Raw genomic sequence first — 72,089 nt, forward strand, 5'->3', positions numbered from 1 at the left:
TAGTGTACTAACAGCTTAGTGAATATGTTTAAATCTGTTCTATTCTTAGCTCTACTATAGCTTAATTCTACTTCTCCTGGTGCTTGTAAGTCTACTCTGTCTTGTTTACAACTATCTAAGTTTCCATGTGTATATAGTTTCACATGTGTATCTACCTTTTCATGTATACTAATGTTATTCTGCATGCTTTTACTCATTAAATAGGGTATAGTCAGTCCTAACCATGCGATGAGTACTATTATTATACTACATGTGCATATTCTACAGCTTGTTTTAATACAATTTCTTTTCAGTCTTCCGTTAACATTATAATCAGTCATTTTGACTAAGGAGACTTAACCCCACTTTGTATTTTTTTTTACACAGACTTTTAACCTGTGAAACATTTTCTTTCAGGTTGGTCTCCCTTCTTCGTCAATCTGATCAACAAATAATTTGTCATCACTTTCATCACTTATTTCTACGTTTTCGAAATCTTCAAGGACGACGTATGTCCATTCAAGGCCTTTGAATTTATTATTCAGTTTTTTCAATCGTGGACTCCTCCTTCTTGGGTTTTCAATGGATGGTCCAGCGTGACTTGATATTTCATTTACTTGTTCTGGTTCTTAATTTATTGTTTTAAGGCAAAATTTCAGTCTTTTGATAAACCCAGACCACTTATCTCCCTTTCTGAGTCTTTTGGCTGGCACTGTGATTTGATTTTCTTCAGATGCTCTTTTATTTTCATTCATTTATGGCACAATTTGTTCATTGTTGTCTTCTGAATTCCTCTCTATCTGACCTTGTCCAGGGCTTATTTTTGTCAATTCTGCCTGGATGCGTTCTTCAAGACTAATCTGGCCTTGTTCAGGAGTTTGCTGATTTTGAATTTGACTTTTGTTTTGTTCGCCTTCTTCTTCCTGAACACTTTTTTTTACATCTATCTGGTCCTGCTCAGGTCTTTTGATCTCTTGATTGTCTTCTGCCTGAGCTTTCGCCCTAATATCTATCTGTCCCTCCTCAGACTCAGGAGTTCTTGTTGGTGTTTCAGATGACTGAGTACATTGATCTTTCCTTATCTGATCCTCCTCAGAATTACTATTGGCTTTGATTTCTGTAATCTGAGTGCGTTCTTCTATTCCTGACTCATCCTCACTATCACTCTGTCTATCTAGATAGGTTTCACTTCTGGTTCTTATGATCTCTTCAGGTATGTCAACTACTGGAATCCATTCATCCTGACTGGTGCTCGGTTGTTCCTCATCAGCTACTTCAGGATCGATTTCTTGAGACCCTTCAGCTGCTATCTCATCAGGTTCTGTCACCCTTTTAGTGTGACTCGCATGGATCCAGTTCAGAATTCCTTTGCACTTCACAGCTGTGGAGGTAACCAATATTACTTGATGTGGCTCTCCCCGCAGTGGTGCTAGGCAAGATTCTCGAGTATGTTCTTTTATCACTACCCAGTCACCTGGATTCAGGTCATGTCTTGGAGTTGATTGTCTGGCGACAGCGTCTTCTCGAACCTAGTGAGAGATAGAACGCACTTAGTCAGCCAGTTCTTTGCAGTACTCTAGTACTAACTCATCAGTTATATTTATCAGCTTGTGTCCTGGTACCCATGCTTGCCTCATTGCTCTTCCCATGAGTATCTCATGGGGACTCAAGCCTGTGTTTTTGTCTGGAATGCTTCTGAGTCCCATCAGAACAAGAGGTAAAGCATCAGGCTACTCCAATCGGGTAGATTAGTACATCTTTCCCAATCTCGACTTGATGGTGCCATTCAGTTGTTCTACCACTCCAGAAACCTCTGGGCGGTACGCACAGTGCAGCTTTTGCTCAATTTGGAATGCTTCAAAGATTAGGCAAATTATTTCATTATTAAAGTGAGACCCTCTGTCTGCATCAATCGTTACTGGAAAACCGAAACGAGGAGTAAGCTCTCTCAGTAAGAGTTTTGTTACAGTTAAGCTATCATTTCTGCAGGAGGGTAGGCTTCCACCCATTTTGAAAACAGGCAGACAATGACAAGGACATACTCGACAAGGGGGTAATTAGATGAAATTAATTTGTAGTCTTGTAAATGGGCCTTCTGCTTTTCCAATTTTCCCTGAGCAAACTACAGTTTTCCTACCAGAACTCAATCGTTGACAAATTAAGCACCTCTGGCAAAGACTCTATGCTACATTTCTGAACCTCGCATTGAACCAAGTTTGCCTGAACAGCCTTATCATTGCATCTCTACCTATGTGAGAGTCTCTGTGGTACATTCTAGCCATAGGAGCAAGCATACAGTCTGGTAACACAGGTCTGCCATCCAAGTAAACAATAACACTTTTTCCAACCCTCCTTTGACAGCCTATTTTCTCCCACTCTTCCTTTTCATTTTGCTCTGCTTCATTTTGCAAGTATCTCGCTTCCTCCCACGTTCGCACACCTTCAAGCAACATAAGTTGGCAGCTGTTTCCACATGCATCTATTTTCTTGTTTATAGCCATTTTGTGTTTGGCACAATGTTGGGCTACCTGGTCAGCATAACGATTACTTGCTGTCACTCTGTCGTTTCCAGATTGGTGAGCAGCACACTTGACCACAGCCACTGATTTTGGCAATTAAATCGCTTCAAGTAATTCTTTCACATAATGTCCATTTTTAATAGGAGTACCTGAAGAAGTCAAAAACTCCCTTTGTATCCAGAGTTGGCCAAAGTCATACACAACCCTGTAACCATACTGGCTATCAGTGTATATGGTTACTTTCCAGTTCTTCCCAATTTTGCAAGCTTTTATTAAGGCAATCAATTCGGCTACTTGTGCAGACTTGACTCCAGGTAAATAAGATGCTTCGACTGGACCCCCCACAGTGCACAGCATAAGCAGCACTTAATCCTCCTTCCTCATGTCGCTTGCACGAGCCATCTACAAATAGCTCATACTCTGAATCTTTTAATGGTTCTTCCTGTATGTCGGGCGTGGCTTAGTACAGTATTCTGTAAGGTCAACACAATCATGTTCGACTTCTTCCTTTACCTCTTCAAAATGTGAATTAGGTAATAATGTTGCTGGGTTCAGTACAGTACATCTGGCAATTGTCACATTTTCTGCACCTAGAATTATTCGTTCATACTAGCAGACTAGGAGTCGGGTATTGAGTGCGTGTTCTCGTCAATAAAATAACAACTGCATGTGGAACATACACAGTTACAGGATGTCCCATAATGGTGGACTCACTTTGTTCAAGACTCATGCAAGTTGCAGCTACCGCTTTCAGACATCCTGGCAATGCAGATGCCACTGGATCCAGAGTTACAGAAAAATATGCCACAGGACTTCTCATCAGATCATGGGTTTGGGTCAGAACTGAAAGTGCACAATTGTCTTGTGGATCACAGAACAGTGCAAATTCTTTCGAATAATCAGGCATCCCTAGTGCTGGAGCTGAACACAGACATTCTCGTAACTTTTAGAAAGCAGACATGCTCTCTTCATCCCATTCCACTGGGTCTCTCGGTCTTTCTTTTGTCATCTGTATCAAAGGTTTGGCTAGGACTGCAAATCCCACTATCCACTGTCTGCAGTAACCTACAACCCCTAGAAAAATCCTAATTTCTTTCTGTGCTTAAGGTAGATTCATGTTTCTGATTATTTTGATCCTTTCTGAAGTAACCCTTCTGACACCTCTCTCTATCTGGTGCCCCAGATATTTCACCGAAGTGGTGCAAAATTGTAACTTCTCAGGTGACACTTTGTGTCCACCTTCAGCCAAATGATTCAGTAATGCAATTGTATCAACAACGCAGTCATTTTGAGTCTTAGACGCCACCAACAGGACGTCTATATACTGTACCAGGACAGACTGCCCAGACAGTACCAGAGATTCAAGAAATTTTTTCAGAATCTGATTAAAAATCGATGGACTTTCAGTGTACCCTTGAGGAACACGATTCCAAACATAAACATGCTCATCAAACTTGAATGAGAATATAATTTTGCTATCTGGATACAATGGAATGGAGAAAAAGGCATGGCATAAATCAATTACAGTGAACCATCCGGCTCCCCATGGTATCTGATATAGAATCACTGAGGGATTTGGCACAACTGGACAACATGGGACGACAATTTTATTAATTGTACGAAGGTCTTGCACAACCCTGTATTTTCCGCTCGGTTTCTTTATGCCAATTATAGGTGAATTACATGGACTGCTCATTATTTCTTTTAGAATACCTTGCTCAACCAAGCGCTCTATTTCTGCTGCAAATCCTGCTTTTATTTCTGGGCTCATTTTGTACTGTCGTGTATTTTTGTAAACTGCACCTTCTTTCACTGTTTATGTTATCGGGTCGCCATTCGCCATTAATCCTACTTCTTTTCCAGTAAAATGCCATACATCAGGATTTACAGTATGCTGCAGTTCTTTAGGCAAATCTTCTAGGGTCATCTTTTTGATTTCAGCTTCTTGTTTGGCTAACATTAGTTTATAGATTCCGTCTTCATCTGGGGTCTGAATTTCAACACCACTTGGGGTTCAAAAGATTGTGAAATTCATTTTGCACAGTGACTACCTACCTAATAGGTTCACTGGACTGGAATCACACACAACAAATGTGTGCATTTCTTTAAAGTTGCCTATACTTACCTCCTTGGGTTCTGTAATAGGGGTCTAATTTGTTTATTAGAAACGCCCACTACTTGGATCGCTTCTCCCGAGAGAGGTAGGTTTGGAACGTCTGCTGTCCTCACCGTAGAACGAGTAGCACCAGTGTCCAACAAAAAGGTAACATCATTTCCCTCAACTTTTCCCTCAATGTATGGACCTGTCTGTTCTACCGGCAAGGATGCGCCAAGTACGCATTCCTCTTCCTCCCCTCTCAGGCACAGTCAGAAACTATCTTCTTTGAAAAATGTGTCATGCAAAAGAAATTAGGGTGTCACTGAATCTCTCCTGTTACTTCCCTCCCAATTTGTGGTATCCACACTGTATTTAGCTTGACTCTCAGAATCTGGCATAGGTGCAATTGGTAACTGGTTTTGTATTACCTGTTGTTGTTGCTTCCTTGACATCCCATTCTGCGTCTGTGGATTCAAATTGTCATTTTGGACATTATCACAGCCTTACACTCGTTCTTCCAATGCCCCAATTTTCCGCATTCGTGACATGGAAACTTTTTCTTTGCTTCCTCTCTGTTTATTCTTCCCCTTGGTTTACCCCCCTTTCCATCCCCTTGACCTTGATTATTTTTCATTTGGCTTAATTGAAGTTCCTGTTGCTCTGATAATTTTACTTGTGCCCACATTAGCATTTCTTCTAAATTCTTTCGCCTAGTGTCAATTTCATCTCCACAATATTTTGTATATTTGAGAATTTCATCAACATGCTTTGCCTGCCAGCAAATGTTATGATCTTTAATCATTTGTGAAATTTCTGGCCTTAACCCTGACACAAAACGATAAATAAAATGAGTCATATCCTTCGTATCAATGTTTTCCAACCCACTGTACTGCTTGAATACCTGTAAACGTTGTTCATAATATGCATGCACTGATTCATCTTTGTCCTGAGTAGTTCTGTCTATTCTTGTCCAATCTGTCTCTTTTGGGGGTACCTTTCCTTTCAAGTAAGTTATTACTTAGTGGTACTTTTTTATAACATCATCTGACGGAGCTCCTGTCTTTGGGTCTCTGGGGTACTCATCATTGGGTACGTATCATCAATTGGTGGAGGGAGAGAGAGTAGAGATCCTTTCAATCTCCTTTCAATAATTATAGATCAATGTGGAAAGGATCACTGGTCCTGCATAACCAAGGTCTGCAGGTGGATCGGTAGGTGTCTCCCAAATAAAAGACCCTCATACACGTGTTTTTTCAGAGTCGTGTAGCGGTATATGATGTGTCCCCGCTTCTTGTAACACGTGTCCGTGCGTAATCCTTGGGTCAGTTTTTGTTTGCACCCTCCGCCAGGAGGTTGTACCATTGGTTAAAACAGTAGTGATGGTGAATAAGTGAAATAGTGCTATAAAGGTGTTCTAAAATACCCGGACAGCCAGAGGTTCAACTTTAATATTTCTGGATTCGGGTAGAAGGTTAAGGCGTGTCGCTATGGAATTATTTAGGAATTCTAGCGCACTAATCTTGTGAGGTTAAAAGTGGTCGACATGTTTCAGCCTTATCTGCCTGTTGGTCAGTCGGCTTTCCTCAGGACCATAAAGTGATTAAGTGAAAGAAAGGAAAAGGTACATTTGTAACCTGATTCGTTTTGTGGTAGTAGGTCACATTGTACCTGTAGTAAGAGAAAAGGGAGATAGTGCAACCACATTTGTAGCGAATAAGTGGGAAAAGACACTTCAGCAATGTACAATGACATAGAGACACAGTTGAGAATTATGAAGCATATTATTGAAAAAACATATAATTAAAAACGAGTTGTGCAATACTAGACTCAGAGTCACATTCATATTAAGCGTCAACTTACTCATTCTCAAAATTCTATGCGGAATATTGTAATGTATAAGTCCCAAAGTCGTATTTAGGCGTCATGAGATCATTTCTTTACAGTGCCCTGATATTAAAAGCGCTATTTACTTTCAGGCGCAATTTCATTGTTACATTACCATGACGTCACAGGCGCTTATCAATTTTACTGTGTCATCACGATTATCTTAGGCATTGGTATAACGATGTAATACCTGTTCGAGTATAGACTCTTGCTATTATTTCAAAGTACATGCATTCGTTATTAGACGGTACCAAGCACTCGTTTTACATGTATTCTGAAAATCGAACATGTGCATACTGCCGCTATAGTATCTTTAAATGCGCACTCTGGAAAGCCTATTCAGAAAGAGATTCTATTCGAAAAGTAGGCACTACTAACAGAAGTTTAGAACTAAGCAAAACTCAGTACAGAGCAGGGTCTTCACATGCGCTTATGCGTAACTGGACCTTATGGAATGTACCTCTACATTATGTAAGACTTATCTCCTCGGGAACCACGGCAGTTAGGGGGAGGCTTCACTGTTTTGGAGTGAGGAAAAAAGAGTTTAGTAAAGGGGTTTTAATACTTGCGGTTTACTCCATAACGAAAAGGACAATGCTCCTCGATACCTCTAGCCTTCAAACACCCGTCTAGCAGCTTGTGCTGTCTCTGCCCTTGGTGACCCGGAATCAATCGCCAGTGTGTAACCTGTCTTCTTTTATTGCATAGTGATGGAAACTGAAGAGTTACTCGAGTGTTTGTACTTATTAGTTGTACTAAATTGTTATACCTAATTTTCAGATGAGAATTGTAATCATTTCTAGCTTGGAATTTATGAGAATGTACTCTTTAGGCGCTCATTCTGAATTTTCTCATAGTTAAAAAACGTTAGAGAATTCGTAATTCAGGCAAAATATCAATTATTTGTTAAGACATAACCACGGAACGGCATCATTCAGGCCCTCACTGTCTGTCTTAAGTCTGTGCACCCAACGTTGCTCTTTTTCAAATAAAATTTTAGCTGCATTCCTGTCCACAGTTTCCAGGGTTTCCAGGATGACCCACTGTAGGTCATTCACAGAGTGCCCAGATTCTTTGTAGTGAGTTGACATTTTTGTGGTTGTTTTTTTACAGTTCACATTGCTGCGGTGTTCGCAAAGTCTTTGTTTTGCTTTACGACAGGTCATGCCAATATATCTCATTTGACACGGGCAAGTTATCATGTAAATGACATGGCTTGTGTTGCAGTTCGTATGTCTTTTTAATTTCCAATTGAAGTTGGGAAGCAGCTGTGATTCCTTTGTGGGTTTTGTAGTGTCACAAACTGTGCAGTTTCCACATGGGTAATTGCATGTTACTGGGCTGTTATTCCACAGTCCAGGTGTGTCTTTCTTTTTCTTAGGTGGGGGTCTCGTGTGCACCAGCAAGTCCTTGAGGTTGCGGCTTCTCTTGTTGGCAAACATCGGTTTAGGCCAATTCAGATTGTGAGATGTTACTATTCTCCAGTTTCTGTTGATTATTTTCTTCACTTGGTTGGTGACTGGGCTATAAGTAGTTACACATGTGATCCTATCTTCCTTCAATTTAGCACACGTCTCTAGGAGTGCTTCTCTTGGTTGGTTGCGGGCACGTTTCTTGCATGTGTTGATCACCTTCTTTGGATATTGACGAACCAGTAGTTTGTCACATAGGTCATTCGCTTGACTTTTGTAGTCAGTAATTGAGCTGCAATTTCTCCTCAAGCGAAGGAATTGGCTGTACGGGAGATTTTCCCGTAAGGGTCTTGGATGAAAGCTTTGAAAAGATAGCAGGCTATTCTTGGCCGTCGGTTTAAAGAAAGTACGGGTGTGCAAAGTATTGTCTCTAGAAAAGATGGTAATGTCTAAAAAATCTAAAGTACTTTCATTGGCAGTGTATGTAAATTTCAAGCATTCATCTTGGGTATTAAGCCAGCGATGAAAGTCCGTCAAGGTTTCCTTATCACCCTTCCAAATTAAAAAGATATCATCTATATATCTCTTCCAAAAGAGAATATGATGAAGAAAGGGAGTGTTCTCATTCTGAACGAAGGTGCGTTCAAAGGTGCTAACGTACAACCCCGCCACTTTGGAAGGGTGATAAGGAAACCTTGACGGACTTTCATCGCTGGCTTAATACCCAAGATGAATGCTTGAAATTTACATACACTGCCAATGAAAGTACTTTAGATTTTTTAGACATTACCATCTTTTCTAGAGACAATACTTTGCACTCCTGTACTTTCTTTAAACCGACGGCCAAGAATAACCTGCTATCTTTTCAAAGCTTTCAACCAAGACCCTTACGGGAAAATCTCCCGTACAGCCAATTCCTTCGCTTGAGGAGAAATTGCAGCTCAATTACTGACTACAAAAGTCAAGTGAATGACCTATGTGACAAACTACTGGTTCGTCAATATCCAAAGAAGGTGATCAACACATGCAAGAAACGTGCCCGCAACCAACCAAGAGAAGCACTCCTAGAGACGTGTGCTAAATTGAAGGAAGATAGGATCACATGTGTAACTACTTATAGCCCAGTCACCAACCAAGTGAAGAAAATAATCAACAGAAACTGGAGAATAGTAACATCTCACAATCTGAATTGGCCTAAACCGATGTTTGCCAACAAGAGAAGCCGCAACCTCAAGGACTTGCTGGTGCACACGAGACCCCCACCTAAGAAAAAGAAAGACACACCTGGACTGTGGAATAACAGCCCAGTAACATGCCATTACCCATGTGGAAACTGCACAGTTTGTGACACTACAAAACCCACAAAGAAATTACAGCTGCTTCCCAACTTCAATTGGAAATTAAAAAGACATACGAACTGCAACACAAGCCATGTCATTTACATGATAACTTGCCCGTGTCAAATGAGATATATTGGCATGACCTGTCGTAAAGCAAAACAAAGACTTTGCGAACACCGCAGCAATGTGAACTGTAAAAAAACAACCACAAAAATGTCAACTCACTACAAAGAATCTGGGCACTCTGTGAATGACCTACAGTGGGTCATCCTGGAAACCCTGGAAAATGTGGACAGGAATGCAGCTAAAATTTTATTTGAAAAAGAGCAACGTTGGGTGCACAGACTTAAGACAGACAGTGAGGGCCTGAATGATGCCGTTCCGTGGTTATGTCTTAACAAATAATTGATATTTTGCCTGAATTACGAATTCTCTAACGTTTTTTAACTATGAGAAAATTCAGAATGAGCGCCTAAAGAGTACATTCTCATAAATTCCAAGCTAGAAATGATTACAATTCTCATCTGAAAATTAGGTATAACAATTTAGTACAACTAATAAGTACAAACACTCGAGTAACTCTTCAGTTTCCATCACTATGCAATAAAAGAAGACAGGTTACACACTGGCGATTGATTCCGGGTCACCAAGGGCAGAGACAGCACAAGCTGCTAGACGGGTGTTTGAAGGCTAGAGGTATCGAGGAGCATTGTCCTTTTCGTTATGGAGTAAACCGCAAGTATTAAAACCCCTTTACTAAACTCTTTTTTCCTCACTCCAAAACAGTGAAGCCTCCCCCTAACTGCCGTGGTTCCCGAGGAGACAAGTCTTACATAATGTAGAGGTACATTCCATAAGGTCCAGTTACGCATAAGCGCATGTGAAGACCCTGCTCTGTACTGAGTTTTGCTTAGTTCTAAACTTCTGTTAGTAGTGCCTACTTTTCGAATAGAATCTCTTTCTGAATAGGCTTTCCAGAGTGCGCATTTAAAGATACTACAGCGGCAGTATGCACATGTTCGATTTTCAGAATACATGTAAAACGAGTGCTTGGTACCGTCTAATAACGAATGCATGTACTTTGAAATAATAGCAAGAGTCTATACTCGAACAGGTATTACATCGTTATACCAATGTCTAAGATAATCGTGATGACACAGTAAAATTGATAAGCGCCTGTGAAGTCATGGTAATGTAACAATGAAATTGCGCCTGAAAGTAAATAGCGCTTTTAATATCAGGGCACTGTAAAGAAATGATCTCATGACGCCTAAATACGACTTTGGGACTTATACATTACAATATTCCGCATAGAATTTTGAGGATGAGTAAGTTGACGCTTAATATGAATGTGACTCTGAGTCTAGTATTGCACAACTCGTTTTTAATTATATGTTTTTTTAATAATATGCTTCATAATTCTCAACTGTGTCTCTATGTCATTGTACATTGCTGAAGTGTCTTTTCCCACTTATTTGCTACAAATGTGGTTGCACTATCTCCCTTTTCTCTTACTACAGGTACAATGTGACCTACTACCACAAAACGAATCAGGTTACAAATTTACCTTTTCCTTTCTTTCACTTAATCACTTTATGGTCCTGAGGAAAGCCGACTGACCAACGGCAGATAAGGCTGAAACATGTCGACCACTTTTAACCTCACAAGATTAGTGCGCTAGAATTCCTAAATAATTCCATAGCGACACGCCTTAACCTTCTACCCGAATCCAGAAATATTAAAGTTGAACCTCTGGCTGTCCGGGTATTTTAGAACACCTTTATAGCACTATTTCACTTATTCACCATCACTACTGTTTTAACCAATGGTACAACCTCCTGGCGGAGGGTGCAAACAAAAACTGACCCAAGGATTACGCACGGACACGTGTTACAAGAAGCGGGGACACATCATATACCGCTACACGACTCTGAAAAAACACGTGTATGAGGGTCTTTTATTTGGGAGACACCTACTGATCCACCTGCAGACCTTGGTTATGCAGGACCAGTGATCCTTTCCACATTGATCTATAAGTACTCATCATTGGGCCAATCTACAGTAATTTTACATTCTGTCCACAAATTTGCAGGAACAATAATGTCAAATAAACCATCTAAATCTTTTAACAACACTTTAGAAACTTTTACATACCTTTCGACTTGCCTGTACCACTCAACAGGTTTCTCTCTAAGTTTTGGGAAATCATTTGTAAATTACAAAATATCCTGTCGGGACCATGGGACATGTACATACCCTCCTCCTGGCACTTCTCTCATGGGACACAATCTTTCTACATTTTCTGGTTCCTTTAATAAATATTCAGATGTACTGCGATTTGCCTGAGCTTCCTCTTTTTTCTTTGTCCATCTAGCCTTTCATCTGTCTAAACACCCCATTTTTGTAACAATGACAACAATTCTTTTATTTGCAATTTTCGTCCTGATACATTCATGTTTTCTATATCTTTGTCAGAAAATTCAGCTCGATAAGGTTTCTGTAACACTTTAGATTTACCAATGTCAATTCCCATATCTGAGGCCAAACTCATTAACTTTTCATGAAATGTTTTTGTATTTCGAGTAATGCTTCTATATATGAATAACATCTCTTCATCATTGAATGTGTTCAACCTTTCTAGTCCCACATTTCCAGCAATCATTTCCTCTAATTCGACTCTTAATTGAAAAATGTCTAACACTTTTGGCTGTGATTTCGGCATTTCTATGTCTCGGGTCCACCTCTCTATTTCTTCTGGGGTTACTACTCTGGCACTTCTTGTTCCTGTGCATGTTTCCATTTGTACTTCTCTAGAGTTTCCAGAAGTGTTTTTCCTGATCGAACCACCCACAGGTTCCCTTATAGGTAAATCTATCAGGGAAATCACTGACTCACACTTACTTGCTTGGTCATCAACTATTAAAGTTTCCTTTCTAGGTTGCACTACAGGTGTAGTCAAAACAGGAGTTTTAGGACAGGTTTGTTTTTCTCCACACAAAGGAATGACGGGACCTATAGTTACAGGTATTGTAACTTCAGGACTAGTATTCAATTGGGTAATTTTCTGAATTAACTCACTTCTCTGTTTATTTTTTGCCTCTCTTTCCCTTTCCTGTAATACTTTTTCTAATGAGGTTTCATGTACAACTTGCGGAACCAAAGGTGGTTTCAAGAACGTGGCACTTGGGTTAACGCTAGCTGTCTCTTCATGGTAAGGTGGCAGATTTTTCATTAATAAATCCTCAAGGTAATCATCTTCTGAGTCGCCACTAGTCATCAAATTTCTCGTTTTCTCTGTGCTCTTGCTTGCTGATGGCTCTTCTAGGGTTAATACAGGATACAACCCTTCCACTAACATGGACTGTCTCCATCTTTTCATTTGCTAAGCTCTCGTCTCTTTTGGAAATCTGGGATAGAATGTACTCCAATTCCTGTCACTTCTGGGCCTATCTAGCTCGAAAGCCTCTGTTTCCCATTCTTCTAATGCTTCATACTGCGTTAATCTTGGTCTGGGATCTAACTCATTCATGCATGATCTCAAATTATACAAAATCCTACCATTAAAGGTACCATTTTCTGGAAATGTTAAAATACCGTCTTCCTTAGTATACTCCATCCAATTCTCTAACCACACACAAGTGTGGTAGCCCCTTTCTACCATCATGTATGATGCAGGCATATTCGGTGGTGGAATTATAATCCCTTCTCTGGTCTTAATGTTTTTATCCTTTTTGAAATAATTCTTTATTTTCTTAAAAAGCGACATTGTTCTCTTTTCTCCGTACATGATATAGGGTCTTCCTCTAATCTGTTGCTCTCTAGCAAATCATAAATATTTTCTATCAGGACGATTCCCTATAACTGCTGGATCTAGATGCCACATATAATTTAAACCAACAATTTTATTTGCAGTTATACTTAATTGTTTACTTAAATCTTTTCCCTTCCGCTTATGCTTCACACAAGCATTAGAGAACTTGTTAGTCCTTTCTAGGTGATATAAGGCCAAAGTTTCACCAGCGAACCCCTTTGCTATCATTTAGTCATACATTTATACAGAAATCCCTAATTAGTGTTTCAAGTTCTACCTAACTTTACACACTTGTTCATCTAAGCAAGTGACCTCATCGCAGTTTGGCTTCCACTTTCCACCCGCTCGCTATTCCATGCCCCCGGGGTTTCCAGACAAACACTTAACAATACGAACAGGGTTTTGGTTAATACATAAAATCAATACAAAATCAATAATCGATAATCAATAATCAATACTCTACTAACTACCTATCTTGACTAAACCCTAACCACTTCTCTGCTACCAAAGAAATACTGATGGTGCGCGGAGTTACCTGCTCAATTACCATACTCACTTGGGCCCATATACATACACACTTTGAACAGGTAATCCGGCTTTTACTAATTTACCAATCAGGATTTAATTTTACTTTAGGACTTGCACCTATACACATTTGACTTACCAATCCTTGTCACCTGTATTTAAGTCCTAAGGGATCAAGAGTGTTGGATTAATCGGTAGAAAATTAACATTTACCTTCATAAAATAACCAAAGACTCTGGAATAGTTTAAACACTTTATCTATGCAAAGTCTTAAATGTCAGAGGCCATACAGAAGGAATTAAAGCCTTTTCAATTAGGAAAATAATGATTAAATCAATGATATGTAAAAATATTCCGAGACTTCTTTTAGGCATTGAAAAGTAGGGAGAGTGTGAAAGGGAAACAAAACAATGACATGCCCACACAGATTTATATTTGCCTAGAATGGTGTGAAGACCACCCCTGGCCACGGGCTGGGACAAAGGCAACAGGACTCCCGATAGCTCAGGTGCCAACAGGGTAAACAGGTGACCAGAACCAAGACAGGTGTGGACCAATATGGATTCAGGACAGGACTGATGCAGGTCAGGATAGGTACCCTCAGCTAAAGTGCAATGCCAGTGTCACACCCCTCTCTGCAGCTAACAGTCGGACCCCGATTGGGTTATCGATTCTTCTCCCTCAGAACCCCGATTGGGTTATCGATTCTTCTGACAGAGTGCTCCGCCAGCACCTCTGCTCTTGATCTCCTAATGAGTGCGTTGGGTCAGTGACAGGTCAGCTATTTGGACAAGTCGGACAATCTAACTAGCTAAGCCTACCTTAGTTATACCATTATAGAAAAAGGGGGTAACCCAAAATAGTCAAAAAGGACCTGGGTATATGTCGTTATAGAGAACAAATGGTCCTAGACTAGCGTTTATATTAGTTCACAAGCAAAACAAAGCTCGAGGGGTATATGTATATACCAATCATAAGATTATGCGGCACCAACAGTATATACATAAAGAGAATAGTTTAAATCACAAAGCCACTAAGATATTGATTGATGACATAGTTTAATCAATCAATCGAAGTTTTTTCAAAAAGCAAGACATACAATGTTACATCACATGGTTATCATCATCAGACAAGAAAAGGTGTGTGAAGATTCAGTGCTCATGTGGAAAGAGGATAGAGGAATACGGAAGGATGGAAACAGTGATAGTTTTAAAAGCAATTTTGTACATGAGATCCAATGTAATTCAGAATCCGGTCTCTCATTAGTTGTGGCCTACCCCTACAGGAACGATATAAAATGAAGCATAGTACGCTGTTACTTTCACAGTGTCATGTTTACTATTTTCAAAGTTCGTGAATCTGGGGGAGGATGTAGGACTTAATGGGGGCGTCCACGTTTCGACCCAAGTGCTATGCGGTAAGTTGTGTCCTCAGCTGCGGGTCTTCTTCAAGACAGGGGTGGGGGGTATCCTCATTGCGGGGATCAATTCATGGGCTTTTGGGTGAGGATATCATCAATCTGTTGGTAAAAATAACCAGACGCTCCGAGGTTAGTAGTGTCCGTTTGTCTCCTATTAATCAGGCACGGGCAGTAGTCTGTGTAAGCTTAGCAAATCCTAAATTCACTGCCGTCCGCGAGCCGCATCCGTCAGTCTCGCTGCCCAAGGGAGACTCTATATACATATACCCCTCAAGCTTTGTTTTGCTTGTGAACTCATATAAACGCTAGTCTAGGACCATTTGTTACCTTAGTTATACCATTTTCCAGGGCAATGTAGCACCCCCCCCAATGTTGCGAATTCGTGTATTCCCTCAATTTGATTGGTCAAAAGGCGAGGAGAGGTCATCACACCATACCAGTATGAGATCATTTTCATTAATTAAAAATGATTTTGATCCCGCCCATAATTTACTTTCCCATGAATTTTATCCCACCCAGCATTATTGTAGCAAAAGATATACAATTTTATAACATTTGTATTTTCTTCTTCCTCTGGAGAGTTCATAAGATGAACTTCCCAGGCGCATCTCGGGCAAGACTGTGGTTGGCAGGGTTTCAATGTCATGGCTTGTGGACTCTTGAGAATCTGGCTCATGCGCAGTCTCTGGATTCAAGATGGCTTTACAATATACTTCCCAGGCCCAAACACGAGCTACTAGCAAAGTCAAAGAAAAACTATTTTAGAACAAAGAATAAATGTATGCACTGTATACCACTTATCTCTACTCTATTCCCATTACTTTATTTTAACTATAGCATTTATGGTTAAGCATAACAAACACAGTTTAGTGAAAGCAGCAGCAGGTGCATTAGTATGTGAAACATGAAGCGACCATCTTTAATACTAGTGCGCAGCTGCAAAGAATTCCCTCCAAAGCAGGAAGGATGTCACACTACCTGAGTGTGGCAGACGCATGTGCAGTGAAATTCCCACGTTTTGGCGGCCATTTTAATGCATTTGAGTTACTGTTAGTAAAAGCACATATGCAAGCTTCCCCAGCTTACTACGTATGTTGTGTAATGCAATTGTTAGTAAGATAAACAAGTTGATTAATACATTACGTATTATTTCGAGAGGGTTGAGTCCGAGCAAGTCTCTTTACGTGCAAAACCTTGCTTCATCAGGCTGCGCATAAAAGTGACACAACCCCAATGCAAAACCTTAGTAAATCTGGGCCTCAATCTCTTCTTGTTTCAAACTCACATTTCTTTGACTAGCTAAGCAGATGATGCTGTTGAAAACGATGCAACACTTGAAGTACATGATCACAGTGCTCAATTGACTTAGAATACATCAATACATTGTGCAGATATACTGCTTCAAGACATCAGCAAGGATATTTTCCGTAAATCGACGGAAAACGTCTGAAGCATTACAGATATTGAATGTCATTAGGTGGTATTCAGTTTGCCCTAACTCCCCTTACAAGAGAGGGCTCCAGCATTTCCTGAAGGCTTTTGTGGGCAAACTGGACAGTTACAAATGAAATGAGGATTGACCACAATATAAACATTTACTTAATCTTTCTTTCTGAGGCTGATAAGTGTGCACCAGTTGAACCAACCTGCTCCGGCTCTTCAGCTGCAGTAATGCCACCATCCCCAGAAGGAGGAGGCACAGACTAAGGACAATTTCCAGATGTTTGATTTCAGACCTTTCTTCTCTCCGGCTTGCTTTCCTGAAGTTGTTGTTCAAAAAGAGAGACGAAATCGATTAACTCATTGAGTGTGGTGGATTGTTGCATTCAAATTTGTTTGTCTTTAATTTCTTGCTTCAAGCCCCTCTGGAACAGGATGATTATGGTTCTCTCGACCCATATTGTTTCTGCAGTTAGTTGTTTAAACCAAGTTACATAGGCCAATACATCGGTATTCCCTTACTAGATGTCTCAAATTGCTTCCTCTGCAGATAATCTGGTTCCTGAAACATTTGCTTGAAGGTCTTTAGGAAGGTTACCTAGCTAATAAGACTAGGATCGTAGAATGTCACTACAAGAGTAGCCCAAGATAAGGGGTTCATGCAAAATCCTTCCATTGATTGTGGGAAAATATATCTAGGCAAAAGGCAAAGTTTACAGTTAATGAGTCCAAAAATTGTTTTCGTTTAGTCGGATCTCCCAAAAAATTGGGTACTCCAGCTGTGGCTATAGGCAAATCTAACGATCTGGCTGCTAATGGTTGGTCCGTTAATGGCATTCTCTTCTCATAATTGTTGCAACTCTTGACCTTTCTGCTGAAGAGTTTGCACCAGTCCTTGAGATGTATTCAAATGCTGGACTGAGCTAGGATCCATGTGTGACTTGGAGAACAAATGTTTTTTGGCAGCACAAACGGTCAAAAGCTGGACTCTGAGGCTGAGGTGTCTCTTGGTTGTCTGAAGAAAGGATGGCCTTTTACTGTTGCTATAATGGCTCTTCCTCAATGGACAAGTGAGGAAAACAGTTGGTCCAAAGAAGGAGCCGCCAAACCAAAGAGAAAAAAATCAGCAAAAGAAAACAGTGAGTCATGATGGAAGATCTGGAAGCTGGAACTGATATACAGATGCAAAGGCTAGACTGAAGTCAAGAGTGGTGGATTCAGAAAGATCAGAAGTACCAAAAGTAGAACGAATTACTAGAATACTGGAACAAGAAAATAGCAACCATGAATGTGACGAAAAAGGAACTTCCTGAAAGTGTTGTGTCTCAACTCTCCTGGAGCTCAACTGGGAATATATAGCCTGGCAAAAAGGAAATTATGTAATCTATGCCTGCCATCATGGATTGGGAACCCCAATGTTGTTATTTAACAGGCGCCGTCCTGGATTGGGGGACGAATGTTCTGAAAATAACTAGAATTTTCTAAAAATGTGTTAAATATGTATTTTATGTCATAAAGCATAGCTCCAAAACGTGCTGCACTGTATTCACATAACGCTCACCAGGCAGCAGGTGTGGTCTGGGCGGGGATCCTCTAATGTCAGACGTGCAGGGAGATGGAGTTGCATGTCTAGGAGTCCTGTGCACTGGCTGTGCAGGACCAAGAACCTCAGAGTACCTTTGGAGAACTGCAACCCAGCTATGAGGAGGACAGAATGACTGGTAGTAAGCGCAACCAGCTTACCAGCAGCCAGGGTCAGATTGGGAAGATAGGCAGTTGGGTTTTGGGCCGGTGTCTTAGGGTGGCCTGTGGGCTGATTTTTTTAGGGTCTCTGTTAACTGGCCCACGGCATGCTGGGGCATGTCCTTTGCTTCATTCCTCCCCTGACAGGCCATCTCACTTCAGGCATGATGGGTGGGTGGGGGAGAAGGGGAGTCTGAGATGTGACCTTGCCGGGCCAGGTGCTGCTCTGGCAGTTGGGCCATTCTTTGGGGCACGCCCTTCCCAGAAGCAGTGTCTTTCCCTCTGACACCTCTGCACCTCCTAACCACTTTCCCCTCTACTTGGCCATTACATTCAGGGCATGGTGGGAGTTATGCAGGACCTGTTGAGGTGGAGGGAGTGCAGGTGATTTTGTGACCATTGGGTCATCTTCAACTCAGCTCCCTGAAGTTGCAGGCGCAATGTTCGCTTTAAATTTTTATCTCTGGGTGAGGCAATGCCAGAGATCCGTGCACTGCAGCCAATGCTACGACCACCAGTCATGTGAGGGCAGCACGCAAGTATCTAAATCTGTGGAAACTACCACTCAAAACTTTTGTTTTCAATGAGAATGAAAACAAGTGCACTTCACACATATAGCTGTATTTAACAGGGTCTATAGACAGTTTTGAAATGTGGATACAGATCATCATGAGATGATTTGTTTACTCTAGTTCCACCCAGACCCCTATCCCCTATTGACAAGATAGATGGGGGCATAGAAGAGACAGCGAGAAATTTGAGAAATATTTGGCCTGAGAGTGTGTGTATGTGGCACAAGACTGTAGGAAAAGGTGAGTGACAGAGAGTGTGAGAAAAAGTTTGTCAGTGTCTATGTATTCAATGGAAATATAGCAATGGCACATTGGCTGCTATAAAAAAAAGCTGACCAACAATACCAAGGAACACTAGAATTTTGCAGCAGGGAAAAGCACCAAAATATGCAGCAGGTTGATTAAATTATGCAGCAAGAATTGGCAAATGATGTGGGATAATACAGCACATTTTTTTTTATTGTGTCACAATTATTTTATAATTTTGTTATACATGGCAATGATTTCACCTCATTAGTTACAGTTTCCCTACCAAATACAGAAATAAGCAGCCATTACATTTAGCATGTTTCGCAAATTCCCTTTCAATGGGGAGGACCGTGTCGCTTGCAGCACACAATCGGTGAGTAATGCCATTTTTTCACCTGAACTACTTTTTTCGATCGGACCGCGGATGAGTTCAAAGGAGTAGGTTTGTGTAATGTCGCCATGGCAACCCCAAGCGTCTACAGCACGCGGTGCGTGATTGAGAGGGAGACCGCGAGCGCGCGAAGCCTCTCGCGCAGGGAGAGGAGAGGAGCTGCTCCGCGGGGCCGCAGGAAGAGACCGCCCGGGCATGGAGACGGGACGGACGCGTAGTTGCCGGGTCCCTGCTCCCCTCGCCATCTTAATCCCGACACTCTCCCTCGGACAATGCCTGTAGCTCGTCACTGCGCCGCTGGCTGTTCAAGGGCTGCTACATGGCCCCTACTGCGCTCCCTGCCTTAAGCCTGCCCCGGACCCTCCTCTGCCACACTGCGCTCCCCGTCACCGCGGCCTCCCGGCTGCTCCCGCCGTGTTCTGCTGTATGTTTGCCTTTGGGGGGCGCTTTCAGGGCTGCTGCCAGGGGCCTGACCCCCTCGGGCTGTCCCCGGGGGTATCGGGCAGATCCTGGGCGCCTAGAGCCAGGAGAGGCGCTACTGATGGGGTGGGGGTGCGGCCGGGGAGCCCCCTTCCTGGCGGCAGGTGCGTTTTGGGGATCACTGGGGCTTTATGATTGCACCATCACCAAACGTTCACTGACACCGAGCGATAGAGGTAACGGTTTGTCCGAATCAGCCTGAACTTCTGAATGCAGTGAACCGGCCAGAGCAGACAGGGCGCATCGGGTTTGAACCGACGCTCCTCGACAGATGGCTGTGCCCGGGGGTCTGGCATGTATGGAAGAGACCCAGGAGGGAGTGAAGGTGAAGACTGGGAGCAGGCAGCACTCCAAGACCGCTTCCGCGGAGAAGAAGAAGCACAGGAAGAAGGACAAGCAGGCAAAGACAGGCGTCGACTCCAAGAAGCGCAGCCACTCGTCCAGCACCCCCACGTCTGACGAGACAGGTGGGTGTCCCCCTGGTTTATATGCAAACCTTTGTATGTTAGGCTTGGGACGCTCCCCAACCCTTCTCTTGCCCCACCACCCCGAATCGTCACGCTACTCCTTTCTGTGGGCTCTTGAGTGTGATACAGCTCCTCGCAGGGGTAAGTGCTGTAAAAGTGTAATTACAGTACCAAAAACTTGCCCATACTCCATAAACGCCACATTCTGATATGGATGATAGGTTTAGGCGTCAGTGGTCGTGTTCGGTTACTAAGGATTTTCACGTGTTTTGTTCCTACAAGAAACCTATAATCTAATTAGTTACCCAGCATTTCTAACATTATTAAATTGTGCTTCTTATACAGATTTTTTTCGATAACTGAGCACTGAATCATTCCTAGGCAACCGTCCTCGGCAAGATAAGGCCAATGATCAGAGGCTGAGGACGGACGAGAGACCAGTACTTTAAATGGAAATACAGAAGTGCTTCTCCCATCTGGTCAGAGTGCCCATTTGCTCCTGAGAAGTGCTAGTACCTTCCCATTAAATGTATTGCAGCAGAGTTGAAAAGTGTTGGTACTAGTCTACCTTCCCAAAATAAAGAAGAGCAAGTACTCACTACTGGACAGTCCCTATTAATTTAAAGCACTGTCTGCAAGAGAGGAATCCTACAGATGTGGTAAAGGGCTCTGATGTGTGACAGAGGTCCCAGAGAGAGAGAGAGGACTGACCACTGTATGGAATCAACATGAATTTACTTTAACATGCACTCTTCCAAGTAAACAGGTGTTTGTCTTAGGCTTTTTGAGGAATGGGCATAGTGGGCAATTGGCAAAGCCCACCCCCACCCCCCGTTAGATCATTAGGATAGTCGAATTTCTTGCCTTAAACATGTTGATCTTAAAAAAATACTTCTTCTAATTTGACACTCCGGCATGCTAAACATAAACTTAGGGCCAGATGTACTAATGGCTTGTGCCAGGGTAAACTAAAAAATGAGTCGCAAAGCAGTACAGACCTGTGTAGGGGTATTTTTCTTTCTCCCGCAAAAAATGCCCTTTTCACAGCGCAAATAGCGTTTTGTGCTGTTTTGCTTCAAGGGAGCGTAACTTGGGTGTCACTTAGATTAGCACAAGCATCCATAGTTTTTGACGTAAAGTTTGATCTACTAAGCTGGCCAGACAGAGGTTAGCATAAACAAATAACACTTCCTTGAAGCCGGTACTAGTATAGAAAATGTTGAAATTTCTCAAAACATTCAACACATTGCATGTTCACTGTAGACCACACATATAGGCCCATATTTGTCATAGTTTTGCGTCACTCAAGGGTAATACAATACTAAAGTCAGATTTATCAATCCAAACAAGGCCTTCCTGTATGGCTTGATATATATGGCGTAACCCAGGGCAACACAAATCGCCTTGCATTACTCTGCCCGGGGGAGGGGGGGAGGGGGGCGTTTCATGGGTGGAGCCTGGGTGTTCCCACGCATCCACTCAATGGATTTTGGTGTATTCCCAGATTTGCAATTATTGGTATATCTGGGAATGTGCAAAATGCTACACCTCCCCAGGGTAGGCATAACGAGGAGAAAGGTCTTTATTTCTTCTCATTTTTAGGTCGAGGAGTGAAGACCTCTAGTATATACTTATATGTGTATGTACTTTGTGGGCTCTGGAAAGCAACCCTAGGACTTGTCTGCTTCTAGGCACTTTTTTTTTCTGTTCAACTGCCTCTGTTTAACTCTTGATAGAAAACGACCAGTAGAGAGGTCAGTAAAATACCAGAATTGCTTTCTGCTGAGGGACTTTCTTTTTTTATGTGTCTGGCAACTGTCTCTATTTAACTTTCTTGATAGAAAACGACCAGCGGAGGTCAGTTAAATACCAGAATCACTTTAGCTTTCTCTAGATTCCCGTCCATAGAAATTGTCTTCCACAATCACCCTAGACAATAATGTTTTTTTCCAAGTCTTCTATTTTCATTGATATGACCACCGAAGGCCCTGATTTTTTTTAACCGTGGCGGCAATTACGCCGCAGTGCGGCGGATTAGCGCAGTGGGCGGGGCCGCGTAGGCCAACGGACGTGCGCAGCACTACGAAGGTAGTGTGCGCGACTGCCGTTGGCCGACGCCAGCAGCGAAGGGGTTAATTAAAAACAGAGCTTTGAACTATACCATTTCCCACTGAAAGGCAATATTTCTCTCCATGTGTTCCCATACCTGGTGTATCACGCAGTTTGGTGCTTACTTTCCCTCCATCTTAAAGAACAGTAAATGTTTCAGCAACCCGGCTAATGTGTTGCATAGCTAAATACATATACGGTCCCAAAGGCGAGACCGATTGCATTGCAAATGCTTGTTTTTTTCTTCTTTTTACTTGTGCTAGGTAGAAAAAGGAAAATGCCTCTGAGGATTGTTTTTGTGCAGGAAGGTGTCCTTACTGCACAAAAACAATCCTGCCTACGAATCAGACACCCTTGCACCATGACACAAGGGTACCTGTGTTGGCGCAAGGCAGCACATTGTGCGCCAGTGCAAGGTTAAGACCGAAATGCACAGTATAATGTTAAATACAGCTTATTCCAGCCCGTTCATGCAGTGCAGTAATGTGACTTGCTGCATTGCGCCGCGTGAAAGTATGATACATTTGGCCCATAATGTGTAAATTGTTTAAGAATTCCTTTAGGTAAATAATTTTGTACTGCAAGGGTATGCTTCTTGATCCAATTCTAGACTGCACAGCTCGGCACCATGGTGCAAAGGTTGTGTGTGGCTTTAGTCAGCCTGTTTGTGCAGCATCGCAGGGTTAGTGAACAGCATCAGGGTATTTTTATTAAATATAAACAAATAGACCTAACAGTGGATCCTTCTAGATACCAGCACCTAACCTATTATCACTCCAGCAATATTGTCCCTTCTGTGCTAACAGGTATTTTTTGTGCACACTGAATGGCACCCACGGTTACAGTGCTTGTTCCCTCAGGAACCTAACAATTCAAAACAAAAGCACAAGTGCACCACACAACGGAGCTTAATCAATAAGGACAATTCATAAAGTCCATGTCCAGAGAAAAGAGTTCTTCAGTTTTTTATTCCATTTCATTTCACGTAGATAAAACACAAGAGTCCAGTTCTAGTGACTCAACACACAATACAGCTGACGCGTTTTGTCCTAGTGCAGGAATTCTTCAGGGCACTAGATGTTGGCAGAATCAACCACATCCGTCAGCTGAAAGATCATAGGATTCCCTTCTAGTGAGCTGTATCCCGTCAGGTAGATTATTGTATTTAGAGATTTAAAGCCGTCTTGATAGAGACCATGGCCGAATAATGTCTAAAAGGTACTATAAACAAATAGACCTAACAGTGGATCCTTCTAGATACCAGCACCTAACCTATTATCACTCCAGCAATATTGTCCCTTCTGTGCTAACAGGTATTTTTTGTGCACACTGAATGGCACCCACGGTTACAGTGCTTGTTCCCTCAGGAACCTAACAATTCAAAACAAAAGCACAAGTGCACCACACAACGGAGCTTAATCAATAAGGACAATTCATAAAGTCCATGTCCAGAGAAAAGAGTTCTTCAGTTTTTTATTCCATTTCATTTCACATAGATAAAACACAAGAGTCCAGTTCTAGTGACTCAACACACAATACAGCTGACGCGTTTTGTCCTAGTGCAGGAATTCTTCAGGGCACTAGATGTTGGCAGAATCAACCACATCCGTCAGCTGAAAGATCATAGGATTCCCTTCTAGTGAGCTGTATCCCGTCAGGTAGATTATTGTATTTAGAGATTTAAAGCCGTCTTGATAGAGACCATGGCCGAATAATGTCTAAAAGGTACGTTCCACAATGGTGATGTCCAACACCGCCAGATTATGTTGAGAAGGTAAACAGGACCAATCCCGTCACAATTTATCTTCAAAATATCACTTGAATGTCTAGAGATAGAGTAATAACACCACTTGATGGGAGATAGGCTTGTGCAAAGAGTAAAACCGCTAGACCTATAGTACAATCGAGCAGCGTGGACGTCCTATTTCAACAATTCTTAAAATGCAGACCAGAATAGGTAGAAAATCAACAGCCGAATTCAGACTGTTGCCTTAAACTGGAGCGCTGGGGAACGTAGCAGCAAACGAGAGCCACGCTGCTCGATTGTACTATAGGTCAAAGGCTGTTAAAATGCAGCAAGAAGCGACTGATGCAGCATTTTGCTATGCTAACTGGAGGTGTGTCGTCTGTGTGCAAAATACTCCCTCGCCTTATATGGCCACCACCGTGCCTTGCACTACCCCTTCCTCCTTTGCCCAATCTTCTCATTGGCCAATTGTTTTTCTGCAGGATTGTGCCCCTAGAGGACTGGAGATGAGGTTTTGGATTCTATGATGTCTTTTGTGGATTCTGTGACATATGTGGCTTCTGCCGTAATAAAAAGATTGAAGGGATGGGGGTTATCTAGAATAGATGTGATAGACTTGGATGACGGACCAAATGTTATGGGTATGAACGACAGAGGGAAGGGTGATGTGTAGTAGCTGAGGTGCATAAAGGCGGGCAGGAGCGTGGCTATTCCTAGGGCTTGTGAAGAGATCTACACGAGAGCTGAGGGCAGTTCCAGTGGGTCTGACCTGACGTTAGTCTTTGGTGGCTGTGCCGGAATCCATTGCTAACCATGAGGCGCTGTGTGTAGGCTTTGTGAAGCAGTGCTCGGGCCTTGCCGTGTGAAGCACAGCTCTGTTCAAGAACGATATCTTGGTGCTGTTGACGATTTGAACGGGGGATCTGAATAACAGACTGAAGCAGGAGGGTCCTGCGAAGACAATGCAGGGGTCTGCTTCGACCTTGTAGTATGCTTGACAATTGAGCTGTCTCTCAACATTATAAAGTTGAAACAGGAGGATCATGGCCCTGCACACAGATTTTTATACCTTATTGAAATACATTTAAAGAGGAAAAGGAGGAGATTGATCATCTAATTCTTTCAGTGCTGGTGGGGAGTATTCTACAATCTGCAGGTTGCCACAGTGAAGGAACGCCCTCCCCTGCAGGCTTAGCTAACTTCAGGAATCTGGGATAATGACTGTTTACTGTGTCAAGCGCCATGGGCATTGGGCAGATAATATCTTTTAAGAAATTGAGATGAAAAACAAGGGCCTGTGTGTCATAGTGCTTTGGACCATGCAGAAGGACTTAAACTCTATATGCTCTGAAGTTAGAAGCCAGTAAAGTGACTTGATCCTGACACCAGCGGTGGCAAGGAAACACACTACTGCGTCCTGGAGTGTTATATCTTGAGATTCAAAACTTTGTGGATGCCAAAGTAAAGGCTAACCAGGCAATTACAATAGCTAGAATGGCCTGGACGTTTTACAGAAAGTTTTGAACCTTCAAGATTCTTAGGTGTATATTATCAACGTACTGCGATAAATATCGCAGAGCACGCTTAGCGCGATTTTGTTTAACGCCACGTATCGCAGGATCTTATCGCCGAGATATCGTATTATCAACCCATATCTCCACGGCAATAATAAATCCTGCAATAGCAGTAAATTCCGCGCACATCGCTGGTAATCCAGCGTAAAAACGGCAGCGATAAACTAATCCTTGGTGATAAGTAGACTCAGTCGTACAGTCCACCTCCCATTATATGTATGGCTAAATCAGAAATTTTGCAGACATTAAATACCTGAGATAAAGGGTGCATAGTGCGATTTATCTTGTCGCTTCGCAGGTATGCTGCAGGCTTGTTAATACAGCGAAGCCGTGTTAGCGACTATTTCCATGTTGTTTTGCTCCGGAACGCCTACTTTGCATGTCATTAGCGATGGCATGCAGGGCCATAAAAAAACCGTCTGCTAACTCATGGAAACCAGCTCTAAGACGGGTTAGCGTGAGCCAAGGCCGGACTGGCCATAGCGGGCACCGGGCGTTTCCCCGGTAGACCGCAGGGCTGGATTTTGTTCCCAGTCCGGCCCTGGCGTGAGCTTGTAAATAAGGTGATAATAAATTACTGCGTTTTCTAACGCGGCGATAACTGACTTGATAATATGCCCCCCAGTATTTAACGTTGATGATAAAAGCCTGCTTTCGCTTCTGTAGAGAATTGTATGCTCCTAACCATCGTGATAGGCAGGGTTTTAACCTTCGACCTGAGTGTGTGTCACGGACTAAGTGACCTTGGCGTGTACGGGTTGCTAGGTTGACTTTGGAGCAGCGACCGTCATGATGAGGTCTATCTTCGATGGATTCAGGAAGTAGATATTAACCCACCGTTTAATCTCGAGGAGGCAAAAGCCAAATCATTGTTTCTCTTCCTTTTGTAATTGTAACATGTCACGTTTATTAATTGGGATCCATGTGCATAGGTGTAAAATATTATGCTCCGCGATTTTACATCAGTGGACTGTGATGTGTGTGTAATCTCGATCGAACACAATGCGCTTTGAAGTTGCCCCCCGAGGGACCCCACGAATGGACGAACTGCAACTAGAGGAGTAAGTTCCTAGTTTCATAACCTGTGACCTTTCAGATAGGAAAGAAGCAAGGGGGTCTGGTATGCTCTGTGACACTCCACGCTCCGGGTATCTTTGGAAAAGGTTGGTATGGTTGACTGTGTCGACACCCGTTGATAAATACTGGTGCCAACTTGTAGGGAGACTGGGAAGAACCGTGGATCCAGGAATATAGATACAGCCCTTCACACACCTCATAAAATTGGATAGGTGGTTTGTCTCAGGCACAGAACAAGAGCCTGATAACACCCGTTTTGTCTTTACAGGACTGTCCATCTTAAAGAGGCACAGATTGGGACCTCATATATGTGCAGTTACTTTGTTTAATCACTCTACATATCTCTCAGCATTACCGAAGATAGGAGGATTGATATTGTGGTTGAAGAGTTACAGTTTCCATCTCCCGTTGAAAGGAATCCTTCGCACTTTGTCTCTAAATAAAAAAAAATCCGAAAGACTCGATCTAGAAATGTCATGGTCTGGAACTCGGGAACTCTAATGCATCAGTACTTTTTTCGGTAATTCCACTATTTGCCGCGTGGTGGCGCTCTTGATCCAGCTAATAGACGCGCCACTGGTCCCGTGGAGTTTGTGATTTTTGACTACTGGTACAATGGGTGAATTTAAATTATTTTTCGTTTTGTGTAATTCAGAGCAACATTCCGGTAGGTTTATTGCTCCGAAATATAGTATTTTGTCTTACTCCTTTGTACCTTTGAATCATGCTGTGTTAATATACACTGGATGTGTCTGCATAAAGTTGCCAAATGTGATCTGCTACGATGTCCGTCTAAGAAGGAATTGTGTGCGCTGCAGCGGAACGGACCCAGTATTAGCGACCTCGGGATGGCTGAGGCCATGCAGTAGGAACCGAACCGTAACATATCTGCGCATAGGACTCCTCACTCGGTGCATTAACCCAATGAGCAGTGCCAGCCCGCCATCTTGCACTTACTCTGGGACTCAATATATATTACTGGCTACTGGATGGAAATATTGCTGCTCAACAGTTTTTTATTTTCATTTCTATGTATTTCTTTTTGGTTTTATATAGTGCAAACTGGACCCAAAGGTGTTTGAGTGTTTTACATGAGCACTAGTTACATTACACAAGGACACATTCACTTTTTGTAGGGGCAGGGACATTAATGTCGTGTTGTGGGCCCTGGGCCCACATGCTACTAAAGATGGACACAGACACACCATAGTTGGGTACTAGAAGTTCCCCAGAGCATGTGCGCCCTGCCCCTTTTATTTGCAGGGTCACCTGACTGGTGACGCCTGTGTTGAGTGGGTGTATGGTGTGGGGTGCAAACACAGGCAGAACACTAGAACGTGTCCAGTAGGGCACTACATACCTCCCAAACTTTAATGAAAAAGAAACAAACAAAAAGTGCAAACTATGAAGAAAACAAACAACAATACACAGCACCCATGAATCTCTTCAGGCCATCTGCCAGGGGGTGCTGGAGCTCTGGACCACATGGTTAGGAAGCTTTGGTCTGCCTCGGCGATGCAGTTCAGACAGGCCTCGTCTTGTGGTGTTGAAGTCTCTTTACATAGTTCCAATAGCAGTGCATCTGGAGTAGTGAAGAGTCCACTTTGGAGATCTTCTTGCAGGCTCCTTGGCTACGGTGAACAGCCAACCTGTAAATTTGTTTGGCTTGTATGGGGGCGCACAGGAAAAAAGTCCAAGAAAAACTGTCTATTTTGAGTGTATGAAAAAATTCTTTATTTCGTATTATTCATTTTTTTAAAAGCAGTCACAGTTCGATTTGCAACAAAATCAGCCAACGCGTTTCACTCCCTACCAAGGAGTTTCTTCAGGGCGAGTAATAACTAGACCGGTAGCGCGTGCCCAGATCCTCACAAAACGTAAAGAGAGTTTTTTTGTCTCAACAGCTTGAATTCCTAGTTATCATGTCGGTTCGGTAGTGCTGTGTGCGAGTACTTTATTTCCACCTTAAGTTGTTCGTGGACCTCAGCAGAACCTCACAGTATAATCGTGTAGGATCCCCTAATGGTGACGTTTCACGCTTCGGTGTTTAAAGTTCTGGTGAAGGAAGCTGTATCAATTCCTTCTCCCACAGTCGAGTGTTGGTTCAAAAGTAGTGAACTTAACAAAATTTCCTCATCCGCATCAAAGTCACGGCATGGATGGTTCCAAGTACTCGCACACAGCACTACCGAACCGACAGGATAACTAGGAATTCAAGCTGTTGAGACAAAAAAACTGATCATCAAGGTTCTGAGAGAGCAGGTCTGGGAGAGGGTCACTCTCTTCCTCCTGTCCTTCATCAGTAGCCACGAGCAAGCCCATGTCTGCCCTGTCAACATATGGTTTCAGTCTGTTGGCATGAAGCACCCTATGGGGGCTCCTGGGAGTTCCAAGATCTACCAAATAGGTGACCTCTCCATTCTGTTCAATAATAGTGTGGGGCCCACTCCACCCGTCTTGGAGAGCTGCTGGGGCCACAGGTTCCAACACCCACACTTTCTGTCCTGGCTTTAAACAGTCAGTATAGCCTTTGGTCATGCCAGCCTTGGTCATGCCAGGCTTTCTGTCATTCCTGGCTAGCCTCAAGGTTTTTAGTTGCCTTTTTCATGTACTCCGCCATCCGGGAGCGGAGACCAAGTACATAGACCACAATATCCTGTTTAGGGGGTTTGAGAGGTAACCCCCATCCCTCCTTCACCAGACAAAGTGGTCCTCTAACTGGGTGCCCAAACAGAAGTTCAAATGGGCTGTAGCCAACCCCCTTCTGTGGAACCTCCCTGTATGCTAACAAGTGGCAGGGTAGCAGGATATCCCATTTCCGCCTGAACTTTTCTGGGAGACCCTTAATCATACCCTTTAAGGTTTTGTTGAATCTTTCAACTAAACCATTGCATTGTGGATGATAGGGTGTAGTGAACTTGTAGTTCACTCCACACTCCTTCCACATTGCAGTCAAGTAGATAGACATAAAGTTTGCAACTCTGTCAGATACTACCTCCTTAGGGAAACCCACTCTTGAGAAAACTCCCAAGAGGGCTCTTGCCACAACAGGTGCTGTAGTGGTCCTAAGGGGAATTGCCTGTGGGTACCTAGTGTCATGATCCACTACCACTAGGATAAACCTGTGCCCAGACTTGGCCGGTTACACAGGAGCGAAAAAACTCCCTGGTGTCTTCAGACATGTGGGGCCAGTGAAAGTGAGGGGCAATTCTGTCCGAAGTCTTGTTCTGGCCTAGGTGTCCTGCTAAGGGAATATCATGGGCTAGCGTCAAAAGGAAGCCCCTGAATGCCAAAGGTACGGCCAACCTCCTGGCTGCACCAGGCTTGGGGTCTCTACTCTCTGAATACAGGAGTCCATCATCCCAGTAGATTTAATGGGTGCCACTAGCATTCCCAGTAGCCTCGGCAGCAGCTTGCTGTCTGGGGGGTTCAAGAGAAGGGCAGCTCAACTATGCCTGACTCAGATCTGCCTTGAAATGGGCCCCTGTCCCTAAGAACTCAACCTGATCAGGTTCAAGCTCTTCTGGGACAGTTCCCTCTTCAGGCTCGCAATCAGCTTCCTCAGAAGGCTGATCCTCACTCAGAGAAGAAGGCACTGCCTTAACCCTACTGCTCCTTTTCTTGGTAGGCATCTTGTCCATTATTCCTGAATCCAGTGCCTGTCCAGTGTTAGACTTTCTGATCTGTAACCTAGTCACAGCAAACACATGTGCAAGAATTCCAAGTATTGCTGCATGGGTCCTTAACTCCACTTCAGACCTGGCTGAAGTTTCCAAATCATAACCAAGCAAGCATTCTACAGGGAGATCTGCACTGATCACAACTTTCTTAAGGCCAGTTACCCCTCCCCAGGAGAAATCAATAACTGCCATGGCATGGTTTGTCCTGACATTGCTGGCGTTGGTCACTTGGTAAGTCTCACCAAGTATGACTTGTCCAGGGTTCACAAAGTCTGGTGTCACCATTGTGACAGTATCCCCTGTGTCCCTGTAGGCCTTAGCCTTTTTCTTATTAATTAAAGGTGTTTGTCTGTACTTTCCCAGATTACTGGGACTCACAGAGGAGGTCATATCCATGCCTCCATCAGATCAAAACAGCTTGAGTTGGCACTCTGACTAGGCCAGAGTCCATTTCAGATCCCAGGGTAACCCTACTACACCCTTCTGCTGGGAACCAGCACTTGTAGCTGAACTAGGGGGAACAGTTACCTTAGGGGCAATGGTGGCTGGAGCTGTCTCTTTTTTGGTGCAATCACTAGTCCAGTGACTATTATTCTTACAAACTTTGCACCATGGTTTCTTTGAGCCTTCTTTCTTTTTAGATTGGGGATCCCCACCATTTGAAGCTTTTTGGGGACCTTGTGAAGACTTCTGGTCTTTACCTTTCTCCCCACCCTTTTGATCTTGCTTCTTTTGGTCACCACCTTGGTTCTGTACCTTCTGCTTCACCCTGGTTCTGACCCATTTGCCTGCTTTCTTTCCCAATTATTGGGGAGAGGTCAGATCAGAGTCCACCAGGTGCTGATGCAACAGCTGGTTCTGACAGTTATTAAGAATTTGTTCTCTCATGATCAGATTATACAATCCTGTATAGTCACACACTTTACTGCCCAGTAACCAACCCTCCAGAGCCTTAGTAGCACAATCATCAAAGTCAACCCAGTCCTGAGTCTGTGTCTTCTGGGTGTCCCTAAACTGCAACCTGTACTGTTCAGTGGTTAAGGCAAACCCATCTATCAGAGCACTCTTCAGGACCTTGTAATCATCCGCATCCTCTTCTCTTACAATGCGGAGCTTATCTCTACCTTTGACTGCAAAGGAGAGCCACATAATTGCTGCCCACTGCTCCTGGGGTCCCTTCTGTACTTTGCAGGCCCTCTCCAGTGCAGTAATTCATTTGTGGATGTCATCCCCATTGTGATAGGGAGGGACAATCTTGTTTAGGTTTCTATGGTCATAAGACCTATCCCTACCACTAGGGATATGGCTGCCACCATGGGGCTTTAGCCCCATCGTTTTCCTCTCTCTTTCAAGAGCTAGGGTCTTCTTTTCTAAGGCTACTTCTTGTCTCCTTATCCTAAGCTGAGCTTCTCTCATCCTAGCAATATGCTCCCTCTTCTCGAGTGAGGTACCCCTCCTATTAGCAGAGGCTGAAACCCTACGGATGCACCAGAATGATTAGACTCCTGTGAAGGAGATCTGTTCCTTCTTGGCACACCACCAAATCTGCCTGAGGGGGCAACGTGTCTGGCTCCTTGGCCTTCTTCATATCCAGGAAGATCTGGGTTCCCAAGGTTGAGATCATTATCTACTTCCTGGTCTACATCATCTTCAGAGTCCTGGGGAGGTAACTCACCAGTGTTCTCTTCTTCTTATGTACCCACCCCACTGCCTACCTTTTCAGGATCTGATGCTTTCTTAAAGTAATCAAGCATTAACACCTCTATAAGGCGTTGGGTATTGGGATTCTGGCCTGGCTTTAATTTTCTCATGGCACACAAAGTCCTTAACTCTTGGAAAGGAAATGTGTCATACTTAGATACCTATCCTTGACTGGCATCTGGAGTAGATCCACTGGGTCCCTCCTTTGAAGACATGACTAGTGAGGTGTGGTGTGCGCACCTACCTACACTACTTGGTTTCCTACTAAACCTCTCTTGAGTTGTAGAAATGGTGTGCTAGGCCCTTGACATACAACTCTAAGTTCAGTAGAACTTACTGTATTGTAAGCTTGGATTATATGTACCTATGGTATCTTTAGTGATTTTTTTTAAATTATATTCTCAAGATTATCTGGTAAAACAATGCAAGCTGGAATCCCACACGCTGCACACCAATGTGAGAAGTTGGCCTGGCATATGAAGGTAGGCTCTAGTGGGCACCTTGCACCAGTCCAAACGACCCTTAATGAAGGTAGGTTTAAGACCACCTTTATAGAAACTATCCTAGTGGTAGCTGTGGAGAGCAGCCTTCAGGCTACGTCTTGAAGGAATGTAAAGCAGCTTGTTTTACCAGTCTATAATCTCTTGAATGATCAAATGAATGTACACCACACAATATATATATATATATATATATATATATATATATATATATATATATATATATATATATATATATGTATATGTATATATATATATATATATATATATATATATATATGTATTTATTCTAAACACAACCCCTCTAGTCTCTTTATGAGTCTAGAGGTCAAAGTACAATACTTTAAATAGCACACAGAAAATAGTACAGTATACGTTTTGCCCTAAGGGCCTCACAAACCATATACTAAAATAGTGGTATAAGAACCACGTGAGGGATAGAAGTGAGGCCTAGGGCCTGTATAACCGATGGAGCAACCAGGAACAACCTAAGGTAGGGACGCAGGAGACCCACGGGGGACGCGTGCAGTGTCTAAACACAGCCGCAAATCACTTCTATGAGGAAAGTTTAAGTTACAAAGTTAAAGATTTAGGACACTTAGGAGTGAAATGCGAGGAAACCCCTTCAGTACCCGACACTTCGAGAGTCAAGACCCACGGGAGCACCGAAGTACTCGTGTTACCTCACCCAGGGAAGCCGGGTGCATAGGTGTCTTTTCGTGTTGGGTTTCGTCTTTGATTCCTATGGAGAGCTGCAAAGAAGTGCTGCAGGCGACCAGGAGCAAAGTGTCCAGATGGATCCAAGGGTGGATCGGTGATCAGAAGAACCTAAAAGCAGAGGAGACAGAGTCTGGGTCACTAGCCAGTGACCAGGATGGCGACAAGAAGATGCCAGCCGATGTCGGGTGCTTTAAGGTGAAGTAGGTGATGCTTGACTCTTCAGCCACAGGATTCAGGAGGCGTTGACGACTACCAGGAGCTGGATTCGAGCTGTCCCACAAAGTATGTCTAGTGCTGCAGCGTCGGCATCAGGATTGGACCCAACAAGCCTTGGCAACCGCAACCTATGCACGATGACAAGATTGGCTTTGGTGCAGACCAGCAAGGTTTGAGGGACTCACCCTTTGGAGGGGAGTCCGAGCACGTCTGGAGCAACCAGGAAAGCTCAAGAAACAAAGGATTGTCCTTCGTGGGGACCCACTAGCCAACGGACTAGGGATCGTGTAGGAGCCTCGAGCTGCGGTGAAGAAAGCGGGCCCATGTAACACTTGTGGTGTGTAGGCTTCTCAGCTTCAATGCAAAAGGTGCTCGGGGCAAGGGCAACAAATAGCCCAATGCACAACTTCGGGAAACTTCAGGAAGTAGGTGCAGTTGCAAAATTGCAGGATGTCCAGGAGTCCCGGTCCCACGTCTCTCGTGTCGGCTGCGGGTCTCAGCTTTGCTGGGATCTTGTGTCGGCCTCAGAGATGTCTTGAAGTCCGTGTCCTGTGTCGCAGATTCTTCGGGTTCCGGCGGGAGCCTCAAATGCAGACCGGCAAGATGCTTCTTTGGTGCCTGTTTGAACAGGGAGGTCACTCCTTGACCCCAAGGGAGATTTCTTCCATCTTCCAGTCGATATGGAATGTCAAAGGTCCAAGATTTCGTCTTCAGAGTTTCGTCCAGGGTAATCTAAAATCCTAGTGAATGGGTTCCTATACTTATACTAAGTTTAGGGGTTGGACTAACTCTGGGGTCCCATCTATGGGAGGACCTGGGGAGGGGGTGGTTACACCCCTTCCCTTTTGTCCAGTTTCGCGCCAGAGCTGGGGCTGAGTGCCCCAGCAACCGGTTTGAACTGGAAAATGCATGGAGCACCTTGTGTGCCCCAGGCAGTGTCTCAAAAGCATTCACTGAATGCAACCCACCCTGCCCCAATACATTTAAGCCTGGCTGGGGGAGGTGCTGGCGCCTGTCTGGGAAGGTGCTGGCACCTCCCTGGACAGGAAATTATTGTCCAGGCCTCCCCTGCTGGAATTTCGTCCAGCAACAGGAGGTCAGACTCGTGTCTGTGGCAGCAGCATCCATTTTGTGATGCTGAGGCTCTTTTAAAATTCTACCGGGTATACCAGTGTGTACATGTCTTCTCCCTCTAGAAGGGTGGAATGCTACCCCCGCCGCCAGAACTGGTGGGGGGAGGGGGTAGTATTCCAGAGTGTTTGACACCAAACACAACATGTTTTGATAAAGCCAAACCAAAGTTAGCATTAACCGTGAGGATTATAATGCACTTAAGAGTATATGGTTTAGCCATATCACAGAACAGCTGTAAGGAAGTGATTCCGAAAGCTGCAGAGGGGCTCAGCTCATGCTAGGGACCCTCTCACACAAAACCAAGCACTCTGCCTTCAGGATTGTGAAGGCCTGCCAGAGGAGTGACTTATAGGTTAATATATGTCTGTTTTAAATGGTGGATATGGGTATACTATATCGCAGTAAGGGGTGCTTACACCACCTGACCCAGGCTGCAAGTGCAGAACTTCTCCAGTGCTGGCACGAGTACTCTGTCCTGTCTCTCTTCTCCTTTTCCCTTTTGCCGCCTGTGGTGGTTGTTTGCCCTGTGGCGTTGTGCCACCCTCCTTTCCTCCTTCGCGGAGTATCGTCCTGCCACGCTCTTCTCCTTCTGACCAGGTTCGTCACTCTTTTGCAGGCCACTTCCCCTTCCCCTTCCCCACCTCAGGGGTTTTCGTGGTGCTCCTCTGCCGGGATGTCTGGTTACCTCTTCGCTCGAGGGCGCCGTGCTTGCGCCACTAGGCTGCGCCCTCCTGGCGCTTAATCCTGCCTCCGTTCAGGCATGTTTGGAGGGATCAGTCATTTCGAGTGATGTGCTCCTTGGTTGCTGTGCGAATGTGGCATACGGCCACGTGTCTCCTGTCGATGGAGCACAAGTTGTGGTGGCGGTTGGCCACGTGGAGTGTGCAACTCTCCTCTTGCCTGTCTTGGGTCACTGGCGACTCTGTCTTGAGGCAGTGTGAGGGAGGATACTCTGCTGTCTTCGGCCCGCTGCAGGGCTTCACTGGTGCAGTGGAGATGTGGAGACTCTCTGCTGCCTTCAGCATTGCTTCTTCTCTTTGGAAAGGTCACTCTCACCTGGGTGCCTGACTGTGCTGTCAGGTTCGCCGGTACCACCTTCTTCCCACCTCGTGCACTCCGTCCTCTTCTTTGGCGCTCTCTTCTGGCACTTGGTGTGCCCTGTTGTAGGTTGCAGTGGTTTCCATTCAGCACTGGGGGTGAGTGGTGCAATTTCCTCACTGGCGGTGGCGTCTGGCAGCCACTGGGGGTTTTGCGCTCTGCACCTGTCTTTCTCGTGCTATAGGTGGGGATAGCTACCTTGAGACTTTGCTATCTTAGTGTGTCCATGCTCTTTTTTTTTTTTGTAGAGTTTTATATAGCGCGAACTAGACCCGAACCGAATCATGTGTCAGAGCGCTTTACATAGCACATGTTACGTTTTTACATGAGGACACACACACAGTCTCATTTTTAGGCACGGGGAGATTAAGTGATTTGCCAGAATCACAGGAGGTTTTGGCGTCGTTACCGAGACTCGAACCCAGATCCCCAGGTCCGAGGTCGAGCGCCTTAACCGTTAGGCCAACTCCTCTCCCCACTCTTTTCACTCTTGGGCAATCATCTCTGCGGGCATGCCTCGCTGGGCCTTGTGCAGTCTGTCTCAGCAGTTGGCCTTGAGCAGGCAGTCTTTCTTATAGTGGCGGTGTGCACTCTTGGACCTGGTGACAGTTGTTGCTGGCTGATTAGCAGAGCCTTGCACATGCAACAGTCTCCTCTCTGATTGGGGCACCTCTCTGGTGGCATGCGGTGGCAACAGTCAAACACCATGGAGAATGCAGTACTTCCCTCCCTGTTTTGGAAGAAAATCAACCAGTTTGTCCTCTGTTAAAAACTGCTTGAGGAATTCAGTGGTCTGTGTGTTGCTGGCGGATCAACTGGTCCCTGCAGTGCTCCAGGAGCCACTGTGTTGCCTGCCTGCAGTGAAGTCACAGGTTTTAGCATACTCTTTGGTGAACATGTTATGGTTGTATAAAGCAGTATTCAAAATGTGGCCATTTATTTGCAGATTTGTGCTGTGCTCTGGTACCGCTGGTCTGTAGGTGACACTGCAGCCACACTCCTCAATGCTCTGCCACTCTCAGATGCTGATGTCGGCCGCTGCGGGCAGTCAGTGTGTTTAACTGTTCTGTGGCGGCATGAGCCGTGATCTTCCTGCCATGATCAGTTGTCCTTTCTGCTGATTCTGCCACTGCCAGCAGTTTAACGGTGCAGAAGGGCTCTCCCCCGGCCTGCATTTGCTTTCTGGGGTAATGGTTGTGGGGCACTGCTGGCTATTTGCTCAGGCTGGGCAGCATGTCTCCTTTCCAACCACTTGAAAGCCACCAGGTAGCGCCATGTGCGATTTCAGAGTGGCCTGGCAACATCCTCACTCTGCAGTTTCTTGGTATTATAAGAGGCCTGACACCTCTCCACATGTGGGCTAGCATGCCCATATTGCAAGATTTCCTCAGGCATTGCGCAGTGCACTGCCTGCAGGCACAGCGAAGGGTGCAGAAACTGTGGGTCATTCTGCCCATGTGGGTGCCGCCGTTTGGGTACCGGTCCTGGTGTGGTACTGCATTTGGCCACTAGATGGCAAAAATGCTCTCCATATGGCAGCCTTCCTCATGCTGCATGCCAAACCGCCGTGGGCGTTGTTGTGGCGGCACTTCGTGTAGAGTGATCTGCTTGTGGCAAGGTAAGTGCTCCCTTTTCTTTTCTTTATGATGCAGGCAGGCGTGGGCAGCCTGCTGGATAGTTGCTGATGGGAAGGGAGGTATGGCGGGAGGCAGCCGTCTGGCGGTCTCGCACTGTGCATTGCTGATGGTCTGCTATTGCGCTGCCTGCGATTCTCGCTGGACTGCAGTGGGGGCACTGCGATGGCGGTATGGGCCTTCTTCACCTCTGGGGCGGCTTGTTTGTCCTTTGCCGTTCACACAGTCAATTCCGCTCAGTGCTTTTTAGGTTTCGCCTAAGTGAAAGCTGCGCACTGCGCAGCTTTTCACGCAGGTGAAAACCTAATGAGAACAGTAGAGTGGCTTGGGAATCCGCCCTCTGTTCCATTGGCTAGCTCCATAAATGGAGGCTAGCCATTGGAACAGAGATCTGTCCGTCAATTGCGGAGCAGATTCGGGGGCGTTCCGGCATTTTTACTCATCCTGCCCCTTTGTCAACGTCACTGCGGTGGAGGGCGGGTTGTTATTTATTTATTTATTTTTGGTTTGTTTTCTTCATTCCAGGCCGACCGCCGCCGGAAGAAGTCCAGGTGAGTGCCCGTTCCCGCCCCCCCCTCCCGCTGACCGTGTGCTGTTCCCGCCCCCCCTCCCGCTGTCCGTGCCTTTCATCATAATATTTCAGTCAGACTCAAACACAAATCAGATCTATTGGCCTTGTCAGTGCTTGTTTTTAAAGTTTGGGGCATTAGGAGCAGGGTGCCGACAGAGCTGCCTTGTGACCCTCTTCACCCCCTCTTCCTATCCCTCGCGCCCCCACCCCTCGCGCCCTCCAGCCATCGTCGTTCCCAGGGCTGAGGTAAGCAGCAGACTCCCTCTTTGTAGGACACTTTGACCCCCAGTCTGTATGTGTGTGTGTGGCGGGGGGAGGGGGGGGATGAGGGTGCTGTCAGGACTCACGCTGTGCATTTGGGAGGTGTGTGGTGTGTACATTGATGGTGACTAGAGTGAACGCAGTAGGGGAGTGTGGGAGGAGATGAGGGGGGAGGGGTGTTAGTGAGGGGCAGTCTGTACACGCTGGAGTAAACACGAAAGGGCGCTGTGCCGGGTCTGCCGTGAGAGGGAATGGCGGTATGTATATTGGACGAGGGGTGACACATGTGGGCACCAGCGCAGACGAGGCGCTGCCGGGACAGTCCCTGGTGAGAGAGCCGTGGGGAATCAGGCTCGGCGCTGCATGGGTGTCGCTGAGAGGTACTGGGCGAACCCTGAACCAGGCACGGCTCCACACGGGGGAAGGGCACGGGCTCCCTGCTGCAGCAGGCACTGCCCTGCACGGTGATGGTGGGGTGCCAGGCAGGGCATGGTGAGAAGAACCCGAGGGCCCGGTGATGCGGACACGTTTCTGCACTGGGGCTGGTGAAGGGTGCAGGCGGCAGGGCAGATCTTGGGTGACAGCCCGATGGAGACACGTCACTGCACCGCTGACGGTGGGTGTGCGGTGAGCTCCCTGGAGAGAGCCCTGGGGAAGGAGACCGACCGCTCCACCTTTGACAATCAAGGGAACAGTGCAGCCCTGGTGAGAGAGATCCAAAGGCGAAACCGTTGCATTGTAAATGCTTGTTATTTCTTGCTGCTTCAGACACTGGGTGCAGTCGCTTTCTTTCTGTTGCTAGCCGTGGCTTCCTTGTTGGCGCCTCACCTCATAGCTGCAGGGGTAGATGCGCGATTTCTGCTGACTGTGAGTGGCAGTCGCTCTGTGGGGGTTTGCCTGGAGGCGTCACTACTGAAAAAACGCTTTCCGTTCCTTCTCTGGAAACGCCCCAAAAATCTGTAACTCCATCCCAGTCCATATCCGGACTACCCCCCCCCCCCCCCCCCCACCCCCATACAATTCAAAAGACCGCTCAAAGACCTCTTCCTCAACCACTCTCTCCTGAAGGGATAGCTGTTGCCGAAACGCTCAAGCATGCACGCTGCACGATGCAGACACTTTGTCATTAAGACTTCTACCTCATCCCCTTTCGGACTCGTCCCTCTATCCCCCTTCCCTAAAGAAGGCACGGCTCGAGTCTATGCGCTTACAAGTGCAAAATTCCATGTCTTATTTGCCCTCAGTGTTGTTTAACACTCTCATTATTGCATCATTCTGTGTCTTCCGTGCCTTCAATGCTGCTCAGCGCACCGCAAATTTTTCCCCCCCTCTCGCAGTGGGCGACTGGCGCAGCCTGTCCTCTGGTGGGTGCCATCTCTTCACCCACGTGTGCCTCATATGCAGGAGTGGGACCTTATTCAATTTTTTTTGTTTAAAGTATATTTTATTAGCATTTTCAACCGTAAACATAGTTCATTCTGAACAATACGTATATCGCATGTTATAAGGCGTTATTCAATGTTGGTGCGCCGATCCTCAAACATTGAGGGAGCCATGTGTCAGCTGCTGCACTCCCCCTGTCTGGGTTCCCTTATTGCCGGACTGATTAGCACTATGGCTGCAGAGGCTTTACCGGTTGACGCCGTTGGGCTTGCTGGTTGGCCATGGACGTGCTTTGCCAGGCTCTGTTGCTGTCGTGTTGGCAGCAGGTGTGGTGTGCCTTATCTTCTGGCCATTACTCCCCTCACGACAAGAGATGCAACGGATGACAGCTCACACGCGGGGATCGACCCACTCGTCGCCATTGTAGTGTTGCGGGCCCTGGGCCCACAAGCTACTAAAGATGGACACAGACACACCGTAGTTGGTTACTAGAACTGGCCCTGGACACGTGCCCCTTTTATTTGCAGTGTCACCTGAACGGTGACACCTGTGATGGGTGGGTGTAGGGTGTGGGGTGCAAACACAGGCAGAACACTAGAACGTGTCCAGCAGGACACTACAATTAAGTAACTTGCACAGAATCGCAGGATGTTGAGCCGATCTCGAAACTCAAACCCTATTCCCCAGTACCAGGGTTGACAGCTTTGGCCTTTATGCCACATCTTCTCCCCTTTGTTACCTCACTAATAGTTTGTTCTGTCATTATTTTTCAAGTGTAGAGGTTTTCTTCCTTAAATGATTGCCTTTCAGGGAGCAATACCGTCACTTGCAGATGTCATACGTTGGGTGGAGGGGAAGTAGGCGGAAGGCCGTAAAGGAGTCTATAAGTGATAGAGGACCGCATTTTATTTTAAAGGTCAACATATTTAGAAGTACAAGCATTTACAATGCAATGGTTTCGCCTTTTGAAAAGTTTGAGCTATTGGCATTGTAAATGACAATTTTTATTTATGCGTTGGTTTTGAAAATAAATAAATGGCATTGTCATTTACAATGCCAATAGCTTAATCTCTCGCAAATGCGAGACCTATAGCATTTGCAATGCAGTCCTCGCTATGAAGAGGCCGTGTGTGTTGGCACATCTCACAACGGAGGCACGTGTCATGCATAGAGTGGGATAAGTATCTTATGCTGAAGACACAGTTACACTGTGCAGGGAGAGAACTGTCATCTTGCAGTGCGAACATACATCTCTCAGAGTGCTGAATGTGAAAGAAAGATGCTTATACTGAGGATATATATTTATATATACACACACACCTCACAGTAAACGCACACACACACCTCATAGTGAGTACACGCACATGCCCCAATAAAGGCGGATGTACAGTGAGAGCACGTGCGTCTGACAAAGTATCCAAAGTAAAGTGTCCGGGTACATGAACCTCTCACACCTCTTATAACGACACCGCCTACACAACTCATAATGATCAAACATACACACCTCACAGCGCGAAGATATGCATACTTTATAAAGAGAACACAGGCACCTTATAGCCACATCATCTATACAACTCAGTGAGGGAGTATATACATTTCAAAGTGAGAAGGCACCCACACTTTGAGAGCACACGTGCATCTTATAAGGACACCCCCTAGACACCTTACGGCGAGAGAACATGTACCAGTCCAGGCATGAGACAGTGAGCATGCTTATGCTCATCATAATGAGAGCACACGTCTCTTGTGCACCACACCTAAACCTAGTCACTAGAGAGCACAAGTATATCTAACATTGAGAGCATGTATACATCTTAATGCGAAGGCACCCATACTCCTCACAGAGGGGGGCGTTTACTGCTGGGAGTGGGGCTCATACAAGGCTCCCCCTTCCCCATCTGAGGGATTCCCTTTATGGCTAAAGAAATCCGTTCAGCACCCCCCTCCCCCTCGCTAATTTACTGATCCCACTACAAGGGAACGGTTATCCCCCTCCTCCCCCAGCAAACACCCTCACACCCAGAGAAGATAGGCGCATGGGAAAATCACGTTTTAATCACTTATGTTCAGGGTGACAGTATTTTTTTCTCTTCAGAGCTGGGTCTTTCATGTTTCCTAACGTAACTGTAGGACATCCAACCACTAAAACAGAAGGCCAACTAACACATTGCTAGCGAAATAACAACTCAGGGCACGCCCACTTCCCCCAGACAGCACCTTATCTACACAGTTGGCCTACCTTTTTATTATATTTTTCTAACTATCATTTTCCTTTTTAACAATTCATCAACGCTCCCCAAAGTCTCACAACAACTTTGTTTATTGATTTTTTTTTTGTGTGGCATGTTTTCAATGGACAGCACCTTTCTGTGTTTCTATTATTTGTTTAATGCATTTAATATTCCGATGTCATGTCGATCCCAAACACCCGATTTCTGCCGATCTGAATCCCCCACTGTTCCTCAGGCTTACTGTATATTTTAGACCGCAGGAGCCGGCCACCAATTTTAATTGTTGCAGGGTGGACATAAAATGCATTCCTGCAGTGTTAAGCCGCCTCTGTCCCCACCACTACAAGGGTCCGTACATTTCTGTTACCAGGGCTCTATCTGCGCGAACAGACTTTGACATCACTATGGTGTGTGCCGCTCTTGCCAGGTGCAACAAATCAAACAATTTGCTCTGATTGCCACTTGGCATCTCGTAGTAGCCAAAATGTATTTTATCTGCAGCTTCCACTGGTGATCCCGGACCTGTGGTACCGTTTGTACCTCTCTGCGGTCCCCTCCGTTCATGTTCCCGTGACCGCAGCATGGCTTCAAAGCTTCCGTCTGGGAGTTTCAAGCACTGTAAAGAATGTACTTAAAAGTAATAAACTCCAGAATCTTGTGAAAAGAATAAAATCCAGAATCTTGTGAGACCACGGCTGAAAACAGCGCGATCAACTGGCAAGTGTTCAATTCCCTACTTCCCTGAAAAAGATTTCACCTGGACGGCAAATGTGTTCATTACCCTCGTAGACACCGACATCCCACTGATGTCTGCGATGAATAAATGAATCAATGGGTGGGGAGGTGAATGCATTCATTGAATGAAATGCAGGCGGCATAGTCATAATTCCGTACACAACTCGCTGGAGAAAAGCAAAAATACCAGTCTTTCACCTTGAAATAATTAACGTTACTGCTGGAAGCTGGTCGTTTTACACATAGGCAAGGAGGGGGGACGGGAAAGGCACGGACAGCGGGAGGGGGGACGGGAAAGGCACGGACAGCGGGAGGGGGGCAGGAAAGGCACGGACAGCGGGAGTGGGGCAGGAAAGGCACAGACAGCGGGAGGTGGGGCAGGAAAGGCACGGACAGCGGGAGGGGGGGTGAAAACGGCAAGAAAGGCAAGAAAAAGCACTCACCTGGACTTCTTCCGGCGGCGGTCAGCCTGCAATGACCAAAACAAACCTTCCCCCCCCCCCCCCAAAAAATAGGAACTGCCCACCACCGCAATGACGTTGTCAAAGGGGCAGGATGAGTAAAAATGGCCGGAACGCCCCCGAATCTGCTCCGCAATTGACGGACAGATCTCTGTTCCAATGGCTAGCCTCCATTTATGGAGCTAGCCAATGGAACAGAGGGGCGGGACATGAGTACACATCTCTAGACATAGGCTTTCGCCTTGCGCAGAAAGTCTGCTGCGCAGCCTTTCGGCGAGGCGAAACCTAAAAAACGGTGCAAAAAATGTGAAGCCCTCGTAGCTTGTCAGTCGATGCTAATTTTCAGATTGGGATAGAAGGTCTTTAAAAAATGCACTTTGATGTTCCTGTTAGTACACATTCTGGCAAGAGTGCATCAACGCGATGAATCCTAACTTTCAGATTGTGATAGAAGGTCTTTAGAAAATGCACTTTGATGTTCCTGTTAGTACACATTCTGGCAGGAGTGCATCAACGCGATGAATCCTAACTTTCAGATTGTGATAGAAGGTCTTTAGAAAATGCACTTTGATGTTCCTGTTTGTACACATTCTGGCAAGAGTGCATCAACGCAATGAATCCGTAGATAACAAAGTATACAACGTCATTGAGTCTCGCCCAGGGTGAGATTGCACAAGGTACTCGACTCCATAAGGACTGTGCAAAGTAAACACTGTGATTGACAAGTACTGGGAGGCCATAGTGTGTAAGTGACACCTTTGGTCTCTTCTATGTAGACTTGGCTGACACAGTCTCTCTGGACGTTTGCCGCTCATGTCTCATCTTTGTAGGTTCTCAGTCCAGGTAAACATACTTAACACTGAGCAGGGCGTGATGTCGTACAGATGCTCTAGAACGAATATATGACGTTACAACGAATTCCGTTGCAACGCATGCCTTTACCACGCATGCGTTACAACGGAATTCGTTTACCACGCATAACAATTACTACAATTACTAGCGTGGTGACGTCATACGTCGTTAAGAGAAAGCGGAAGTTTATTTTCCGTTTTCTCTTAAACGACGCTGATACCCGACGTGACTTCAGGTGAGTTTCTTTTTTGGGGGGGAGACCCCCCAAACCCCCCTTTTTTTACTTTTTACCTTTACCACATATACCTTTACTACAAACCTCGTAGTAAAGGTATGCGTGGTAAAGGCTTTCGTGTTAACCACGCATGCGTTGTACTGCATGCGTGGTTAACGATTTCGTTGTAAAGGCTTCGTTGTAATGGCCGTTTCCCCTCTAGAACAACACTTTGGGAAATATATCTCACACGCTCCTTGCTCGTACGGGCACAGTGCTTCCCAGCAGCTTAGCAACCTCACCTTGTTATATTTTTAAAAAGTTAAATTTATTGATAATTCATAGCAAAAACACAATTGCATTTCCCATTCTCTAGTAGGCAGGGGGCTGTCCACATGCCACAACTACCCACTTCAAACCATCACATTTCCGAGAAAAGGTATTGTGAAGAACTACAACAGGCACAGTTATGTAGATATTATCTTCTTTATTGTAAACGTCATATGTAGCAACGTCCTATCCACCTGGCACCCTGATAAAATCCGACTCCTGAACACTTCCCCGTGGAGCCTTAAGGATAAACATTCTAGAGTACATAAAGGTTCTGCATAGAATGGGCTGGCTGACTTAGCGCAGCATGTTAGGCAGTTACCACAGGTATCAATACATTTATAAGCAACAGTTCAATAACCAACTATACTTCATGTTCCTGTGGGCCTCAGCACTGCGCGCTCTTCCCTTTCAAAATGGGAGCCTTATATTACGCCAGGCTGAAATCTATAGGGGCCCAGACTGCTAGACGGGCTTTAAAACAAGAGTGGAGAGGAAGGAGTGATGGAAAGGAGGAGGAGGAGGACCCAGAGTAACTAAGAGGGCGGAATAAGGTTTAAGACCGCAGCCAACTTACATGATTTCCTCTTAGAGGGCATCCACGGTGCTTCTAAACAGCGGTGCTGGAACAATTTTCAGAGTGGTAATGTTGCCATCAGTGTTACGTCATTGCAATCACAGGGTTTGTGAAAAATCTAAATTGCTACATAAAGGACAAGTGTAGCAAATTAGCCTTGTACGTTCAGCAGGAGAATGGTAAGATCGTACTCTGCGTCTAGAGGCGCTTTGTGCCATATATGTGAGCAAAGCATGGACTGGCAGGGTACAGTAGTGTACAGAGGCACATTTGTTAATTAAAGTGTCCTCTTAAAATGCCATTAAATTTACATCAAGCATACAGTTTTACTAATAAATGTATATAGCACGCAAACAGTAATTTGTGGAAATTTGGTGTCTGGGTATTTCCATCATACAAGTAAAGTCACGTTCCTCTGGAGATCATGCAAGGTTATTCTGGGGCTGCTCTGGGTATGCTGCAGCACGTCCCACACCCCTAGTTCCAGCACCCCTACCTCTTTGTCAGTGCATGCCTTTGGTGGAGGGAAGATTGAAAGTAACAGCACGGAGGATTTGCATGATCAGTTACCCTACTCTGCCACTGGTCAGTTAATTGGGCTCCCTGTGTGAGGGCACCTCTTGGCCAACTCGCTCTTAGTCTCCTAGGAGATCCATGCATGTCTAGGAGCTGCAGTTTTACAACCGCCATCTTGTCGCTGTAGCCTGCAGTGTTTCTGAACTCCCGGTGTATGGGGATCACTGTCCTAGACTCTCCATTGAAGAGTTCACCTCGCTTCAGATGCCCTTCTCCTCTGCTGCCATCAACCGTCTGATCGGCCCCTCCAGATGCCAGCATGTTATAGCATCTATATTTGCTTAATGGTGTCTCCTAGTTGGCTTCTGCCTCAAGCGTTATTGTCGTTCTTGTTGCAGTGTTACCTTGTCTTTTGCATCATACCCCCATAACATCACTGTTTTGCCTCTTGGTCTTTTGGTGGTATCCACAAAATATTCAAAGATAACATTTTGTGGCCATTTGGGAGTTGTCTTTGAATTTTATGCTGAAGCCAGATGCGGTTTGTGTGGGGTCTTCTGTAAAGCTTGGCATTGATCCTCCAGCTCTCACAGCTGTCGTCTCCTCTTTAGGCAATTTCAAGGCAAATTAGCATAATCGCTTCAACTGCTGGCAGCTGAACGTATCTTTTCTTCCATCTCTGCTGTGTCTCTTTTAGGCTACATTCCTTGTGTTGCTTCCTTCACCCTAGTAAGTTCCTCCGGCTGTAGTCATTCCAGTTGAACGTCAATGGATCAGGGCAATGCACCCATCTCACCCATGTGCCTAAAACGCTTTGGGTGAGATCACCTTCCTAGAGGCTCCTCGATTGCTTACAGGCTCTGTTGGCCCGGGCATGTCTAGTATCACTGCGCCGACTCACCTCTCTAGATGCAAGTGGGCAGGTGTGTGACTGTACAGGGCAAGTGGCTTGTCTCCTCTGTTCTTCATTTTACATAAGCCAACTATGAAACAAATGTCTCCATGATACTTGCTATTTGCAGTCAGGTTTCCCAATATGTGTTTTGGTTTGGTTGGCTCTTACTTTGTCCCCTGTCATAGGTTGAGCAGTAAGTGCTCTTGATATTGTGTTTGACATCTCAGCTGCCGGGCCACAGCTACATTTCTACGCCAATGAGTCTAGGTCATTGTTGAAATTGGACAAATTTACCTCGGGAACCCATAAATTGCTGGTCAAGTTGTGGCAGGGGACAGTGGGTAGAGTCACGAGGGGCGGAGCTTGAAAAGCCGAGTCTGACAATCCACGTATTCGTTATTATTATAATTTTTTAAATCTCATGCAAAAATATTGGTAACAAAGACATATGTGATACATGTTTTCTAGATTACTTAATTGGTCACTAGGAGGAAATATATTACAAGGTTAAGACACCTGCTGCAGAGATCATTGTGTGCCCAGCAGTTTTGAGGGGAGTATAATAGTGGTAAGATAACTTTAGCAGTTAACACAGTTTTGGTAGAATTCTGTGTTTTTATCCAGCCACAGTTTTGACTCCTAGATTGGTATAGAGGGCTAATATGCCCGAAATACTCCCCGTACCATTCCCATCTGTCCGCAGTTGTAACGAAACATAATACGCATTAACTATTGGTCGAAAAGGATTGACATGCCGGGGCATGCCGGGCTTGATCTGAATCCCTCTAAATTAGGCCCAGTCTCCCCATATCTTCAAATATTTGTATTGGCAATCCACTTGCCGCATATAGCTGGTCTGTCCTGCTCCTACAATGGTCTAAACCCTTCCCCCAGCCTTCCAGTGTGTGTAAATGTAGGAGGGGTCCCATACTTTTCAGATTCTGAGCAATATCTCTTTGCAACCAGGAGAGCAATCCATATTAGGACTGTCTTTTATCTGTTACCATCTAAATCTACCGGTATGTAAAATGTCCAGACTGGGGTCTTGCAAAAGTTGCCAATCCAAGACTATACCTATCGTTGAAAGGAACCCTTCCCAGAAGGGGACTAAAAATCTACAATCCCACACGGTATATACCTGGTCCCTTTCCTCCGCTAAGCAATGCAAGCAGCATGAAGAGGCCACCATGTCCGTCTCCCAATCCTGTGTCTCGTAACGTATGTGTGATGGAGATAGTGCAATTTGATAAGTCGGAATCGAGCCACCACAGCTGCTTTTCCTGGTGAGGCCAAAACCTCCCATGAGTCATCGTTTTTGAGAGGCCCCAGCAAGGCCTCCCAAACCTCTGATAATTGTGGAAAAGAAACAAGTGCATTAATCGCCAGAGATTTATACATTTTAGAGATTTTATACTCTGAGTTCATCCATCAGTATTTCAGCCTCCAGTGGATTGAAGTCCGGCTTCTCCTAGAGGTCTCCCACATGTGGCATTAGGACATGACGCGGCAGGAGGGATCTGGAAAATTGACTACAGTCAAGTTCAAACCTAGCATGTAGCACATCGAAGGACTTCAAATTTGTTGTTCCCTGCCTCACTTCCCCTAGCATTCCATTGTAGATATCCCTTGAGTTGAGTCGCATGGGGGAGTATTTTTCGCAACTCAGAGGTGCCTTCCCCCAAGAGTCTGTCCCACCTCCCCAGAAAATTTGTTGCATCATGCCAAGTCTTCAATACTACCCGTGTGGCCAGGGGAAGAGTCATTGCCCACTTCTCAGAGGTGAAAGCTTGGTCATTGTCCAAATCGTATCACAATTCATTTAGAATCAGTTGGTGATCAGTTTTATAGTAAGAGTCTATATCTGCTGCTGTTATTTCCCCGTTATAGGTAGATTTGTAGCATTAGCTTATGGCAATCCTGGCTACTCCCTCCTGCCACAGGAAGCTTCTCTGGACACTATTAATTTTAATGAAAAATCTCTTTAAAAGTATGTAGGAATAATGCTGTAGCTGATAGATGAGGCTCCTGGTTTCCCAGTTCAAAATCAGTAACTCTGGCTGTTAAGCTACACCCTCCCCGATGAAGTTCCTCAATAGAAATGCCTGTCAATAGCCAAACGTAATCTCTACTGCACGCTATAAACTGTTATTATGGTATTTTATTCTGTATCATTCTCATTGACCCCTGGCATGCCCCTTGTAACCCCTGGCATACCTCTTGTGACAAACAATACACCATTTGGAAAAGGGGTCTCAGGGAATGTTTTAAGACCTAGCGTGGATACACTCACCATAAAGAACAGATACTACACATACCTATCCACGGGTCTGGAAAAACACGACAAAAAGAATCTGAAAGAGCAAGAAATCTCCTTCCTACCAAAAGAAAGCTTATTAGTGTCCTAAAGCAACTGGAAGTCCTAATCACAAGGACGGATTCCCATCAGTCACCAATGGTGCCATGCTTCATCATAACACAAACCAGATAGGGGAGGGTCTAAGGGATAGTTTTATGACCCAACAATACTAATATCCCAAAACCATATGCACAACACAAGATAGTAAGGGGTCAAAACAAAAGTTCTAACTGAATTAGATCTCTACAACACCTGAACGGAACAAGAAGACAGACAGGAAAAACAGGAAAAAATAAAGGAGTGTCAATTAAATCACACCTAGGGTCTCCTGTCACTAGGGGGGAATTCCCATCAGTCACCACTCGGATCCGCCCTTCATCATCTGGGATCCTGCACCCTCTGAGCCACAGATGTATAGACCCACAGTGGATTGGCAGATGTCTAAATGCCTAATCCTACATGTGGCGGACCAACAAGAGGGAGAACATAGGTATTTTGGTGGTGACTTGAAGCAGTGCTATAAGTGCAAAAAACGTGAAGTGCACGGTGAATAGTGAAAACTGGTTATAAAATTAGGTAAAGAAGCAAAGAGGAAATTTATTAGAGTTCGCTTCTTCCCTAAATATTAAAAGAAAGGTTTTTTCCAACGGTGGTTATTTGTTCAAACCACCACGCACTCCTTTCTTTTAATATTTAGGGAAGAAGCGAACTCTAATAAATTTCCTCTTTGCTTCTTTACCTAATTTTATAACCAGTTTTCACTATTCACCGTGCACTTCACGTTTTTTGCACTTATAGCACTGCTTCAAGTCACCACCAAAATACCTATGTTCTCCCTCATGTTGGTCCGCCACATGTAGGATTAGGCATTTAGACATCTGCCAATCCACTGTGGGTCTATACATCTGTGGCTCAGAGGGTGCAGGATCCCAGATGATGAAGGGCGGATCCGAGTGGTGACTGATGGGAATTCCCCCCTAGTGACAGGAGACCCTAGGTGTGATTTAATTGACACTCCTTTATTTTTTCCTATTTTTCCTGCCATGCTTCATCATCATTTCCCCAGACAGTTTGGACGACATACTGAGGTCTCGACGGACAGAGCGGTGCCTCCTTTCCCTGAGCCGCAGCCAGGTGGGGTGAGGTTTGATCCCCATGCACTATGGTGGCTGATTGCAGCACGCCATTTACAGAGGATTTGTTTCACACCTAAGATTCCAGGTGATATGGTTGTATTGATTCCAACCTGCACAATTTACTTTGTTGTATCGTTATTGTTTATTCACCATGCAGTAGCAACATTATTGAGGTCCTGAAGAAGGCAGAGGATGAGTTTTTCCTCACATTGCTGAAACATGTCGACCCAGTCAACTATCAAGACAGTCATTTGTTGAAAGCTGTCTATTTTCTGCACTGTTTTTAGATTTGAGCACTGAGAGACATTCATTTAAAGTCTTTTCTCTCATTGCCCAATTTTAACTCACTTTTTGTCAATATATTTTTTTGCACTGCATTTATTTCCCATCATGGTAAATAGCTGCTCAGGTCTATAGGTCAATCAATAACCCACACTATGTTAAGAACATAATCAACAGTTCTTAATTCCAACAATTGCAAGTTAAGTTGTGTCTATGAAAGGGGCATAGCCCTTAGAGTCACTACAGCGACGCTAGGAGGAGACCCAAATGATGATGAAGCATGCCTCTTGTGACCCCTGGCACTGCCTTTGCGACGCCTAGTGTCAGCAGTGGCAAAATCACTGGCAGGAACAGAAGGAGCTCGTCCCTATGGATGTCGGTGGGGGCTTCACTCCTTGTTTTTGTCAATTTTTTATTGTACTAATAGTGAATAAGATTACATTATTCTCTATTAGTTTAATAAAAAAATAGCACGCAAAAAGCTGGAAAATGACTTTCCCTGGCAGCTGAGGTAAATAAAAAAAAATGCTTTTAAATGTATGTATGTTGTGTGCGTGCTTGCAGTTTTGAATGTGTTCTTGTAAGTGTGTGTGTGTGTGTGTGTGTATATATGTGAGTGTGCGTGAGTATGTGTGAGTGCGTGTGTATGTAGAAGCTTATATGAAAGTGCAGGCCAAGGGTCATGTGAAGTCACTTCCGCTACCCCTGGCATTTTTGTGAATTGATGTCCATGATCATTCTCTGCATGTCGTGAGGTACTCGTTCTGTTACTGGCGAGATTCATATTGCGTTGTACTTTTATATCCTACAGCGCATAATCATAAGAACTGGAAGCAGCCCCCAAAGGCCTCGCTGTCTGAAACCGTTGACAAGAGTTCAAGAAAATCATCCAGAAGGAGCCCAAAGAAGGAAGAGAGGAAGACTCTCTCATCCTCCTCCCCTTCAGCCGCCGCCTCCTTGAACCCTGTCCAAGAGCTTTCCGACCAGATCAACGAGAGCCTCCGCTGGGAAGGGGTTTTAGACGACCCCTTGGCAGAGGAGGAAAGAATCCGCCAGTATAAAGAGAACCGGAGGCGACGATACATTTTGGCTGCAAATCCGGACTCCAGGGTGGCGGCTAGAATGGAGAGCCGCTATTCGCAGGAACAGCGCCCCCAGTTGGTCACCGACATGGACTGCCACAGGCTTTGTACCAGGAAGGACACGTCCAATGCCTATTTTCTTCGACCTCTGGGCTCGGGAGGTCTGAAGGCCGAAGTGGGCACAAAGCTGACGCCTCTGAAATCGCCGTCACTGGGGAAGGTGTCACAGGAAGTCATGTGACTGTGCCATGTTTGTGTTCTTGTTGCCATTCTAGCTTATTTTAGGCAAAAGGCAAGAAATGGTAATGTCCGGGAATGCAAGCAACCATTTTGTCCTTACAAATAATTTACCCTGTCTTTTTTTAAATATTTTTTTTGTAGGTGTGGGATATTGCACATTGTTTAACAGAAAATGTACTACTACCAACGGACAAGTGTCACAAGCCTTGGTTGAAGTCGCATTGCAAATTATTGGTTAACAGACAATGTACATACTGTTAAGTGTCACAAGCCTTGGTTGAAGTCCATAAAAAAAAAATCGAAACTGTAATGATCAGTGCAGTGGTAGTGTGGAGTGGGCAGTAAGGGCAAAGTCTGTAGGGTGGGATGGGACCTAAGGCGTTGCTGAAACTGCAAAATGTCCTGTAACTAATTTAACCTCTCGTCTACAGGTACCTGCATACAAAATAAACTGCCCTACTACACACAAAACTGATAACTTAAAATAACTTGATTTCTAAATTATAGACTGCTGGCATTCAAACACATCCTCAAAATGTGAGAAGTTTACCATTTTTAATCACTGCTCTGAGGGAGGTATCTTTATCTTACTAGTATCAGATCCTCTGCCACACAGGTTACAAAAAGATATCAGAAGTAGGCACACTTACCACTGATCTATATCACTAACATTGGAGCCTGTAACCAGTGTGCCATTCACAAAGCTTTTCTGCAGGTAAATTTACCCATTAGGTTTTCTCATTGGGCTCAGAATTTCTGGACTTAAAAACCGGGATTTCTGTTACTCTGCAGAGTTTTTTTTAACTATAATGAGAATTTATGACCTGTATGGTACATGTCGATCTCTGCAGTCAATCCTTTCACTCACAACATTATTTTGTAAGGATTCCAGCAAATGACCTGAAGACTACTCATAGGACAAAACATACAGTACTGTATATTTTCTGCAGTTTTCTTCCCACCTTGATTATTTTCACCTCTCCTACCATCTTTTCTCCAAATAAAGAAGTACAGCTTCGGCAAGAATATTTCACGTTTCCTCATTTACCGGGCACAAAGTATACAGGGAGCAGCAGTGCAAGCTTCAGTCTCACTAATCACACATGCAACTCACTGATGAGTTACCGACACTGGTCAAAGTTGCAGAAGTCAAATTTAGGTCCAGTGTGCGCCCCGAAGTTGCAGTATAAGACTGCAAGAGGCCACCAATAAGATTGCCAAAAAGTGACACTTACAAATATGGTTTTCGTGCACACCTATTCTTTCGAAATGGAAGTGACCTTTGCAATTCCTTTTACATGGACCATAAACTGCCTGGTTCTTTGTAACTTGGCTAGTAAAACACGCACAAACGATGGCCCTTCTTTGGGATGACTGTTTCATACTATACTCACATCCCCACTCCCTTCATTCAGTTGGATGCGTAACATATCTACCTCATTTAACTGGCATCCACCCTGAAGATAATTAAACTACTCCTCAAATAGCATTCAAGATGACTGAAGTAGTTAAGAACTTGTTGTTCTAATTCATGTGCAACTTGCGGCCCACAGATTTTAAAAATACCGGGAGGGGTGGCTCTACCTTTCACCTCTGACGTCGAAGAAATGTGTACCCTTGCAAAACATACTGGTAATATGATTTTTTGTTATGACTCTTGGAATAGTGGTTACTATAATAAAATCACGTCCTGTATATGTATTTCCATAGGATCTTTGCTTCTTTCTTCATTGTTGTCCTGTCCGGAGGCATAAGGTAGTTTTATGTGGCCTGAGCGTGTGCTTTTGTTTAAGGAGAGGTGATTTAGAGACTAAATTGTCAACAGTCAAACCTGGCATACTCGGGTTAAAATTCTTAAAAAATTTTTTTTTTTTTTTTTACCCAATTTACAGAAATGTGTTACCCTGGGCAAAGTTTTATTACCCACCCCCCTCTCTCCAAATCTTGTCCCCTAGTTCTTCAGTTGATTTTCCTTCCAAATGAATGAAGGTTTAAACAGGATTTAATGTCAAGTGTGGGATGTTTCACATTAATAAAGTTTTGTATTTGATATTCTTTCTCACAATTCAATCAAATTATGATAATCAATGGATTTTCTGTGCCAATAGGGAGGTTGGACTAAGTAGACCTGGGACCAAAACCCAAGTGCCTTTGTTAAAGAGTAAGTCGTGCACATGTGAGATTTGTGGTACCACTACGTTCTAAAGCTCTCCCAACAATTACTGTTAACCCCGACCCTATCAACCAAGCAGCCATCCAGATGAATGTAGCGTTTCACTAAATAAATAACCAAATGCACCCCTGAGATAAAAGGTCCCATCAAATCGAGTCGCAGACTTTCATTTGCAGTCAAGCAGTGTCTCCCTAGCAGCAGTACTAATCGCCCTACTGAATATAACTAGTCTTACCTAAAGCAGACTCCTGTGGAAAAGGTGGACAGCAGGATGAACGGGTTTCCTTTTTTTCCCCCCTTTAGGTATCCATTTTCTCTGCTCTCACTATACAGGAGCACACCTCTTATTCCATCTTAGCCTCCAGCAGGTCAATGATAAATAGATGAACTTTTCTGGAATTGGTTTTGTATTTTTGGAAATATATAATATATATTTTTTTTGTTCTTCAGAAAACGAAAAAGCTTGGAAACACAGTTCACAGCAGTTCAAGCCCACCTCAATGTCTAGACTCAAGATATTTTAAAGAGTCTGTAAATTCTGTCCACTCACCTGATCCCAGTATCCGAGTGAGAGGAACATTTGGCAAACAACCAAATGGAATAGAAATTTGCCTAGCCTACGAGAAGGTACGTTTCAATTCTATTGAGGACGTGGAGGCGAGGATTATGCTCATTCTTCCTTCGCTTTATTAACACATTTTAAACAGCAGCTCATCACTTATATGTAACAAATCTACATTTCCCATAACACTAGGGAAGAAAAAAAACGCTCTTTGCTGAAGTCCTTTCATAGTGTCCATAACTGACAGCCTATAAATCCTTCTGTCACATCCTGCACTTCTTCTTTCTTCGCTGGAGGATCACTCCCATGGTTAAATATTCTGCTTGGCATTTTCATTCCCTAAAAGAGAGTACAGCCATCAATCACAGTATCATCAACCGAAACACCAAGTCAACCAAAGTACAAATCACTCATGAAACATTGCTGACAATACCATTGCAAGGTCAATGTTACATTCACAAAACTATCGACATATGCCAAGAAGTTTGAAATCTAAAAAGATTACTTTAATCCATACAGTGTGGGACAGCAACCAACGCGTTTGCTGGGCGGGATAATCCTCGCCTTCGCGTCCTTAATAGAATTGAAACTTACCTTCTCGTAGACTAGGCAAATTTCTATTCTATGTCAGGACCGGAGGCGAGGATTATGCTCCTTCAAAGCTTGTCCACCACCACCTACGCCACATTCAGCAGTGGCTTAAAATAGAACCTTTTGAAGGTAGAGTCAGATGACCAATCCGCCGCCTTCATAAGGTCCTCCAAACGCACAACGAGGCGAAACGCCTTTGAGGCCATCGCACCACACGCTGAATGCCCACCAAAAGCTCTTGTATTAATGCCCGCTTCCTGCAAGATCCACCGCACCCAACGGGCTATAGTGGGAGAGGAAATCGCTTTAAATGGCTTCTTGAGGGCTATCAGGAGTTGTCGCTCGTCCGGAGGACGAACTTCCTCCGTTACTTCCTCATAAGCTTTTAAGCATTGCACTACACAGCTTGGGCGCCTCCAAAAAAGCCGGATAGGAAATCGTGCGAGTATTGGACTTGGTACGTCTACTCACCGTGAAGGTAACGCCTTCGGGGGAAAAAACCCTGGCTGTAATGTCCAAAGCCCGGACATCTGAGACTCTCCTGCAGGACACCAAACATAACAACATGGCCAATTTAGCCGATAATTCCTACCTAGAGAGAAACCGATTCGGCTGCCCGGATAACAAGAAATTCAAAACCTGGTTCACGTCCCAAAGGACAGAGTAACAGGGTTCTGGTGGTAAAGATAATCTAATACCCCTGAGAAGCTTGCACACAAATAGGTGTTCCCCAAAGGGTGTTCCGTCCAAGGGAGCATGGCCCGCTGAAATCGCCGAACGGACCGTATTCACTGACCTATATGCCAAAGCCTTCTGAGCCTGCTCTGCTAGGTAATTCAAAACGTGGGTTAAATCTGCGACCACGGGATCCACTTCCCGTCGCATACACCAACATACCCACCGGGTCCAGTCCGATCAGTATCGTTTGGAGGTACTGTCCGCCCAAACCCTGGACAACAGGAGCTCAGCGTGGCCCGAAAGACCCGGCAGTCTCCAGCGTTGCCTGTAATCCGCCAAGCCATTAGCTGGAGTGAGCCTTCCTCCCCCAGCGGGTGGGGACTCCCCTCCGGACTCAACAGGAGATGGGGAGTCGGATTGGAGATTCCCAAGAAAGCTCCAGTAGAACCAGAAACCAAACCTGCGACCTCCAAAACGGCTTTATCAGAACCACGGATGCTCCCTGCCTGCAAACCTGGGCTGCAACCCGAGTTATCATGGAGAAGGGGGGAAACGCATGTCCGCTCTCCCGACTCCAGTCCTGGCTAATCGCATCTGATGCCACCACCAGAGGATTCGGCCTCCAACTGAAGAACCAGGGGAGTTGTGGATCGAGCCGGCACGCAAAGAGGTAGATGGAGAAAGGGCCCGGCGATCCTGCAGGTAACTGAAAAGCCCCGGGTCCAGCTTTTAAACGCTGGCGTCCCGGAGATAGCGGGAGTGCCAATCCGCCACCAAATTCTCCTTTCCCGGAAGATACTCGGCCGTGACCGATACCTGAAGAGAGAAGCAGAATTCCCAAAACTGCTTTGCCATGTTCGCTAATGCTTTGGACCGCGTGCCGCCCAGGTGGTTGATGTACCTGACTGCCGACAAATTGTCCATTTTTAGTAGGACCAACGCTTGTACGCAGTCCTTGGTCCAGCACTGGACCTCTAAGGAGCCCGCCAGAAGCTCCAGACAATTGATGTGAAGCATTTGTTTTTGATGAGACCAACTTCCGCCAGTGGCGAACTCCCCATACCGTGCTCCCCATCCTACCTGACTGGCACCTGACTATCACCAGATCGGGAGCGGAACCAAAGATTGCTCTTCCATTCCAAGCCTCCATGTGGGATAGCCACCACTCCAACTCCTCGCGTACCTCCTCTGTCAGCGGGACCACCTGTGAATAGGTGAAGCCCTTCCGGAGGTGGTGCGCTTTTAAACGCTGAAGAGCCCGTTAATGCAATGGGCCCACAAAGATGCCTGAATGGAAGCCGAGAAAAGGCCCACCAGGCGCGCAATCTGTCGAAAAGATGTCCCTTGTTTGTCTGCCGTATTTCGTGGGGGATCTTTGCCACCTTCCTGGAGGGCAGACTGAGCGTGGCCGAGACGGAGTCTATCACAAACCCACGGGGCCGAGGAAAGTCCGAATGGAAGACAACTGAAATCGTAGGCCTGACCCCGCCAAAGAAACTGAAGAAATCGCCTGTGCGGCGGAAAGATCGGTACCACCAGGTATGTGCCCTTTAGATCCAGCCTCACCATCCAATCGAGTGGCATGAGAACATCCCTTAGCAGGTGAATGCCCTCCATCTTGAAGTGCCTGTACACCAGCCACTCGTTGAAATCCCAAAGGTTGATGACCGGCCTCCAACCTCCGTTGGCCTTGTCCACCAAAAAGATATTGCTAAGGAACCCCGTGGGGTGGACCTCTGTCCGACACACCGCCCCTTTGCGGAGCAACTCTGCCACTTCCTCAACTACAATAGCCGCATCTGTCGCACAGAAAACTATTGGGCGAGGATGACAGTCTTGTCTGGATGAGCCGTAAAACTCTATCTGGAACCCCCTGACCGTCTGGAGTACCCAGGCGTCCCCAGTGAGTGCCTCCCAAGCGGGGAAAAATTGCGCCAGCCTGCCCCCAACACCCACTTGCGCAGCGGGCAAAACACTTAACGTTGGTATTTCCATCTTTGCGGAAGCGTTGAGGGCTGAAAACCCTCTTAATGTTTGCCTGTGCCTTATCCAATGAGGTGAATGTGGCGACAAACTTTCCCAGTTCCTTAATAAATGGTTCGCCAAACAACCCACCTTGCGCTGATGCCCCTGCCTCTGAACATGCCAGGTCCCCAAGCTTGGGATCCACCTTAATCAAAAGTGACCTACGTGTCTCCGTTGACAGCGCGCAGTTCGTGTTGCCCATAAAGCAAATTGAGCGCTGCGCCCACGCAGACAAAACTTCAGGGTCAATCAAGGAGCCCGAGCTACGGGCCTCCTCCGCCTTGTCCAGTATCTTAGTCATTGGACCAATGGCGTCTAACAGTTTGTCCTGGCATGAGCGCCACAAACGATATATCCCTTTCTAGTGTCCTTAATAAATTTGACCAAAAAGGTAGCCATTTTACCTTCAATTTCGGTGGTGAGCGACACTTTCCCATCCAGGGTTGGATGGGGGCATTCAGCCCACAATCTACTCCGAGCCTGATTCTCCAAGGGCTTCCTGAGACGAGAAGCCACAAACAAAGCCGACTTTTCCGCGGGAACCCATTCTGCCGATCTCGGATGAACATTATCATCGGGTCCAACATGTCTGAGATGCCTGCCTTCGGAGGGTCAGTAGATCCCGACCGCCACCACGATCTCGAAGAGCCTGCATCGTCATCCGAAGCATCCGGGGTGTGCCCTTTCTGTGTTTCAGGGGAGGCCGGCTGTGGGTCCTCGCCAGACCGCGTTGAACCCTGAGGCAGAACTATTGGAGCCGTGTTCCAAAAAGGCCTGCTTAAGGCGTTCGAAAGCGTCGGTGTCCACGCCTTTGTCACACCTTTTCTTGGGGGGAGTGGGTCCCTGTCTGTCCGGTTGGGTCTGCTCTGACTCGCCCGATGGTACCGGGGCCGCAGTAGCGGGTTGCCCCACCTTTGCACACAACTGCTTAATCTTATCAGCTAGTCTTTGCTCCATCGGGGTCTTGAGCTCTGTGACCGCCTTATAAATGGTGTGTTCTACTTTGTTGTAGAAATCATTGTCCCATTGTAAATATACCAAGGAGTCCTCCTCATAGTATTTGTGTTACATCCCCCCCCAAATCACTAGGAACAAGCACAATCAAATGGGAACAAGCACTGGGTAACCCCAGGAAGCACACTCACGCATAGCGTGGGGAATTAAAACTGAGGAGCTCTCAGAAGTATTGGGAGGCCAGAGGCACAGGCTTAGTGGGCATTCAGCCCAGGGACACCACCAAACTCCCCACCAATCCACTGGGACAGCTGCCTGCTGGTGGAGTCAGTGTGGAGACTAGCGCAAGGCACCCCCCCACACGCATATACTTACCCGCCAGAGACGGGTGTGAAGAGCTCAAGCAGGTGAACCGCACCAACTACCAACCCACCGAGTGGGCGCTTAAATCAATTTGGGGCTTAATACAGACCCAGAAGCACTGGGCGGTTACAGGCAGCACGGGTGCAGACTGCAGGGTGACCGGAGCGCGTTCTGTCACTTTCTGGCTGAAATCGCGCTCCGGGGACCCGAGTCGCGTCGCCCCCACAGCGCCCTCTAGTGGGCGGAGGACCGCACCGCGGTCCCCGTCGGAAAAGCACAAGCTACGCAAGGAGCGCACAAGCATTCCCGTGGCCGAGAAAAAAGGGAATCTGCGGGACAAAAACAGGTAACAGCAATCAAACCCACGATCCCCACAAGAATCAGCAAGAACCTAGGACCAACATTATGACCATAAGAAAAACACTTGACTCTAGCTGCCGAGCAGCGAAGAAAGAGGAAGTGTAGGATGTGACCTAAGGATTTATGGGCTGTCAGTCATGGGCACTATGAAAGGACTTCAGCCGAGACAGTTTTTTCTTCCCTATTGTTATGGGAAATGTAGTTTTGTTACATGTTAGTGATGAGCTGCTGTTTACAATTTGTTAATAAAGCGAAGGAAGAATGAGCATAATCCTCGCCTCCGGTCCTGACATAGAATTCAAAAGAAAGTAAAAAACCTTTAGAGTCTCTCCATTCAGGAAATTCAAATTGCAATAAAAAACAAAAAATAAACTGTTTCTTGGAGATTCAAAAAAAGCTCTATCACCTACTTTTCCATTTAATCTATTTGCCAGTAAAATGGGTTCTTAAATTCTTTGGTCGTATTTCTAAATCTTGGTAACCGCTGGGGTAAACTGAGATGCAGATTTACTATTTGCACTTTTACAGTGCATGGTGTTGCAAACCGGCGCTGGTCCACTTCCACATGCAAACACACATTTTTTGCCCCAGAAGTAGAGGGATGGTATGACAATTTTCCTTTGTGTTAAGATGCACCTGACACCCTGTAATGTATACAGAAGCATTGAAGTGGGGTGGAAAAAGTGTGAATAATGTACGTTTTCATGCAAAACCGGATCAACTAATATTGCTTGACATCAAAGGAACCGGGTGCAAACAGGGGTCAATTGGAAAATCACGTAACGTGTATTTGCGGCACAACTGCACAGCTACAAGGCAGCTGTCCTCATTGTGTTTTGTAGTGCATGGTTTACTTAGAGTACACATCTTGTGCAATGCATCGCTGGGTTGCCTGGGCATCATAACATAACACTTAAGGGGCAGAGTTACCATTCTTTCACGTAACAAAACACAGTAAGACATCTTGCTACGCTGCATTGAATGAAAGGGAAAGAGCAGAAATGCTCAATATGTACAAATATATGAAGTATATCTGTGCTCTCCTTGCGCTGGTGCACTTTGCGCTGGTGCACTCTGCTGCCTAGCGCCATCACCCTCACACAATAAGGGAAGGATGTCTGCATTACGGGCAGGATTGTTTATGTGCAGAAGGGATACCTTCCTGGACAAAAACAATCTTTAGAACCTTTTCCTTTTTTAATGGAAGCTGCCTCTGTTGGGTAGGTGCACCATTTTAGTGCAAACCAGGTTTACAAATCTTCGTAAATCTGAGTTTGCGTCAAAATATATAGGTGGATACATGGTAACACCCATGCTCCACCCATGTAACACTTATCTGACGTGAAGTAACAAAGCGGAGGTATGCGCTGTGTCATATTACTTTGTATGTACTAAACCATGCAAAGACACACAAAGTGCATTGTGACATGCATGGTCAATGCGACAAAAAAAAATGCATGGACAATGCATGTCCTTAGTAAATCTGCTCCCCTAGGGTCATGAAACACAGCTTTTTTTAGAGCAACAAATGATCTCTTCAGCATGCGACTCTTGTTAAACCTGCTCTTTTTAGGTCTCGTCTACAGCATGGCTTTAGCAATGCTTGTTTGGCGAGATTATAGTAAGGCTTTCAAAAGTCTACCCAAACTGCGGATTAGGTACAGTGCATGTGAGCCAGGCTCGTGCGCATCGCCAGTCACATCGCACACCATCGGCCTCGGCATCAGACTTCAAAGGAATCCGCCCCCGCATCAGACTTGTAAAGAATGCGCTCCCCCGCCACAGCAATGCCGAGAGCTTGTTGCTTTATTGCTCTCCTACTACGAGCAGCACTGCAACGCTGGCAAAAGTACCCGCATATGCCAGAATTTAGCAATGGAAATCATTTAGCAGGATTTAATCTGGCCCCAGAGAACCCTCCCACGCAGGATAGTTGCTTCTGCCCACGACACTACATCTGTGTTTAACTACGTATCCTGCTCAAGCTGGACAGGCTTATCTCATTTATCCCTGCCATTTAATTATACAACATCCAGGGATATCCGCCCTCTCCTTGCGTTCATGCCAAAAATCTCCTAATCCACAGCCGCGGCATTGACTTTTTGATTTCCATAGCTGCTTTTCACTCCGGATTGTTCCAGCCTCTGTTGCCTTGCACCGGCACAACCTGCTACAAATGCTTCTCCTCAGCTTTTGTATCCTGGTTTTCATACAGTTACCTCGGTCCCTATGACTTCTCTGCCCTCCCCACTCATCTGCAAGATACTTTTCTCAGCCACTTAATTAAAGCCAACAAAAGCACATATACGTTATCGCTCGTCACTGGTACTCCGTGTTCTAACTAGTCCTTTGCTATCCTCACAGTACTTTAGACCTTTTTTCTTGCTGTGCTTTTTCATGTTTCTCTTTATTTTGCATTAACCTCCCAAAGCGGTTGCGATCCATTCCCATATACATCCCTTCCTACCACACTCATTTACCTCTCCCATGAACACATGAAAATCTACTCTTTCCATCATCTGTCTATGTCTCGACTAGCACGCAGGCTGCTGACACCCTCAATGATATTGATTCAGCAAAGACACACTTGCGTTCGCTAAAGCAATGACATTGTGTGTTTATAAATTACTATAGCACAGATGTACCTCTGGCTAGGTCAGAGTTTCCATAGTAAAGTCATTTATAGTTTTCTTAATAAGTTTGGCGCCATTCAACAAAACTGCACCAAAACGTTTTTTTTTGTTTTTTTTTAATTTAAGTTCCTCACTTTGGGTTATTCTTGGCAAGTTTCGTCCTGAACTGTTAAGCATTGGCAAAAAACATGGGAGTGTCCAGAAGTATTTGAGTTGGGCATGAAGAGGATACATTTTGAAACGTTTTATGTATATTTGGACGTACAAGGATCTGCAGATAGCCTTGAATCCAATCCAAAAAGTACTCGAACCATCAGCCATTTCAGTATTGCAGATCCATGTACGGATCCATGTTACAGACACAATCTTACAACCCCCCACACACATCTCCCCCCACACACAACTCCCCCCACACACAACCCCCCCACACCCCACACACACCCCACACACACACCCCACACATCCCCACCTCACCCCCCAAACACACACCACATACAACCCCCCACACCCACACACACAACCCCCCACACACGCACAAACCCCCACACAGAATCCCCCCACACACACAACATCCCCTACACACAACCCCCCACATGCACAAACCCACACACACAACCAACCCCACACACACAACCAACCCCACACATAGACACAACCCCACACACATACAACACCCCACACACACAACCCCACACAGACAACCCCCACACACAGACATCCACACACACACAACCACACACATACCCAAACCCCCCACATACACACACCCCACCACACACAACCCCCCACCACACACAACCCCCCACACACGCATAACCCCACACACGCACAACCCCACACACGCCCAAACCCCCACACAGAACCCCCACACACACACAATCCCCTATACACCACCCCCCACATGCACAAATCCACACACACAACCGACCCCATACACACAACCCCACGTGCATACAACCCCCCACATACACAACCCCAAACACAGACAACCACACACACAACCACACACACCCAAACCCCCCACACACACCCACCCCCCACACACACCCACCCCCCACACACACCCACCCCACCACACACATAACCCCACACACGCACAACCCCACACACGCACAACCCCACACACGCACAACCCCACACACGCACAACCCCACACACACAACTCCCCCACACACACAACCCCCACACACAGCCCCCCCACACACAGCCCCCCCCGCACAGCCCCCCCACACACAGCCCCCCCGCACACAGCCCCCACACAGACAACTCCACACACAGACAACTCCACACACCGACAACTCCACACACCGACAACTCCACACACAGACAACTCCACACACCGACAACTCCACACACCGACAACTCCACACACAGACAACTCCACACACAGACAACTCCACACACAGACAACTCCACACACTGACAACTCCACACACTGACAACTCCACACACAGACAACTCCACACATAGACAACTCCACACACAGACAACTCCACACACAGACAACTCCACACACAGACAACTCCACACACAGACAACTCCACACACAGACCACTCCACACACAGACCACTCCACACACAGACAACTCCACGGACAACCCCACACACACACAACCCCACACGCACAACCCCACACGCACAACCCCCCACGCACAACCCCCCACGCACAACCCCCCACGCACAAGCCCCCCACGCAAACCCCCACGCACAAACCCCCACGCACAAAACCCCACGCACAAACCCCCACACACACAACCCCCCACACACACAACCCCACCACACACATAACCCCCCACACACACAACCCCCCACACACACAACCCCCCACACACACAACCCCCCCACCCCCACACCCCCCACACACCCCCACCCCCACACCCCCACACACACACCCCCACACACACACCCACACACACAACCCCCCGCACACACACACACAACCCCCCGCACACACACAACCCCCCGCACACACACAACCCCCCACACACACAACCCCCCACACACACAACCCCCCACACACACAACCCCCCACACACACCCCCACACACACACAACCCCACACACACAACCCCCCACACACACAACCCCACACACACACACACACACAACCCCGCACACACACAACCCCGCACACACACAACCCCGCACACACACAACCCCACACACACACAACCCCGCACACACACACACACACACACAACGCCACACACACAACCACACAACCATTCTGATGGATACATCTGCCAGTGGATTCCTCACCTTGTGAATATCTCCTGCGCCAGCAACATTCGGAAAATTATTTTGGAGCTCCTCACGCCGACGTGGACGACATCACAGAAGCACAGCATCGTGCGCGGCTCCGCTGACGTCACTGAATCCATAATAGGACTCAGTCGGCGTGATGACATTAGTTCCCTTTTTTCCGTGTCGTCGACGCGAACGGATTTTCTTGGTATCCTCAGTAGCTCGTTTGTAACTTTGTTACTGTTGTATTTTTCGAGTAATTTCTTGTTTCCTTCGAAATATCTTCGAGCAAATCTGAGTTCAAGCTTTGTGGGGACTGCGGAAAGTTGTTGTCCATTACGGATCCGCATGAAGGCTGCGTGTGGTGCTTGTCGTCGGACCACGACATCCAAGGATGTCCCTGTTGTAAGAAGATGAACCCATAGGCGCTTAGAGAGAGAGGCGAATCTGCTTGTTGCGAAGTTGAAGGGGAGGAAAGGTAGGAGACGAGATGTTCGAGGTCCCGCTCGAGGTCGGCTTCGAGGTAGTCTTCGGGGCATGCATCTCGCTCCAAGAAGAAGCATAAGAAGAAGCACGGGTCTCGACGTCCTTCAGAGAGCGAGTCGGATCCGAAGTCGAAGTCACCAAAACGTCTACATCGGAAAGACTATGTGTCTCCTTCACCTATTGCACCGAATCCGGAAGGTGAGCCTTCTCCTTTGGAGTCTCCGGAGCAGTCTCCGGCATCAAATCCATCCCCGACGCCGATGCACTCTCCTCCTCGAGAGGAGGAAGAAGCTCCTTTGCCTGAAGAGTCTTCGACTCCGGTGCATCTTCCATCGAATCTGATTGACCCGTTACCTGCTGTGCCTCGTCAAGAGCAGAATCTGGGGCCTTATCCACCTTTTCCAGGACCGGGTCAAGACCTGACGCATTATCTCAATGCAATGTATGGGGTCTTTTCAAGAGCCATGTACCCCTCTGGAGCACCATCTGGTCCCATGGGTCCAATGGCTTTTAATCTGGGCGTCCCTCAGACATATGCTCTGGCGCCGTTTATGCCCTTTATGCCAGCTACACCTTGTTGGCATTTCTCGGCACCAAGATCATCGACGCTGATTCCATCATCACTGGTTCCGGTCTCGACACGACTTCGTACGCTTCAGGTTGTTCCTCCAGATCCGATCACGGTGCTGGCTCCATCGGAGTCGATTGTGGCTCCGTCGACGCCGATCCCTAGAATGAGGTCTAGGTGAGAGGCTCAAAGGTTGCTAGAAGAGCAGAGGTATCGAGCAGAGGAAATGGAGGAAGGAGAGTTGCAAGATACCGATGATTTGTTTGATGAGCTTAAAGAAGCCAGTGGCTTGGAGTTATCTCCGAAGTGGCTGTTTTCCTCTGCTCCTGATGTTCCATCAAAGGATGTAGCACCCTATCACATGGTTATTAGAAAAGCTGCGGAATTGTTAGACTTGGAACTACCGACTGCGGAGTTTGAATCTAACATTTTAACTGAGGTTCTCCATTCTCCCTCTTCAGTGGTGGAGCCTATGCTACCTTTTAATGAGGCAATCACAGAGCCAATAATGGAAGTGTGGCATAAGCCTTTTTCATCTCCTGTAGTTTCAAGGGCTGTTGCAAGGAGGTATAGGGTGGCTCCTGGGGATCCGGACTTCTTGTCAACACATCCGTCTCCTGAGAGTTTGGTCATTCAGGCGGCTTGCTCCAAAAATATCTACTGGTGCCTTTCCTCAGGTGCCTGGTGACAGAGTCAAAGAGACTGGACCAGACAGCAAAAAAAGTTTTCTCTTCGGCTAGTATGGCCCTCAAATCCACAAATGCCACATGCCTTTTAGGGCGTTATATTCACGCTCTGATGGACTCTGCGAAGCAGTTGGTGCCAAAAATACCTGAGGAGGAAGAACTTCAGTGAGGTTCTTGCGGATATGCAAGATGCTGCTCTCTAGATGATCAAGAGCGGATTGGATACGGCAGACTCTGTGGCAACAGTCATGGGGTCATCTGTTGCCACTAGGAGGGCTGCTTGGCTGAAAACATCAGGTGAAAATTCAGATGTACAGGCTACTTTAATAGATCTCCCTTTCAATGGTTCCGGCCTTTTTGGAAAGAAGGCGGATGCAGCCTTGGAAAGGTTCAAGGAGAGTAAGGCGACGGCTAGGTCTCTAGGACTACAATCCAGAAGTTCCTAGAACAAAAGATTCAGAGGTTTTGGAAGATCGTCCTTTCGTTCGTACAAGTAGCCACAGCAACAGCAGCAGCAACAGAATACCCTGTATAAATCTTACAGGGGCAGAAACAGGTCCCGTGGAAGAGGTCGTCACATCTCTTCCTCATCCTCTTCCCACCCTCCTCCTGCCACAGCAAAGCAGCCCTAGATCCCCCATTCCGGATCATGTTGGTCCTGTAGGGGGTCGGCTTACTCATTTTCTACAAGATTGGGAATTGGTCACATCAGACCTTTTGGGTTCTCAATCTTGTAGAAAATGGGTATGCTCTTCCCTTTCGGGAATTTCCCCAAAATTACCCTCCTTGTCAAGGATTCTGCACGAAAGACCACCTACTTCTCCTGCAGGAGGAAGTCCTGACGTTACTGAGAAAAGGTGCGATAGAGGTGGTCCCGAAACCGGAAAGGGGTCAGGGATGCTACTCCCGGTATTTCTTGATACCCAAGAAGGATGGCAGGCTACGTCCGATCCTGGACCTCGGGATCTTGAACCTCTTTGAAACAAGAGAAGTTCAAGATGCTCACCCTTGCGCAGGTTCTTCAAGCGCTGCAACAAGAGGACTGGATGGTGTCGATCGACTTGCATGATGCGTATTTCCACATCCCAATCCTGAAGTCACACAGGAAGTATCTCCGTTCTACGGTAGGATCGCAACATTACCAGTTTGCGGCTCTTCTGTTTGGTCTTACTACTGCGCCTCAAGTCTTCATCAAGGTGATGGCGGTGCTGGCAGCCCATCTCAGAAGGTCGGGATACCAGTATTCCCTTATCTGGACGACTGGCTGATCAAAGCAGAGTCTCCAGAGAAGGTGCTCCATCATCTGCAGGTTACAACTCAGTTGTTGTACAGGTTGGGTTTCTCGATAAACGTGCCCAAGTCTCACCTGGTGCCCTCTCAGCGCAACCTGTTCATATGTGCGGTACTGGATACCACTGTGTGTCGGGCATTCCCTCCTCCACAAAGGATTCTCGACCATACAGGAAATGATTCCTTTATTTTACAATGGAGCAGCTGTTTTTTTTTTTTCTTTTTTGCAGAGTTTTATATAGCGCGAACTAGACCCGAACTGAATCAGGTATCAGAGCGCTTTACATAGCACCAGTTACGTTACATGAGGACATGCATTCATTTTTAGGCACGGGGAGATTAAGTGATTTGCCCAGAATCACAGGAGGTTTTTGGCGTCGTTACCAAGACTCGAACCCAGATCCCCAGGTCCGAGGTCGAGCGCCCTAGCCGTTAGGCCAACTCCTCCCCCCTAATCCAATCCTGAAGTTCCTTCGTCTGCTCGGTCTGATGACTTCCTGTATTCTGTTGGTCAACCATGCACGCTGGCACATGAGGGCACTCCAGTGGTGTCTCCGCAGGCAGTGGTATCAGCAAAGTGGAGATCTCAGGGAGTCAGTGAGGATCTCCGGAGAAGCTGCTGCGGATCTATCTTGGTGGAGCGTGGAAGGCAATCTGTCTCAAGGAAAGCCCTTTCATCAGTGGCGGTGCGTCCATTGGGGGCGCTGGGGCGTTGCCACATGGCCCATTGACCGATCGTTCTACTTAATTTCAGTATGGTTGTCATTCAATCATTGTTATTAAAATAAAATACTTGCGGCTCAATGATGATGTGCCTCGGGCCACGCCCGAGGCAATCGGACGCTGGAGGGGGGTGGGTGGGGCTGCGGCAGCAATGGAGAAGTGTGGCTCACTTGTTAGAGCGGCAGACTCTGAAGCAGAGATCAGGCCCGGGACCAGGGTTCAAATCCCGACGCGGCAGGGTCTTGAGCTCAATGTCCGCAGACTTGATAATTCTCGCCTCGGCGCCTACTCTAACCATGGGTCCCACGCTGCAACTCTGGGCAATAGCTTGCTTAATCTCCACAACGGCCCCTACAACACTGGGATGCCTGGCTTCACCTTGGGGGTGCCCAGGAGGAGCATCTCACAGGGAGAGCCAGGAAGGGTTCCACAGCGTTATACAGCGCCGGGACGCCCCGTTGGGGCAGCTGTGCGCTTTACAAAATACACTACACTGCGTGTTTGACTGACAGGGTAGCGCAGCGCAGCAGAGCGCATGTTCACTTTTGGGCTGATCATTTTTATGATCAGCCCGAACATGCGCACTACCAGCCTTCTCCATAGAATGATATACGAGGGTTGCGCTTGCATCATGCAGCGCAAATGCCGAGCCCCCCCCCCTGCCTATGGGCGGGAAGTATTCCTGCTCTAGCCTATCCTGCAGCTGCTAATGCAGTCTGGATTGGCTGAGAACAGGACACCATGCAGTCTGGGCTATTGGGTGGGGCGAGTGGTTTAATCCCTGCTAAGCCAATCCTGACGCTGCTGGAGCAGCGTCAGGATTGGCTGAGAGGGGTTGTTGGTGACGTTCTGTTGTTCCTGTTAAGTTGAAGCCAGAAGGCGCCAACGTGGGATCCCGGCCCAGCAGGAGGAGAGGCGACGAGGACGGACCGGTCAGGTAAGTTTTTAATGATTATTATTACCCCTGGCCCCCCACCCCCGCGAGTATTGGAGTTGCAAATGCTGTTCTTGTTTGTTTGAATGCAGCCTGATGACGCCTCTGGGGTGGTGAAAACTCAGGCGAGGTATGGGCGACAATGCAGCACCGGAGCTCTGGGGACAAGCGCCGCATTCCCTCTTCTCTTCCTCGAGGTGCTTATCAGGGGCGAGCTGAGCGGCGGGGCTTTATTTGTAGTTATTTTAGAATAATGAGCATCTCTGGTGGGGGGACATGGCCGTATAAAGGTATGTTTGACAGGGGGAGGACGGGGGCTCCCCTCATGCTTTAGCCGCGAGCCAACAGAAGCAAATACACGAGAAAGAGACCATTCGAAGATGCACCCCTGAAAGGCCCATAGTCTGTCTGGGCAGCCTATCATCTCATCTGTTGGCGCAGTGTGTGGGGCAGATGACAGAGATTGCGTTTGCTGCCCGGCCCGGGTCTCAGTGGGGGATGTAATGTTGGGGCCCTAGGCCCGCATGGTGAAAGGAATGAGACACAGGACACCAGTTAGGGGATAGTAGATCTGGCCACGAGCACGTGCGCTCTGGTTCTTTTATTAGCAGCGTCACCTGACCCAGTGACGTCTGTGGTGGGTGGGTGTACAGTGTATGGTTACACTGAAAACAACTAGACTGTGTCCTGGCAGGACACTACATTCCTCCCAAAATTTAATGAAAGGAAAAGCGAATGTCCAACCTGCAAGAAAACAGAACAATAACATTTGATAGCCCCAACAGATCTTCTTCAGGCGATCAGCTGGGAGAATGTTGAAAGTTCCAGGACTACAAATCAGTCAGATGAGCTTCACCTCGGCGGTGTACTTCAGATCATCCTTGTCTTGCTGTGTTGACGCTTATACACAGTGTTCATCACTTGGAGTATCGGGAGCAGAATGGGTGTGACCCTTGAGGGGTCTCGCAGGTGTTCCTAGTCCAGTGGATGACAACGCTAGTTGGTTGTTGGAGACGACTATGGCACGAGAGGTCTTTCCTTGGATTTGCTGATCTTGATACCTTCACACCTCCGTCCGGCCAAGTAACTTCTGACTTGCCTTTCTTGCTGGACTCCTCTCTCACTGGCCTCTCCTGCTTGGACTCTTCTCTCACTAGAGACGCTGGGAGGACCCTCTTGCCGGACACAATGGGACCGGGTGGACCGTGCGGGCTTCGCATGAGCCGCGCAAAGGCGTCGCTGAGGAACTGCCAACGGACTCACCGCCAAGTCTCTCATGACGTCCTCGGGGGTGTTGATGTCATCCGCCAGGATGGTCTTGCCGTTAGGACATGGGTTCAGTGTCTTCACCAGACCGTTTCTCGGTGCCAGTTGTTTACCTGGGGCCTTCATGCTTCCTGTTGCCTGTCGTGGAGCTGCCGCTGCTGCACCTCTCCCATCCGGATTCCTCTCTCACAGGACGTGCGGCCGAGGCCCTTGTCCCCTGGACTGCCACATGATCGCGTGGGCTGTGCGGGTCGCTGCGGAACTTCGGACATGGCCACAGTCGAGTCTTGTGTAGTCCACAAGGGTGGATTGTCTAGTGCTCGGGTATGCTCTGCTTCGGCAAGCTTCAGGTTCACGGGGCACCCCTACGGTTCTTCAGTGGTTGGTCTCCTCTAATGCAGGTTGTAGGGATTACTGGGATCCACACGGATGTTGCGATGTTCCTTGGACAGCACCGATGTTCCTGTGTGCTGACTGTTGCAATGCTCCTTGGACAGCACCGATGTTCCTGTGTGCTGTGGTTCTCTCTCTTCCTCTGTGGAGTGATGTTGTGTTACTCCATTCTTCCTCTTTGTTCTCTTCCTCGACGCGGTCAGGTCTTCTTTCTTGCTTTCTCATGCTAACCAGGATTCTCCATGTAGCGGGCCCTCTACATGTCGTCCCCTTGGTCTTGTCCATGTGGTAGGACACTGTCTTCACTTGGCTTGGTGACTAGACCTGTCGTCGTATCTTCCTGTCCCTTCTTCCTTTTCTTTATGGCGTCGCGCCCTTCCTTTCCATGTTCCTTTCCATGTTCCTTCTTGCGACGTGGTCTGGTCCTCTTGCTGTCGTTGGCCTTCCCGACCAGTCTTCCCCAGGCGGCGTGCACTCCACCTGTTTCTTTCTGGTTTGGGCATAGCTCTCCAGCATGGTGCTCTTCTCTTCTCTGACTGGACCAGTTGTCGCGATCTTCTCTGTTGCTTCTTTTCTTTCCTTGGCGACCAAACTGGGTGGTCGGCTTTCATCTTGGACATGAGTTGTCATGCTGTGCTGTTTACTTTGTGGTCGCTATTCGCCGTCACGGAGTTTTGGCGTTGGCGCGCTTTTGTCTGCGCGGAGGAGGGTTGCGTCACCGCTCCTGGTGCATGCCGCCATGCGTGGTGACGATGGCGTTCTGGTTGCTGTGAGACATCGCTGTCTCCCTTGGGGACTTTTGTGCTCTGTCCCGTGGCGTTGGCGTGTCGCTGTGCAGCGTCACTCTGGCGCTCCTGGCACGTTCCGGCGCAGTGCTGCGCGGTCCTGTCGTGCGGGTGTGGAGTTCTGGCACGTTCCTGCGCTGTCCCCTTTTGTCCTCAGGAGGTTGCATATTGACGTGGCGTCATTCGGACGTGGCTGTGTCCTTGTGCTGTTGCGCAGTTACGTTGTGCGTCTGTTTTCTTGGTGCACTACTGTGCTTCAGTGGAGGTGCCTTGATTCTCTTGCTGTAGGTCGCAGCAGCCTGAGATTGCTTCTGTGGCAGAATGCTGGTGGCTCTTGACACTGTGCATAGCTACATTCCTAGGGTGACTGCTTTGTGCAATGCTTGTTGCAGTTCCTTGTGGTGTGTGTGTGTGCAATGGTGCTGGCGTGGCGCTGCCCTTTGCTACTGATAGTCTCTGTCGGGCGTCCTCTGCGGGGAGTCTGCTGTCTTCTGGCACGCTTGGGGCCACTAGGGCACAGCTGTAGTGGTCACTCGCCCTGTTGCAGACTTAACTGGGGCTGTCTTTTCCTTTGAGGTGCACTGTTGCACCAGATCCACTGGGTGGCAGTGATGCGCTTTCCAAAGTAGTGTGCTGGATAGCTTCCTTTCAACAGTAGCTTGTTGTGCCTGATACTCTCCTCCCTGGCTGTGCACTCTACTGTCCCTGCTCCTCCCGGTGTTCACTGTGGGCT

The 72,089-nt window shown here is 46.3% G+C and overlaps 1 protein-coding gene and 1 long non-coding RNA gene across 2 annotated transcripts; one reads left to right on the top strand and one right to left on the bottom strand.

The window, feature by feature from the left end:
* Window positions 1-19,468: 19,468 nt before the first annotated feature.
* Window positions 19,469-53,692, top strand: LIAT1 (ligand of ATE1). Its single transcript, XM_078679868.1, has 2 exons — window positions 19,469-20,330; window positions 51,132-53,692. The coding sequence occupies exons 1-2, from the start codon at window positions 20,135-20,137 to the stop codon at window positions 51,641-51,643; spliced, it is 708 nt and encodes a 235-aa protein (XP_078535994.1). The 5' UTR covers window positions 19,469-20,134; the 3' UTR covers window positions 51,644-53,692.
* A 787-nt stretch (window positions 53,693-54,479) lies between these two features.
* LOC144822401 (uncharacterized) lies at window positions 54,480-59,170 on the bottom strand. Its single transcript, XR_013608615.1, has 2 exons — window positions 59,001-59,170; window positions 54,480-54,716 (listed from the first exon to the last, which is right to left on the bottom strand). It is a non-coding gene; the product is annotated as an uncharacterized LOC144822401 (long non-coding RNA).
* Between the last annotated feature and the right edge of the window lie 12,919 nt (window positions 59,171-72,089).

The sequence above is a fragment of the Lissotriton helveticus genome, chromosome 3_1, assembly GCF_964261635.1.
Source record: "Lissotriton helveticus chromosome 3_1, aLisHel1.1, whole genome shotgun sequence".
NCBI classification, from domain to species: Eukaryota; Metazoa; Chordata; class Amphibia; order Caudata; family Salamandridae; genus Lissotriton; species Lissotriton helveticus.

Coding starts and splice junctions, on each gene's coding strand:
- LIAT1 (XM_078679868.1), top strand. CDS start 20,135: ATGGCTGTGCCCGGGGGTCTGGCATGTATGGAAGAGACCCAGGAGGGA. Junction 20,331..51,131: donor CCCCACGTCTGACGAGACAG/GTGGGTGTCCCC, acceptor TATATCCTACAG/CGCATAATCATAAGAACTGG.